General features: G+C 41.8%; 1 protein-coding gene and 1 pseudogene across 1 annotated transcript; both read right to left on the bottom strand.

Moving 5' to 3' along the window:
- Window positions 1-8,021: 8,021 nt before the first annotated feature.
- Window positions 8,022-24,361, bottom strand: LOC114634768 (annotated as a pseudogene).
- Window positions 24,362-30,954: 6,593 nt separating this feature from the next.
- LOC114634767 (insulin growth factor-like family member 4) lies at window positions 30,955-34,305 on the bottom strand. Its single transcript, XM_028783358.1, has 3 exons — window positions 34,236-34,305; window positions 33,481-33,731; window positions 30,955-30,969 (listed from the first exon to the last, which is right to left on the bottom strand). Exons 1-3 carry the CDS (start codon window positions 34,303-34,305, stop codon window positions 30,955-30,957), a joined length of 336 nt encoding a protein of 111 aa, XP_028639191.1.
- Between the last annotated feature and the right edge of the window lie 31,305 nt (window positions 34,306-65,610).

Here is a 65,610-nt window from a genome sequence, read left to right as displayed (position 1 = left end):
AGAGAGAGAGAGAGAGAGAGAGAGAGAGAGAGAGAGAGAGAGAGAGAAAATATCTGGGAAAGTCCAGAACAGAGAGAAAAACCAGCAGACTGGCCATGGCCAGGGCTAGAAATAGAAAAATTTTGCGTATTGTAAACAGGACATAGTTGAGAAGTGGAAAACCTGTGAGTTGGAACAGCCTGAGAGTTTAGGGTAGAGGAAGAGGAGGAGGAGGAGGAAGAGGAGAAGGAGGAAGAGGAGGAGGAGGAAGAGGAGGAGGAGGAAGAGGAGGAGGAAGAGGACGAGGAGGTAAGAAGTGGAACGTTTTGTTATAACATAAGAGAAAAAAGGGGAAGAGAGAGAAAGAGAGGGAGATTGAAAAGAGGAAGAGAAGGATGGTGTGCAAATTGACACAGGAATGACGGATTCCCAACCACACACACTGAGTTTCTGCAGCTGTGACTCCAGTACTGACACAGCTCCATACTGAGTGACAGGTGATCGGCCTTTGCACCGAGTGCTAAACAGATGTGAGCAAACCCATGGTGCACAACACTACAGAGGCTAAATGTGTTTACTGCAGTGTCTGGTATGCAGCATGAGCATGTAGTCATGCAAACAGATAATATTCCTTGGTTGGTGATCAAGACAGTTATGGAGGAGCTGGAGAGACATCTCAGAGGTTAAGGGTGCTTGCTGCTCTTGCACAATACCAGAGCTTGGTTCCCAGCACCCGCATCAGGTGGCTCGCAACTGCCTGTAACTCCAGCACCAAGGGATTTGATACCCACTTCTGGCCTTCAGAGGCATCTTCACAGATGCATCGTACACTCACAAATACACTCATACATACACAGAAATTGAAATAAAAAGAAGTCTTAAAAGTGAATGCTATGATCTTCTTCCATCTTTGCATAGGTTCTAGGGGTTGGGCCTGTCCAGCAAGTGCTTTACCTACTGAGCCATCTCACAGGCCCAAGAAGTTTATATTAGTCACCTGTTACTGAAACAAGAAACAATTATGTATTATATGATAGTATATAAGATGAGAATTTTATTAGAAATGTATAGCATCTGAATTTTAGGACTCAGGATACGCTTTGGAACAGGTCAGACAGAGAGAAATATTTTTGGATCTAGTTCAAATATACTTTCAGGGGGATTACATTACTGTCCAGTGGGCTCTGAAAAACAATGATGAGTCTATGCAGGTTAATTAGGTGTACTCTGTGCACCACTGTGATGCGAAATCATCTCAAAAGAAAAATAACCTTAATTCTTCTAGTCAGGCTTGGTGGCATACACTGTTAATGCCAGCACTGGGAGACAGATGCAGAGGAAGGCAGATCTCTGTGAGTTTGAGGCCAGCCTAGTCTATGTAGCAAGTTTCATGACAGGTAGAGCTAGATAGCGAGACCCTTTTTCAAAACAATAAACAAACAAAATAACTAAGCATTAAAAGAACAGCTTTATATAATTACTTGTGGCAGTGTGTATGTAACTAGCTCCCATAGGCCCATATTGACTGGCACTGTTAGAAGGTGTGGCCTTGTCAGAGGAAGTACGTCACTGTAGAGGTGGGCTTTGAGCTCTCATATGTGCTCAAGCCACATCCAGTGGGTCTGTCTCCTGCCACCTGTGGATCAAGATGTAGGAATTGTCAGCTCCTTCTCCAGTACCATGTCTGCCGGCATGCCGCTATGCTCCTGCCATGATGATGATGGGTTAAACCTCTGAAACTGTAAGCCAGCCTATGGTGGTTTGAATATGCTTGGCCCAGAGAGTGGAGCTATTTGGAGGTGTGGCCTTGTTGGAGTAGGTGTGTCACTGTGAGTGTGGGCTTTAAGACCCTCATCCTAGCTGCCTGGAATCCAGTCTTCTCTTAGTGGCCTTCAGGTGAAGATGTAGAACTCTCAACTACTTCTGCACCATGCCTGCCTGGACTCTGCCATGCTTCCACCTTGATGATAATGGACGGAACCTCTGCACCTGTAAGCCAGCCCCAATTAAATGCTGTCCTTACAAGAGTTTCTTTGGGCATGGTGTCTGTTCACAGCAATGGAAACTCTAGCTAAGACACGGCGCAAAATTAAATATTTCCTTTATAATAGTTGCTGTGGTCATGGTCTCTTCACAGCAGTAAAACCCTAAGACACTACCCTGGCAATCAATGACTGGAGGGGAGATTCTCAGTTGGATGATTTGAAGCTGTCCTTCACTCCACCCCCAGCTCCTCCCTGCCCATACCTGCCCAGATCCTCCCTTTCTGCACACCATCCCAGACACCCACCAGTTGGTCTACATAACTTCCAAGGCTCCCTTTCAACTTCCTGGCAAGCCATTTACTGCCTACTTCCCTTCCCCCTGCTTATCTCATCACTCCTCCCACTCTTAATCTTCTGAGAGCTTCAGCCCATCTCCTAGAGCCAGCACAATCACTCAATGTCCCCTGATAAGGTGAACAGGCAACAATAAGGTCCTCTCCAGACACAGCATCCAGACCTCTGCCCATGAGGTGCAGACACTCACCAACCCCTTCAGGGCAGGGACACGGAAATCTGTCTCTCCTCTTTGGTCACTGGGTCAGGTATTTCCAACAACCTTCCCAGCAGCAGATGCTCCACTCCCTACCCTAAAGGCCACCCACCCAGCTCTAGGAAAGGGCTGGTAGTCCCTTCCTACAGGGGCCTCCTGACTTTATGGTAGTAGTCAGTGTACCCCAATAGTCATGTGTCCTCCAGCTGACAACAAAGTCTTTCCAATGTGACCCCACTTATGTCAGCCTGGGCATGTTTTGTCTTTAGTTACTAAACTTCCCTCCTGCCACACCTCTACAAGCCTTTCCGAGCCCTCTTCCTTGCCCTTTCCCTCTCTTCTACTTGTTCCCTCTCCTCAAGCTCTCTGCTCCACCTTTCACCCCTCCCTTCCTTGTAGGGATGATCCCCATCCTGCCCAAAGCTCACCCTGGGATCCCCCTGAATCTCTCCCAGGAACAGCTATGAGTAGGAATGGGTGTGTATTTGTTTTCCTGCCTTTCTAGAACTGGCTCCTACTGTGTCTCAGAAGGTTCTGCAACAAACACCTCCCTCCTCAGCTCTCCTGGATAAAGGTCACTATGGAAGCAGCTATAGATGCTAATAGCAGTGTTACTACAAAAATACTAGTTAAAACAAGACCTAAAAACCTTTCCTTTTTCTAGAAAGAGCCTGATGTAGTTCCTTGAAAATCTGTTGTTCGAAATTATATGGAATATCATCAGGGAGCACAGGAGACATAATGAACACAGGAAGTTCTGGAGTCCTTGCCTGGTGAGTTCAGTAAACCAGAACAGAGACATGAAGTCAGCAAAAGACAGGACTCTGTCCACTTGATGTCCTTCAAACAAGTGGCCCTGAGTAGCTCAAGCTGTCTTTATTTATACAGAATTTCAGAGTATTCAAACACATATGGTTGAGATTTTCCTTAAACATTATCCGAGTATCTCAAAAAGTGTTTATTAAAACTCATTTTAAGTTTTCCTTATTTCCTTGTGATCAGTGATTAACCTTTTCCCATATCTAAGCAGTATAGTATTACAATCCAAATGATTATGTCATAGCTAAGCACACCTGAATACTGTAAACCATAATGACTTAAGTATTTTATTGCCAGCCAAAATGATTATATCTAGCCAGGCACATCTAGTTTGTGCACAGACTGACAGCAGACATGCAGTTTCAAAGTAAAAGCTAATAGGAATCCAAACATTTAATAGAAACACAACCCCTGTGTTTTATCACCTCCTAATTCAGAATGTTCACAATGTATTGTAAGTTGTCTTTATGCATTTATTGTAAGTCTGTCTTAGTTTGACAGTATGGCCCTGCCCTATACAACTTTCCTATAAACAGCAGAAACTAACAATTAACACTTTCTCATCAACTCAAACTGTTTCTTTTATATAAGCCCTTTCTTAAGGCAAAGATGAATCTATCCAACGTTTATTTCTTTTAAGAGCATAGCAAATTTTACTTATTAACTTATCCTAAGAATGAACTAACTTGTCCTGATAATGAACTCTTTACTGTTGACCTTTAAGCTCTATCTCTTTAGGCCCTATCTTATCTTAGTTTTGAACTGTCCCTCTCTTCAATGTATTGGCATGCTTAGGTCCTCAGAAAAAGTAGTTGACACTTCAAGCCCCTTCCTTTTTCCTCATATATTCCTATCAATTTTGAGACTATCCAATAAGGGACTTTCTTTAAAGGTCTTAGTCAAAACCACCAAGAAGTATGCATGGAAGGGACCCATGGCTCCAGCTGATATGTAGCAGAGGATTGCCTGATCTGGCATCAATGTGAGGGGAGGCCCTTGGTCCTGTGGAGGCTCAATGCCCCAGGGCAGGGGGATGCTAGGGCAGTGAGGTGGGAGTGGGTGGCAGGTTGGGGGAGCACCCTCATAGAGTCAGGGGGATTGGATTGGGAGTTTGCAGAGGGGAAACTGGGAAGAGGGGCAACATTTGGAATGTAAATAAATAAGATGACCAATAAAACAATAAATTAAGTCTTAGTCAGTCATGTGCTTACTTAACTTTTTGAATAAACAAAAAACATAGCACCATCTCCAAAGGATTGATGAAGTCTTTCTGGTTATCTTTCCCACTGGTCCTTGCCAAATGGAGAAAAACCGCTAAGGGCCCTTGCCTCAAGGAAGTCATTCACAATACGTCCATGCACTTTTCCAAGGAGAGACAACATGGCTCCAGCTAAGGAAGGCTATAGAAGCAAGAGAGGCTGTTATTAGTAGAGGGGGGAGTTTACACTATTAGAGGGGATGCTAAATTGATGCAATTAATTTTGAAGTGTCCCCCATTCTCTTCAATAGAGGAACTCCCAGTTAGTAATATACATGAAGAATTAACACAGGTAGTAAGGTGTGGGACTGTGTAAGGGTATCCTGGTTCATGTCTGGGCATGGGCCTAGAACCCTGAGACTCTGAGTGAGAACCGGCAGGAGTTCAGCCACGTCCCCAGAACCCAGGGTCCTGATACACAGTCTTGTCTCCATAGACCTACATTGTTCAGTCATGTAGGCCGTTACAGCCCCTCCCAAAGTGCATAGGTAGAGGGTGTGACTAGAGGCGTCAGGCCCTAGGGATTTACATACTAATGAAGGCCAGAGGGCAGAGCAGATTAAGCATGCTTCCCCAGAACCTCTCCCTTTCTCCTTCCCTATTTAATTCAGGACTGCCGTGAGTTTTATGGGGGTACATCCAGGTCCATCCACCATCCATCATGACAATAAAACTCTTTTGGAACTATGGACATTCTCGTGTCATTGGGACCTACTGCTGCCAAAGCCTCCAGCCTCTGGAACCTTAGACTTTCTCCTGTATGTGGGACCTGTGCCATGTGGAAAGTGTCTGTGACACCACTGCGGCCTATTTTTTTCCCACAGTAAGGTCAAACATAAAACAATGTCTGTGTCATAGTTGCTCATTTTCTCCAAATGTCCCATAAATGCTCACATTACCTGGGACTAATAGACAAAAGTCTGGCTGAATCTTTTCCTCGGGAGACACTATGACAGTGTGTGGTCTAGGAGACACTATATCAAGATGTGGATAGCCAAAGGGTCCTAGAAAGTCATCTTCATCCAGACCTTGTGGGCATTTTCAGGAAAGGTTGACCAGTTGACCAGTTCTTCAAGTTTATCATTCAGAGACACAGAGTTTTCTTTAGAATCCTAGAATATCCCACTGAAGGAAGAATCCCACTCTGAAACCAGGGCTCCAAATTCTCACTGAATACTGAAAAATGTCCATCCAATGAGGTAACTTGTGGGTGATTAAAGACTGGGAAAGTCTTTCAAGTGATGAATGAACTGATAATGTTTATCCAACTCTTACTATACCCCAAAGTCATAGGCCTAACAGGTCACATCTGTCCTGACCCACCAATGACAAACAGGAATGATGGATGATATCCCAGTATAGTTAAAAAGAGCAACATAGGCCCCACATGGGAAGCATCTAGAACAGTGGTTCTCAAACTCCATAATGCTGTGACCATTTAGCACAGTTCCCCATGTTGGGGTGACCCCACAATAAGCTGTTGCCGTTCCATAATGGTAATTTTGATACTGTTATGAATAGTAATATAAATATCTGATATGCAGGCTATCTGGTGGTTGTCACCCACAGGTGAAGAACCACTGAAGATCAGTTACCTCACTCTGATACTTATAACTATCATATAATATCTTAAAAGCCAGATTGTTTTTTACATTCCAAAGCTGTCTCTCCTCACAGTGGCTCCCTCCAAGAGTCCCTCCTTTCTTACCTCCCCTTTACCCCAGAGAGGGTGGGATCCAGACTAGGTATCCTCCTACCCTGGCACATCTGGTCTCTGCAGGATTAGACACATCCTCTCCCATTGAGGCCAGACAAGGCAGCCATGGAGACTGAGTTGCATGTTTGCTACATATATGCTGGGGGCCTAGGTCCAGCCCATGTATGCTCTTTGGTTGGTTGTTCTGTCTCTGAGAGCCTAAGGGTCTAGGTTATTTGACTCTATTGGTCTTCTTATAGAGTTCCTATCCCCTTCAGTGCCTTCAATCCTTTCCCTAACTCTTCCATGAGAGTCCCTGACCTTCGTACAATGTTTGGCTGTAAGTGTCTGCATCTGTTTTGGTCAACTGCTGGGTGGGGCATCTTAAAGGATAGTTATGCTAGGCTCCTGGTTGCAAGCATTACAGAGTATCATTAATAATGTCAGGGATTGGTGCTTGCCCATGAGAAAGGTCTCGAGTTGGTCGAGTTATTGTTTGGCCATTCCTTCAGTCTCTGCTCCATCTTTGTCCCTATATTTCTTTTAGATAGGACATATTTTTGGTCGAAAGTTTTATGGGTGGGTTGGTGTCCTTATCCCTCTACTGGAGGTTCTACCTAAAAGCCAGATATTTAAAGATGAACCTTTATTTGATGTACACTATAGCCGTTTTAAAAATAGTTGTTAATCATAGACCTTAGAAACTGTAATATCATAAGTAGCATTTTTAAGTCTTATCCTTGATATACATTAGACTACTTACCCATAACTTATTAAAAACATTTCAATGTTTTATTCTGTAACCATATATCCATTTGATCTTTATACATGAATCTTTGCTAAAATAAATTTTAATATTTTTATAACATTTTATTATTTTAATGTGATATATTTTTATTTTTATAACATTTTTACTTTTTAAAAACCGTTATAGTAATATAATTTAAATTTATTCTATTTTTAAAATAAAAGTTGGTTGGGATGACTTGTTCTTCTCCTTTTATTTTGGAGGGGTATTAATATTTAGCAAGTTTTGCTTTGATCATTTTTGTGATCATTGTGGCACGGTGAAGGCAGGAGAACAGTAGTTTAACTTAAAATATAGGGCAGAAATCCTGTATTGAACCCGAAAAACCCATTTGATTTTTAGTATGCATTTAAAGAGACCATAGAGAATAAAATGTCTTCAAAATCTTTTAAATGTTTATATTTTTATATAGGTACAATATCTCCCTCAGACGTTTCACGGATATCTTTTGAGAAGTTTCCGTGTTTGAATCAGGATGAAATTGGAATAGACATCATCACCTGGTAAAATGACTCTTGTTCATTTCTTAGGCTCTCAGTTCTCTCTCTGTCTTGTTTGGCTGTTTGTTTTCTATGTATTTAGTGAAGAGACGGGGACATTTGTAGGTTGCAGCAACTCGTATTGTATTGTAGGTGTCCAGCCTGCTTCTTTGCCCTGTATTCCATAAAATCTAAGAACACATCTGAAGTAGCACTGTACTTCCACCAGGGGGCAGTGCCTCCCAACAGCAAGGCAGATGGTAACTCCTTACGTCCCTCCATTCACCAGCATGGTAAAATGGTGGGTATGTGATTACCTTTCAACCTGTACAATTTATAAAGAGAAGAAACGGCCTCACATCCCCCCTGCCACTTTCTCCTACAGCCTGCAGGAATGCTCACCTGGACTCTTGCTGTCCTGCGTGTTCTTGTTGCTCTAGGCGAGGGTTAGAACTGCCAACATTGTAGAAAAGAGCAGAAGCCACCAGAGCAGAAGCAGAGTGGAAGTCCCACCAGTTTTCCTGACTTGATGTCTGGGAGATCACCATGAAAGCTGTAGTCATCACACTCCACAGGCTTTTCCTAATCCTGCCTCCCACACCTGAGGTGGAAGGTGGTCCCACTTTCTCACCAGAGTTAGGGACCTCAATGTCAGCAGTTTTTTGATGTTGTGGCCATTGTGTCTCAGATTGCAGCTGAACTGTGGTTCCTGTCCACGAAGAACGTGAATAGACACCAGGTCCCTGCTGGGCAGGATGGTCTTAGGTCCAAAGGTTTTCTGCTATACTGGCCTCCCATCCTGAAGCCAAATCAGGGTGGTCACAGGAGGATAGATTAAAAGTCCAGCATGTCAGTGTGATCCTGCCCACTGGATAATTCCTGAAGATCACAATCACCATCGGGGAACCTGGGAGAAGGTAAAGTGAGTCAGTGAGGGTGAGGATCCCTCTATCTCAGCATGGTGGGTTGCTCAGAAGAACTACCCTGTTCATATTCACCTCCGACCTTTCCTCCCTAGAGGATCCCAGTGGCTGTAGGATTGTGGGGGGCTGGAGCTCAGTTCCAATGGCTCCTGATACTCTTTAGGGTCAGTTTCTGATTTGCATGATGAGAGGACAGGATGTCCCTGCTCTCAGGGGGTCAACAGTTCTTCCTTCTAGCACAGGGAGCAACAGGCACTGAGAGGACAGAGGCTCAGAGTTACAGGGGCTACAAATCCGACCAGGGTGGGATGTGCCTTGTTTCTATGAAAAAGCTGGCTCTACAAGCCTTAAGGGACAAGTGAGGGACTTCCAAAGTACAGTCAACTGACTGTAGCCCTGATTCTGGAATTGACTTAGGACTGATGTTCAGTGTCTGCCTCTTGTCTTTCTTCCTCCACAGATTTCTCAGGGCACCCTTTCATTTTCTGTCACTTGGCCAAAGCTTTAAACTTCACCTTTCCGATCCCCGACTGGGTGATACATGCTTATAATCATAGCACTAGGAAGGTAAAGGTAGGACATGGGTGTGTGGGGATAACGGGCATTATGAGACTCTGTTTTTTAAAACACAGAGCCATTTAAAAAGAAAACATAACCTTTTAAGTATTCTGTGTTTATTTACTTTATTTTATGTGTATGAGTATTTTGCCTGCATGAATGTGTGTGTACCATGTATATACCTCGTGCCCATGGAAATCAACACAGGGCACTGGATTCCCTAGAACTGGAGTTACAAGTGGTTTTAAGCTACCACCTGGGTGCTGGGAATTCAACGTGGGTCTTCTGCAAGAGCAACCAGAGCTCTTGCCCGCTGAGTCATCTCTCCAGCCCCAGGTTGACTTTTTTAAAAGTAAGAGTTGAACAACAGTAAGAGCACCTTGATCAGGTCATGTGACATCTGTTTGAATCTGTAGTACAGCCCCAAGGTTGCATCCTCCTCTCCTATTTGAGCTCCCAGTAAGGGTGGCTCAGAACCCATGGAGTCCAACCCAGTGCTCTCCACTCCTCCAGGACAGTCTCTATCCTAGAATAGGGGGTTGTTGGAAAAAGGGGAGTGCTCTTTATGCTGCATGTGAGGTCCTTGTGTCTGAGATCCAGGCAACATTTGGGAACCCCTCCTTTTTGATCAGAGGAAACTAGCAGTGGCTCTGGAAGAGACTCTATGTCCCAACTTCCAGGCACCACCTTAGGCTGTGCCACCATTGTACACACAAGTAAGAACCCAGACTCCCACAGTTACCATGGAAGGAGCTACTTGGCCACAGGAATGTTCCCCTGGGTTTTGGGAACCAACTCTGGTGACAGTCAGTACTTGTGTCCAGTGAAACATTTCTCCAGGAATCGAGGTATCTCTGGAGCTGAGCAGGACATATGTCATCCAAGAATGTCTTAACTAGATCAGCTCTGGGTGCACGTGTCTCCCAGAATGCCTTGTTTTGCTGGGTAGAGGGCACATCCATTGTCCATGTGAGAATCTTCTGGTCAAAGGTGAGGAGGTTCTGCCCATCGTAGCCCAGGTGCAAGAAGCATGAAGTGGTTCCGTTTCTTTGAAGCTCACAGCCCAAGGTTACCTGGAGGGTGTGAAGGCCTGGGCCACCCAGGCAGTGACCTGTTATCTTCTTGTCTCTGGACCTCATCTCTCAGTGGGACTGAGGCCAGGGAGAGTGGACCCTGTGATCCACCAAAGTGTGGACATCTTGTGCTCCTTAGGGAAAGACCACTGATTTGTTCAACCAGCTGGGTCACACCCTGCCCCCACCCTGACTTCAGGAACCAGTGCTGGATCTGTATGCACTGAGTTCCATCTGCTCACATACATCCTTGCCTTTATGGACTGTGACCTCAGCTAACAACCCTTTGAGTTGCTCCTCCTTTTCCTGCAGATTCTCAGTGTTTCTTGCCCAGGTCACAGCTATTGGATGGATCTTGATCCTGGGTTCCCAGGAGTCTGTTCTGCTGCTTTCATTGTCGGGCAGGAAGAGCTATCTCATCAAAGTATCTCAGGGTCAGGAACTGGGGAAACCCCGGCACCTCCAGAGACAAGACCATGAGGTCATAGTGCAGAGTGTGGGGTCCTGAGGAGACAGGATCATGGGTTACCATGGTCAGTTCTACCTTGAAGGATTGAAACCAGACTACTCCATGCCTCAGTGTTTCATAGGTAGATTAGTGAGTCCAGCATGGCCTTGGTTTGAACAGAGTGATGTGGTTCCTGCCCCTGGGACAGTGAACATGGGCCTCCATGAGTGTTAATAGCTGCCTTGGGCATAAGGCTTGTTTGTATAATAATGTATATATTTTCACATTCCTCCAAGGAATGTCCTCTCTGTTAACATTAGTGACTCCATGATAATCTGAGACAACGAGTCCAGGAGGTGAAGGTGTAGCTAATATCTCAGCAAAATGGTAGACACTGGGACCTTCAGGACAGCCCTTAAGGCTGTGGAAAATGACTCTAAAAGGATGAGTTCAAAAATATATAATTTCTTAACTATGCAGAAATTTAAGGATGCAATATGAATTGTATTAGGAGCTTCACAGATGTAAAGGAACAGAGGCAGCTACAGTATGATCCAGAAAGATACAAAGACAGGCAGAGACAATTACAAGGCAGATTCCTGAGTTCAAAGTCAGCCTGGGATACATTGAGTCCAGGGCCAGGAGTGGTATAAATGGTAATTTCAGGACTGGGTCCCACCCAACTAGTTTACCATCTGTGCTTAACAGAGGCAGGCAGATCTCTGAATTTTTTTGCAAAGTTAAAAGAAAATGTGTGCTTGCTGTTTCCTAAGAATTAAGGGTCTGGGATCACAGGATGCTGACTCACAGGCTCTAGGGTTCCCACAGAGTGAGAAACTGTCAGAGAGAATTATGTAAGACTTCAAAAATTTGCCACTGAGTAAACTAAACTGGACTTCACTGGTTTCTGAGATCAATTGGTTTAGTCTTCCAAATATTTTAACAATCTTATCTAAAGTCTAGCAGAACATAGACCATGGGATTCATAACGATTAGGCTGCCCCCTTAACTTCCATTTGCCTCCCTGCCGACACCTGTCTAGATCCTTATCCTCTGCACACTCCTCCCCAACACTGATCCCCTCGCTTGCCATAACTCCTCTTTACTTCCCTAGTGGGAGACATACATAGCCACTAAAATACTGTGAGGAGCCAGAAGGACCCAAGTCTTCCTCAGAGCCTCTGGATGGAAGGACAAAGAGAACTTTGATTCTGTGTCCTTGTCCAGGTGTGGGCTTGGCAAGGCTGGTCTGAGGCTGGAGCCAGTGTCTCGGGAGTTGAGGTTGCAGTTTCTGGGGACTCTCCTCTTCCCTCTGTGCCATGGTTCTCAGTCTTAAGGCAGCTGTGTCTGAAGTATCCTGTGTTCTTTTCTCCAATATTGTCTGACTTATCTCTCTGCTGACCTTGGCTGTTTTATTGGGCAAATAATGTATAAGGTGTACTTCTTAATAAACTTGATTGGCACAAGGCTTCAGCTATGGTTTTGGTCTTATCTATCTTCCATTTTCTCTATTTCTTATCCCTGGTCCTCATACACATCACCTCATCATTTGGGATTCTTATTCCTGCAGGTCTGTTGCAAGTGGTACCCAGATGCAGGACATGGATATAGGAGAAATCATCAGAAGTGAGTAGTGCAATGATAAATATATAGACTAAAAAGAGTTGAAGTAGGGCTGGCAAGATGGCTCAGTGGTTAAGAGCACCGGCTATTCTTCCAGAGGTCCTGAGTTCAATTCCCACCAACCACATGGCGGTTCACAACCATTTGTATTGGGATTGGATGCCCTCTTCTGGTGTGTCTGAAGACAGATACGGTGTATTCACATATATAAAATAAATAAAGGAGTGAGAATAGAGGACTGCATGAAAATAACAAATAAATACATTAATTAATTAAAGATTAAAAAATAGGAAGAGAGGGAACAAAGGAGTAAAACATGAAGCAGCTGTATTCTAAAAACCATGTTTTCCTTCAGTGTTTCATTGTTTGATGTCTAAATGTCTTAGTTAGGGTTTTTTATCGCTGTGACCAAAAAAGCAAGTTGGGGAAGAAAGAGCTTATTTGCCTTACACTTCCATATCAGTTTATCACTGGAGAAAGTCAGGACAGGAACTTACACAGGGCAGGATCCCAGAGGCATGAGTTGATGCAGAGACCGTGGAGAGGTGCTGCTTACTTGCTAGTTCCCTATGGCTTGCTCAGTCAGCTTTCTTACAGAACCTAGTCCCATCAGCACAGGAATGGTCCCACTCACAGCAAGTTGGCCCTCCCAATCAATCACTTGTTAGGAAAATGTCCTTACAGATGTATCTTATGGAAGCATTTTCTCAATTGTGGTTTCCTCCTGTTGGATAACTTTGGCTGTGTGTAGTTGACATAAAACTTGCCTGTACACTAAAGACTGTAGGCTTAGATTTTTTAAAAACCTACTTGTTTTATAGCTCTTTGCTTCAACTCCCCCCTTATAGTCCACTACCCACCAGAGAAAGGAGAAAAGAAAGGTTAATAGGAAATGGAAGGTGTGGACCTGTTTAGAAATAGTTTTTTGGGGGACAATTCCCATCTTCATTGTTAGGAGTCCCATCCACTCGGCAGATACCAAACATGAATTATCATCAGCAGCAGCTCGATCCAGAAAAAACCACAAGGCTCCACCAATAGGCACTAGTCTGTGGAATCAGCAAAATGCAGCTGGAATAGCCCCAGAAGTTTTTTTTTTTTTTTTTTTTTTTTTTTTGGTGTGTTTCTATGAAGGCATGACAAGTGAAGATCAGTGAAGAAAGCAAGGTGAACCAATGCAAGAGTGTCATCCACTATCTGTTGGGTTATGTTTATACTCTTTTCAAACAGCACGTGTCCTCTCAGCTTTCCACTCCAGCAAAACATCTGATAGATGTGCCTTGGCCTTTTTTTCTTAACACCTTTTAACATTTTTCTTTGTTCTATGCATCTAGTGTTTTGATTATTATGTGATAAGAGGATTTTCTTTTTTTTTCTTCAATATATAAGTCCTTTATTGTCCTCAAAGAGCCCAAATTGTACTTGTGATCAGGATCTTGTTTCTTGAGCTAGGAATCTGAGGCCTCACTCATCAGCCTACTGCATAGTTCCCTTCTCAGACACATAGATGGCACCCCAAAGTTTTCTGATATCTTTGTTTTTAACAGTTGTAGCTTGCTGAATCAGAGCTGCTGAATTTGAAACAAGTTCAATATCATTTCCTTCAAGCATTAATTCATCCTTCTGGGCTTGAGAGACAGAACAAGCAACACTTGTCCTCATCTGAACCCCACAAACGTATTTTTCACCCAAGATATTTCGGATTTCAACCAAAGACCCATTCTCCTGAATACAACATTGATGGGGAAGTAAGCAAACACAGACCTCATCTTGTAACAGAAGCCCAGTGTAACACCCTTGATCATGTTCTCAACATGACTGCAGATGGTTCTGACAGTGGCCAGTTCCTTTCTGTTACCCTACCATTTGTCAACTCGGAGCCTTTTCTTTTTTGTTTCCAAGAGGACTCAGCTTTACATTGAAGTCCCTCTGCAGAGTTCCTCTGAGGCACTTCACAATGACTGTGTGTTCCTTCAGAGTGATGTCGACATTTTCTGGAATGTTGACAGTCTGATTGCTGAGAATGGTCTTCATTCTTGCAGTAAATGGGACAAAGTGAGAGGATTTTCTTTTCTGGTCCAATCTATTTGGTGGTCTATAGGCTTCTTGTACATTTATGGCTATCTCTTTCTTTAGGTTGAGGAAGTTTTCTTCTATGATTTGTTGAAGATGTTTTCAGGTCTTTTGAGTTGGGAATCTTTGCTGTCTTCTATTCCTATTATTCTTAGGTTTGGTCTTTCATTGTGTCCTGGATTTCATGGATGTTTTAAGTTAGGGGTTTTTTATCTTTTGAATTTTCTTTGACCTTTGTGTCAGTATCTTCTAAAGTATTTTCTACACCAGAGAACTTCTTTTCTTCCTCTTGTATTCTGTTGTTGATGATTGCATCTGTAGTTCCTGACATCTTTCCTAAGTTTTCTGTTTCCAGAGTTGCCTCTATTTGTGTGTTTTTTTTTATTGATTCTACTTCCATTTTTAGGGCTTGCTCTGCTCTATGCTTAAGGTTCTATTTCCCCACTCTTAAATTAAAATTATTTATCTCAATCTTTTTTCAGTCTGTGCTCAAAAAAAATCTTAAGATTATCCTGTAAACTCTTTTTTAAGGATTTAAAAGTTTCTCGTTGGGTATTGTTTAAAATCTATATAATCTGCAACAATATTCAGCTTTAAGCATATATAACAAAAGGCTTATAATTTAAAAAAAAATATATATATGCATATATATGATTCAACTCTTGTTTAAGGCACATATATATGTGCATGTATGTAAACATGTATGTAACTCAAATTCAACTCTATATATGTATGTAACTGGGATTTAACTCTGTATGTACATGTGCATGTAACTTGGATTCAGCTCTCATACACACACACACACACACACACACACACACACGCACCACAAATATTTTTAAGTAGCAAGCATGTTGGCCACATGGCTTGCAACATTCCATGTGATTTTTATCATCTTAAGATGATCACATAGTTTAAAGCAACAATTGTAAAACTTCTTAGTCCTAATGAACTAATGATTCAACTCTGGCTTAGATATACTATATATGATGATGAAATTTCATGATTATAAAGGTCTATTCAGATTAACAAAAGCTAATTTAAAATGCATGTCTAGTTACCTATGTCTTTTATAATTGCTCAACACCAAGCTGCTAGAAAAGTAGACAAGTAACAACACATGTTTGATGAATAAGGAATGTCTAATAACCAAAATCTATAAACTTCTAAAGTCTAATGAGGTTCACAGTAATATTTATATAGTTTCTTTGTCTTTTAAGATTCAGCTCTTTGGATAAACTAAGCCATACAGGAAATTACAGTGGCCTATAGTGGTGTAGTATAGTAGGATCGGTAAAGCTGCCAGTCTCTTATAGAGTATATCTATAATTAAAAATTTTATTTTTATACTCGAAAGGCTTTACCTTAAAATTGTTAAACCTAACAGGGATATAATGCAAGTCCTAGTCTTTATAAAAGCTACTAAATTATTATAAACTCTTAAAGATAATTAAGAAATGCAAGTTAATAGTCAGTTACCTTATAAATAATATAAATCTTTTAATGTGTTCAGAAATATATTTTTAGTCATGCTAAGAACTGAAGCAATTAATTACAGAAACAAGCCTTATTAAGCCTTCTATAAATGTTTTCAAAATAACTAGAAACAAACAAAGTTTGTCTATTTAGATATACTTCAGATAGACAGATGGTTCTCAAACATTTCAGATACCTGCAGAATATGGCATTTAAAGAGTTTAATAAAAATGCTTTTCATGATATACACATCAGCTCCTGGCAGTAGTCCCCCTCCAGAGAAAATGATGGGCACAGAAGAACCTCTACCTGGAGCTTGTGAGGTCATCGGGCTGTAACTGCCCTTGCCTCTACTGCTGACAGGACACTGTCCAAAGTGTGGACAGGCAGGACACTGGGAAGTTGACTGCCTACTTTGCCTGGACAAAGGTAGGACAGTCTCTCAAAATTTCTACTTCAGAGAAAAGCCTGTCAAATCTCCTGGGTCTGGCAGCTGAAGATAGATACCCACCTCCTTGAGTAACTGTCCAGGTAGTTGGTAAGCCTCTGTCCTTTTAATAGACTTGGAAGGTGCTTGGTTTGCACCTCCTGCTTACTCAGGTGAAATTTATCCTTCTCAGGTCTCTAATGGGTTTGAAGACCAGATTTGTGAATGATTTAACAGTTTAGCATCAGAGACCAGGGTTTCAGATGCCTTCTCCCTTCTCTTCATGTGAAAAATTGGACCATAGGCCTCACTCTCCTGGAACTGCCACTACTAAGTCTATACACAAACTACCTTTGTACCAGGCTCAGAAAAAAAGTTTCTAGGGGACCTTTTACTATTGTTTCATCTAAAAAAACTGATTTTACAGTGGTTGCTCCCAGTAACCAACCACCTGTGTCTCATGGTAAATAATTAGGAAAAAAGTGTAAAGTCTATGTGAGATCCGAGGATACAGTAGCTTAGGTTGTGAGGATCTAAGGAAGTGTTTTGGGGTCTAAGATGATGTTGTAAGGTTGGTCAATGTAGGTTATGAAGGTTGGAGGATGTGAGAGCTTAAATGGTGATGAGAAAGTGATTTAAGGCATAGAAAAGAAATAAAAAACGCTTCGGATTTCTTCTCGATATGCTGCTGTTGTATTAAAACTTCAAAAGTTCAGAGTTTTAACATTAATCAGTGGAGTTCTGATAAGCTATTAGTCTAACTCTGATAAAAATCCTTCCACTGTATGATCTGCTAGTATAGTCACAAGCTCAAGATTTTAAATTTACTTTGGGTGTCTTCTAAATATATACATAAAACGGACTTCTCAGTGTACTAATTTTATACACAACTAGTCTTCTGGATAGAGGGAAGAAACCCCACTTTCATGGTTTGTAGTCACACTAAAAACCAAGATTGAGCTTTTGCTCCTTCTGCTCCATAGAAGCTTGGCTTAAAAAGTGTTCATTCTCTTAACCCAGTAGTGTTTTTCAAGCTTCTACTATGACACAAAAGTGAATATGTAGGTTTCAGTACAGATTACAATGGTAATGCTAACATATCTAAAAGTTATCTATTTTGTAAACTTAATAAATCCTTGTAAGCTTCAGAGAATCAACTGGAATTTACCTCTCATGGGTCAAATGGACTCCAGATAAGTACCTTTCAGTTAACAGCCTGTTTCCCTGCCTGCCTGTTACTGAGGGTGAGAATCTCTTCTTTCTTTGGGTTTGGGACTCCCCTTCTTCAACTACCAAGACCTTGGGCCTAAAAGTTTCAAAAGCATACCCAAATTTTTTTCTCCCTAACCTACTTAACTTTATCTTCTGCTCCATACACACACACACACACACACACACACACACACACACACACACACACTGATAGAGGGGGGGGGAGGCTGGTTTTGTGTGTCAACTTGACACAAACAGGAGTTATCATAGAGAAAGGAGCCTCACTTGAGGAAATGCCTTCATGAGATTAGCTGTAAGGCATTTTCTCAATTAGTGATCAAGAAAGGAGGGCCCAGTTCTGGTTTCTATAAGAAAGCAAGCTGAGCAAGCCAGGGGAAGCAACCCAGTAACCAGCACTCCTCGATGGCCTCTGTATCAGCTCCTCCCTCCAAGTCCCTGACTTCCTGACTTGTGTGAGTTCCTGTCCTGACTTTCTCCCTTTGGTAACGAACAGAAATATGAAAGTGTAAGCTTAATAAACCTTCCCCCCCCCAACATGGCTTTTGTGCAGGCATACAAACCCTGACTAAGACTATATATATATATATATATGTATGTATATATGTATATATATATGTATATATATATACATATATATATATACATATATATATACATATATATATATATATATATATATATTCCAGCATCCTGCCAAGTCCAGCATGTAAAAGGAGGTAAAAGGGTCATAAACTGTAACTCAGCCAGAGGGAGGATTCTAATAAGCTCCATTAAAAAACTAAGGCATGTCAGGAGGGAGATTAAAGATGAGAGAGAGAAGGGTAAGTGTTATGGTGACAGGGATTTCAATCCAGGATGTCCCCCAAGTAAGAGATTTATCAGGTAGAACTGTCCCAAAGCACAAAGGAGAGGCATCTTTTTCCACTTGACAGGGGCCCAGTAGGATGAGAGAAGCTGCCTAGCACACAACTGTGAGTTTTATAGAGATAAAGAAAGCTCCATGAGGGAGCTGAGGAAGGAGGAGCAGTAGTAGGCTCCAGGAGCTGACAGAAACATAACAGGCAACTCTCAAGTGACACTCAAGTACCAGGAAAGAGCTGGTGGAAAGAAGAACCAGTTAAATAGGCAAATTCTAGAATTTGTAGTCTAATATCATGGATGTCAGAAGCCATCAAAAACAACTGATCCATATCTTAGAAGAATTAAGTCAGTTTGGTTCAGTTAGGAGAGGTCAGGCCCCTTGGAAAGGGGCACATTGAAACCCATCCTGGAATCTGGCACCAGATACACAAACTGTGGACATGACTGTTCTATGGTATGGTTAAGGGGAAGGTTATTTGAGAGTTAACACACAGCAGGGAGATAAAGTACTAGACTGAACATGGCCAGCAGTCTGGACTTGGCTATGAGAGAAGCAGATCAGAAAAGGTGAAGCAGAGAGAGGGAGAGTATTGGAGAGAAGAAAGAGGAGGAGATGGGAGTCAGAGAGCTGAAGATAAAGAGAATGTGGGCAAAATAGAATGCAAAGCCAAAATAGGAGGGTTATAAGGAGAACAAGTAGCTTGGAAGGAAGGCCATGAGCTAGAGGAGTTTAGGATAGGGAAGGAGCTGCGAAGAGCTCAGAAGAGCCAGGATGCTAGCATGGACTCTGAAATGTGTAACAGGCACTTGGGATACTGAGTGAGCTTGGAGGCCAGCATGGGCTTTAGTATGCTAATAAGCATCACAGATAGCCATTTGTTCCTTCTGACAGTGATAAGGAAATGGCTTCTTTTGTTAGAGGAAAATTGGCTTCCCAAGTTTTTGAGGAATGCTAGCTTTTGTATAACCAGCAGAATTTAGGGAAATGAAATTTCCTTTGTGCCTGACATTCTCCTCTAGTCTTCATCTCTTGAAAACCATGACTTTCTTGACTAAAACCATGGCTTTCTTGACTATAACCATGGGTACAGCTTCCCTGAGCTAAAAATATGTTTATGTTGTTATTTTAATGTTTTGTTTTAATAGTTGATTAGTTTTTATATGATAAATATAAAAGCATACTGATGAACCAGCCTGCCTTCATCTTAGGCTTACAAGGCATCTTCTAGTAAAGATATACTATGTTCATTCCTGTTTATGGTTAACTCTCTCTCTCACTATTGGGCTGTGTTCCACCTGTAAGCTTATCTACAAATGGTTCTGTGCTGTCTATCTCAGGAAATTATAACCATGCCTTTGTTTTTAAAGGTTTTTATGATCATCTTGTAATGCCGTCTTGTTATGACCACATGGTTATGACCACCTGTTGTTATGACCACCTTTGTTGCTCTCTTGTTATGGTACTTTGTTAGGATAACCTTGTTACTACCTTGCTTTGATACTTTGTTATAATCACCTTGCTACTTCACTGTTATGATACTTTGTTATGACCACCTTTGTTATTACCTTTGTTATGACTATTTTCAACCATGTCTTTGTTTCAGAAGGTTGTTTTGACCCATTTGTCATCCTTATGATCTGCTCCTGTCACTCTGAGTCCCAGTACATTATCATCAAGGCGGGAACATGGCAGCATCCAGGCAGGCATGGTGTAGAAGGAGCTGAGAGTTCTACATCTTCATCTGAAGGCTGCTAGCAGAATACTTGAAAAGGAAAATGACACCAGACCCCTCCTCTCCTGGAAAAGAAAGGTCATAGACCGCTTAGGCACCCCTCCCCTCCGGAAGGCAGAGGCTAATTAACATTCCTCAGACCACATGGGGTAGGGATTAACCTGCAGCTAGGGAAGGGGCCCAGAGCACATGGACAATGGACCCTGACTGGTGGCCACATCCAGACAAGGGAGATCCTTGCTGACTCATTCCCTAAAGACCCATCAATTTAAAAAGTCACTGTTCTGCCAATCACATTGTGCCTAGTGGCCACTACGCCTAGAGACTGTGTAAGTGTCCGTTGAACAACCTGCATGGGGTCGCCTCTCCTTTGGGATGCAGGATGGCCCCGGCATGCCGGAACATTAAAAATTCCTCTTGGATTTTTGCAGCAATCTCTTGTCTCCATGTGGTTCACTCAGAGGGTCTCCAGTGAACTAAGGTTCTGCTCCCTAGAGTCATACATACTGACTTCCAGGCAGCTAGGACTAGAGTATTATAGCCCATGCCCATTGTGACATACCTACTCCAACAAGGGCATATTTCTCAATAGTGCCACTCCCTGGCCCAAGCATATACAAACCATCACATTCTACTCCCTGGTCCCCCATAGGCTTGTCCAAACATATGAGCCTATGGGGGCTATACCTAAACATAGCCTAATGCAAAATACATTTAGTCCAGCTTCAAAAGCCTCCATAGTCTATAGCAGTGTCATCAATGTCAAAAGTCCAGTGTTCAAAGTTTATGCCAAGATTCATCCAATCACTTAACTGTAATGCCCAATGCAAGACAGGAAACCAGCTGGGCAAACTCCAAACTCTGCATCTCCAGTTCTGATGCCAAAGTGGTCTTCAGATCTCCACTCCCTTTTCATCTTTGTTGACTGCTGTGGCAAAAATTTCCCTGTCCGATCTATTTGAGGCAGGAGGCCTGTGATAGGATAGGGAAAAGGGAGGAGGAGCTAAGGGTGTCAGAGAGGGAGAGGTAGGGAGAAACACAGAGGAGCATGAGGAAGGCAAAATGGCAGCGGATGTGGACCCATGTGGCTTCAAGTAGCATAGGTAGATATGAAATCTAAAGGTTAGATTAACAGTGATAACTTGTCTAAATTGTGTGGACATTTTGGGATTTCAGTATTTGCTGATGTATACATCTGTTTGGTTAACTATAAGCTTTAGAGTTTTGATTTACCAGGTTAATGGGTATTGTGATATCTAACCGTGAGGATGGCAGTTATTGCATGGGGCTAGCCTAGTGCTACGGAGGTGGTGGGGTTGGCATAGGGGCCAGACAAAGAGCTATGGAAGTGGGTGGAGGCAGCAGTCACACCAATATCTCCGGAGCCCTGGCCAGCACCACAGAGACCGCCTGCTGGTGATGAGCTTAGTGTGGGAACATGATGGGATCCAGCCAGATGCCTCTTTTCTAATACTTCCCGCTACAGACTGCAACAAGTTTCTTTTCCTGGGCTGGTTCCATTCCCTGTTAGCAGGAGACATCCTATGTCTCTGGCATGTCGAAACTCTTGGGGACTTCAAAGCAACTTCAATGTTATAGCTTCTTGTTTCAATGTCTAGGATCCACATATGATCTTCTACGCTCCTCCAAAGGGATGGCATAACTTTTCCACTCCACTTCTGATACCAACTTCTGCCTTAGTTAGGGTTTTGCTGTTGTGAACAGACACTGACCAAAGTAACTCTTATAAGGACAACATTTAATTGGGGCTGGCTTACAGGTTCAGTCCATTATCATCAAGGCAGGAACATTGCAGCATCCAGACAGGTATGGTACAGCTGGAGTGAGAGTTCTACATCTTCATCTGAAGGCTGTTAGCAGAATACTGACTTCCAGGCAGCTAGGACTAGGGCATTATAGCCCATGCCCACTCTGACATACCTACTCCAACAAGGCCACATTTCCTAATAGTGCCAGTCCCTGGTCCAAGCATATAAAACCCACCACATTCTGCCTATTTGAATGCCGAGACCCCCGTTTGGAACCCCCATACTCCTGAAGTATAGAAATTCTTATTTTACACATAACCAAGGCTGACCTATTGGACCATGCCTTTAGGAAGGGAGAGCCCATGTACACGAATACAAAAGCTTGCTTTAATTAATTTGGTCATGAGGATTTGGATCAGTGATCTTTTTTCTTGCCTCTTCAGGATTCCTAATACTAACAAAGAGAGTTAAGTCTTTGAGTTTAACAACAGCAAAAAAAAAAAAAAAAAAAAATGAAATGACAGCTATAGTTGCTGCTTCTGAAAAGCCACTGAGGTAAGCTCTGCAGGATCTAAAAGAGGTGATTACTCCTACTCCAGAGCATACTTTCCCAGTGAAAAGTTACTTTAAATGAGAATAACTGATGTCTGTGCCTTTAAACATGATATATCTATATGTGATCATTAAAAAAAATTAAAGTTATTTTTGACCTCTAGTATCTCTTTAAATACAAACTAGTAATCAAATGAGGGTTTAAAGGCTCAATACAGGGCTTCTGCCCCATCTTCAAGGTTAAGCAACTGCTAAACATTAGAACTCCTATCTTAAAGTTAAAATGTGAAGATCTACTAATATTACTACAAAAAGATATGGCATTCAATAATAAAAATGGTATAAGGATAAAATGGCTTCAATGAATAAAGGTTATAAAAATATGATTTTAATAAATAAGAATTTATACATAAAGATTAAGATGAATTTGTTTACAAAATAGATAACTAAGGTCTGAGCATGTTGTTTATAGCATATAAAATTGTGAAAAGACTTAAAGATAATGTATATGATATTAAAGTTTCTAAGGTCTAATAGCAATAATTCCAAAAAAACCTGGTTTTAATGTATGTCAAATCAAGGTTTATTTTAAAATACTTGGCTTCTAAGGAAAAAAAAGGATTTGGGGTCTGTACCCTTGTTCAGGATCAGGTTTGGCAAGGCTGGTCTGAGCCTGGAGAAACTCCCACAAAGGAGTCAAGGTTGCAGTTTCTGTGAACTGGACTCAGACTTGGAGTGCGGTTATTGTCTTACATTATCTGCGTCTGAGGTTTTCCATGCTTTCCTTGCCAACACTATTGTTTCCCTTGGCTGTTGTCCGCTCTGTGACTGGTATATATGATGCAGCACTTCAGAAAGCTTGGTTGGCACAAGGCATCAGTTATGTAAGACCTCCTGGTCCCAGCTATTGTTTGTCTTCTCTATTTCTCATCACCCATCCTCCCACTCTGCATCTTCCTGTTGGAGATGCTGATTTACTCAGCTTCAGATCAAATACATCCTCACTACCACTACCACACTCACTTTCTCCTGATGACCTAAAGACCCTGAAGATTTGATACCTTATAGCCAGACCTTAGGCTACAAGGAGTCCCTAAAATGATCCTTGCCTCCTCTGTATATCTCAGGATACGGACTCTTAAAACCCTCACCTATGCCTGCCACCAAGCTGAACACTCAATGTACCTTTTCTTGTACCTTCTTGAAGACACTGGACTTGTCCTTGTTGCCATGGAAATGTAGCAGCATATGCTCCCCGAACTCAGTGCTAGCAAAGCTTGAGGCCACCAGCTCTAGATAACCATTGATCATCCTGCCCCACCAAGTTCACAGGAGTCTGTGATTATGCTACTATACTAGGACAGCCAAGGACACTTCCTCCCAAAGTCACAGTGTCCTTCAAATGTCCCCCAAATGACTACTAGATATGCATCTTTCCAGGGACTTAACTAGATAATACACACAGGTTCATACACAGACACACAGAAACACAAACACAGATACACACAAACATACTCACAGAAACACATAACACACAGACACACAACACACATAGAACACATACAGATAGACACAGATATACACAGACACACACGGAGACATACCACACAGAAATACAGACACACACATCACATACACACATATAACACAGACACACACACATACAGACATACACACAAGGATACACACAGACACACACAGACATATACACACAGATGCAGAGACATACATAGACATACACATACAGAGACACAGACACATACTACAAAGACATATACACAAACACAGACATATACATCACGCACACACACACAGACATCACACACATACAAAAACACACACAAGGACACACACAAAGACATACACACACACACACACCAAGTTCACTCATGCTACACTTTACAGAACAGGGGGTGATCAAAGTCCGTCTCCCAGCTTAGTGCTCACCTGTGCAAATGCCCAGTAAAACCTCCAGAAACAGGTACACTATCCACAGCCGGATGGCGGCTAGGGCTCTGAGGTTCCTAAAGACCATCATCTTCATCTGCCTTCCTGAGACTTCATAGTTCACTTTGAAGATTCAAAGCCAGACACATTCCTCTTACTAGCTCCACCCACTCTAGGAATCCAAGGAGAACTTAAGGGTATCACAGGGGACTTCAGATGGAGGGGATCTTAAAATGGAAAGGGAAAGTGGCTGGGCTCGGGGGAGGGAGGGCTGCTGGTGCAGGCACAGGGAAGCTGAGGAACACTGAGGTGCCCAGGATGCTTTGGGATCAGGCAGCCCTGATTCAAATCCCGTGCTGTTCCTCCCTGAAATCATCCCTGCTGCGTTCTCTACAATAAACAGGAAAGTTTCTTAATGCTTTGGATAGGGGTCTGGAATACATGTAAACCCCTCATCAACAAGAACAGCTAGGTATCTCACTCTGGGATTCATTACCTGCTCCCCATATCAAGATTCCAGCTTCCCACTCAAGTATCTGTGCATGCTTACACAGGACTCGGGAAAATTTCCCTCTGCAACTACAAAAACAAACAATGCATGTTTCCTATTAGTAACTGATTGAGAATGAGTAAAGCTGTGGAAGACTCTGGAGGGAAATTTGAAACAATTTAATTAACTGTTGTTTGATCTTTGGGTTTAGCTTTGTTGCTTCCAGGATTGAGCTGAGCCCTGAGAACTAAACTCACCACCCTCTGCTGCTAAGCAGACTCTGCCTGGTCTAAAACATTTTAAAGCAGAAGAGTAGAGTAAAAATAATTATAGCAAGAAGAGACACTAGGGTAGTTTATATAATTTCTTAGTAGTTTAGAAACTAAGGGACTGAGGGTGGTGGCCCATGCATTTTAATCTCAGCATTTTAATCCCAGGCAGAGGCAGGGGGATCTCTGTGAGTTTGATGCCAGCCTGGACACCCTACAGAGTTCTAGGACAGACAGGGCTATGTAGAGAGACCTCTTCTAAGAGAGGAGAGAGAGGAAAGAGAGGAGGGAGAGGGAGAGGGAGAGGGAGAGAGAGAGAGGGAGGGAGGACGCTTTGTAAGAGTCTACAATCTAGGCAAGTCATCCATTGTGGGTGGAAACTCACTCATTCCTACCAGATGGCATCACTCCAGTTAGAATGGTTCTGCTCTCATGCCCTCAGTACCTCCCCATAGGCTCTTCCTTTCAATATTCTTCGACTCTGGCCACTCCAACATAGAGAAATTATGATTCAGTTCCACAATTGTCCAGGGAACAGCAAACACACACAAATCATGGTGATAGTTAAAAAAATAGCATTATCAACCCATATGAGATTCTGACTGACCTACAAATCCATTCCCTAAAATGATCTAGATAAAATCGGATCTGATAGAGAGTGGCTTTAGTGGTAATGAGTATTCTCTCCCCAAAGAGGGAAAGCAGGAGAGAAACAAGTGTGTGAAGGGACAGAGACATGAGAAGGAACACCATGTGGATGTGAAGGTGGGTCTCAGCAGAGACTTCTGGGGACATACAACCACGCTGTCTCTGCTCCATTCTCCTCAAGTCTGGACTAGAATATGATCCCCAACTGGGCATGGACACTAGAAATGGGATAGGATATGCCATAAGGACTTGGGCCTAGGACCCTGGACTGTGCAGTCCTGATTTGGGAATCCTAGGACTCCAGGCAGCAGTGCTGGGAAGATAGCCTAACAATGCTGCTGGTTAGCCAAACTAGTATCATTCTGGGTAGAATGATGTCAATTTCACATTGCTCCAAGGGTGGTATTTCTGGTTCCCTTATCCAGGTGCTAGCTGGCATAGTCATAAGCCAGTGTCTGGAAGAGACAGATCTGGGATGGAAGTCTTCTGGGGCATAGTTCTGTGTACTCTGTACTCAGAAGTTGATTTTGATGCCCAAACATCTGATTGCAGTCCACATGGCCTCAGTGTTATGTAAAAATTATTTTCCATGACCCATGATTAGTTGACAAAGAGCTGATCAGCCAACTAACTGGCCACAAGACAACAGGGCAGGACTTCTGATCCCAGTCACAGGGTCCCAAGAAATCAGGATAGAGGAGGAGAAGAAGAGGTGAAGAGACCATGTGCATGGACCAGGAGGATTCACCTTGAGGTCTCAATGAAAGAGCAGCAATGAACACACACATGGGCCAGAGCAAGCCAGGACAAGACCAGATGGCATGCAATGGAGCATTTGTCTGGGTATTAGCAGCCTACTCTGGTTACAGTAGCTCAGAACTCATACTCTATTATGCTTGAAGACAGGAACCTGGCATGACTGTTCTCTGAGAGGCTCCACACAGCAACCGATGGAAGCAGATGCACACAACCACAGCCAAACACTGGATGGAGCTTGGGAGTTTTGTGGGAGAGTTGGGGGAAAGACTAAGGGACACAAAGAGGATAGAAACTCCACAGGAAGACCAACAGAGTCAACTAACCTGGACCCTTAGGGGCTCTCAGAGACTGAACAACCAATCAAAGAATGAGCATGGGCTGGACCTAGGACCGCTCCATATATGTAGCAGATGTAATGCTTGGTCTTCATGCAGGTCCCCCAACAACTGGAGTGGGGACTGTCCCTGACTCTGTTGCCTGCTTGTGGATCCCATTCCCCTAACTGGGCTGCCTTGTCTGGCCTCAGTAGGAGAGGATGTGCCTAGTCCTGCAGTGGCTTGATGTACCAGGGTGGGTAATACCCTGGAGAGGCTTCCCCTTCTCAGAGAAAAAGGGGAGAGGGAGTGGGGAATGGGGTGGGAGAATTGTGTGAAGGGAGGACTGGGGAGAGAGGTGGAGCTGATATTGGTATATAAAGTGAATAAAATATATATATACTAGCTCAGCATCTGCCCAGCTTAGTGCTTGCAGCTTGTTAATAAATGTACCAGGTCTCTGTGACATTCATTTGGGAGCTAAAACAGGCCAGAGAAGGAGAAGAAATACCCTGCAGTTGGAGCAAAAGGGGCATGTGAACCCTCACAGACATTCTTTTACTGAAGTCTCTAGTTTCTCATAGAATAGTAAACAGCACTGTTCAGATGAGAACCTAAGGCTGGCTCATCAGACTGGCTCATCTCTCCTGCAGAAAGATTTGTCATTTTCAACAACTTAATGATGAATATATGTGGAGATTCAGAAGGCAAATGATAGCTGTCATATTCTGCAGTTTTGAAGTTATTTTTAAATTATTTATTTGTTTTTTGAGGCAGGGTCTCTCTACCTAGTCCTGGCTGTCCTGTAACTCACTATGTAGTCCAGGCTAGCCTCAATCTCACAGTGATCTACCTGTCAATGCCTCCCATGTGCTGGAGTGAAATGCATGCATCGTCTCACCAAGCATTTTAAAGTTATTTTAAAGCCAGCATTCAAAGGGACAGCTTTCATTATGGTATTGCCACACATATATCATTATACATCATTCTTTTTTATTTTGTCCCATTGCCCTCCCTTGTCTTTCCTACCCCAAACCTGTTCCTCTCCCTCCTGTCATGACATCCTTCCATCTTCTTTCATGGCACATGAATCATTACAGTCCTCCTTAGGCCATTGGTTCTCAACTTTCCCAATGCTGCAACTCTTTAATGTTGTGGTGACACCCCCCCCCTACAATAACTTCATTTTCATTGCTACTTTATAACTATAGTTTTGCTACTGTTATGAATCATAATGTAAATATCTTTTAGGAACACAAGTGTGTTGCAGGAGACTAAATGTGTTTAACTGCTTATAATTAAAGTGTTTTTTTAATCCTCCAGCAATGGCTGACAGATTTACCATAAGCCGTGTTTGTGGGACTGTAATTCGGTCATGCCCCCAGAGCCCAGAGAGAAGGTGGAGAGAACAAATCTCTGCCTCAAGATTTCCCTGGCCCCGCCCTTCTTCTCCTGCTTCTGATATATAAGCAAACACCTTCCGACATGTTTCCGGAGAGTTCTTTTATCATCCAAACCCACCGCCGTGACAATAAATCTGGACGTGTTCAACTCCACATGTCTCGTGAAATCTTGGATTCATTGTGTAAGCCAAAACCCACGCGAAGGGGTGGAAGTGGGAGAGAGCTAGTGAGCAGCCGGACACTTTCTCCTGGGAGCTGAGGAGAGCAGAGCGGAGGCGCGCAGGATGCTCTCTGCCCGCTTTTGTTCGAGCCCCAGCATCTCATCTGGCGCACAGCGTCTGGGTGTCTCTACAGCCGCTTATAGCAGAGAGTGCCACTGCCCTGACATCTGCGCGCAGGCTCATGGGCCCTGGCCCGCACCTGGGCCGCCCCGACGGGACCCGGGCGTGAGATCTGCCCGACACATGTTCTCTAGCCATGTCACACACACTGAGCATGGATGTGTACCTGAGGGTCTTTGCAAGCACATAAACATGAAACTACACCAGTTATTAGGATATCACTTTTCTTACTACATCAGAAAACATGCCTATTGTTGTTGTGTGTGTTCTACTCACCAGTGTGCGTGTGCGTGTGCGTGTGCGTGTGCGTGTGCGTGTGCGTGTGTGTGTGTGTGTGTGTGTGTGTGCATACATATGTGGAGACTACAGCCAACTTTGGGTGATTTTCTGTTGCCTTCAACCTAATATTATCTCCCACGTAACTTAAAGGTCTCCGTTTTCCCAGTCTGGCTGGTAGTGACACCTCTGGGCTCTGTTGGCCTCAGCTCCATCCTGGTGCTGGGGTTGCTGTCTCTCACAACTATCCTAACGTTTGCATGGATGATGGGAATCCAAGGCTAGGTCCTCTGCTGTGCAGCAAGCATGTTCCCTCTGAGCCATGTCCTCAGCACCAAGATGTCCCCAGTTCTTCAGTGTAGAGCCAAACTTGCCATTACCATGGCTGCCTCCAGTGTTACCTTCTGCTGCAGCTGGAGTACGGTTTCAGCATTTGGGTGTTCTGTGTAATTTTCTCCAGCTTCAATTTTGCCATCAGGTTCAACTTTCTTTGCATACCTTTCCTGATAATCTTACTTCTAAGTCTTCTGAAGACACATGTGATTCCTGTGCTAAAGTCATTTCAATCTGACTGGCCATCTTTCCAGCCCTGCAATCAATGGCTTTTGAGGCTGAGTGCTCTGATCAATGTTGTTATAGGAATTTGCTTGGCATTCTGACCGGGCAAGGGGAGTCTACCCCATCACTACACTCTCAAATAGGTCACAACCAAGAACAGGTTAGACCAGTGACAGGTTGCCCTCAAAGGTCTTTCCTCTTTGTCTAGGCTTTTGTGAAGACAGAGGGCACAGTTTCCTCTAACAGAATTGTGAGAAGAGAGGACAGCTCCCCCGAGTAAGACTGACAGCTCACAGTGTGCTATAATTTTTGTGTGTGCCATCCAGACCTTGATAGAATGCACACTCTTTCTGTGATTGCAGCCAATAGCTAATAATTGTAGACATAGAGTTGGCTCTGAGCCACAGGCACTGTTCTCTCTCCCAGCAGGGGGTTCATGCTGTTGATATCCTTGAATCCTGTCCTGTGTTGGAGTGTAGTAAAATGGAGACCAGCATGGCTTTCTGAAGTAAAGGAACATGCCAGCATGTGTGCATAGACAGTATGTGTCTGGCCTAATAAGCCTTGGGCACAAGGTGCCACCCAGTGATTCCTCCCCCTTCCCCTTCATCTCACAAGTTTGAGAGAATCATCTGTGCCAAGCCATAGAGCACAACTGCTGTCACCCCTGCACAGGCAGGTTGTAAACTTTGGTGACTCCCAAGGGGAGGAGACTCTAGATGTGGTACCAATGACATCATAGAACAGAGCACCTACTCAAGGAATAGCCTTTGATTTTACTTCTTCCCCATGACATTTGCCTGGATGAAGCAGCTGTACCCCAGGCTCCCAGCATGACAAAGACTGTGGAGTACAGCAGAAGAGTGGAGGCAATTGAAAAGCAAAAGCCCAACCAAGGAGGCCATGGCTCTAGTTCCTCCCTGAGGTTCAGAAGATAGATTGTAAGTTTGTTAGAGATTCAGGAAGTCTGCTGGGAGGTGGTGTCTTCTAGATATGTTAGGTAAGTGCACTCACAAGAGCTCAATGATAAGGGTCCCAAAGCAAATCTCCCAGGGCCGAAGCCTTAGATGAAGAGCTGCAAGCAACTGATGACCGATTCTGGAAGGTGGAGAATCTGTCTTTTCAAGAGATGTGTCCCCCAACTGGATATTCAATACCAGGTGGTCAGCCCCGGAGACATGAAAGCAACACTAAAGACACTGAGAAGGTTTTATTTATATATTTGTTTATATACATGCATGTATACAAAAAACAGGGAGGGTACTGGTCATGGACAGTTTTAAGAAGGAAAGGGGTAGGGAGATAGAGAAAATGATGGGGCAGATTTGAGGGTAAGGGAGTATGAAAAAGCCATATGGCCAATCCACTAATAGCTTTCCCTCTCATAGCAACTATCCACTGACAATATCTTCTTAGCTATGGGTAGGACTTCATGCCAACCCTCTCTTTGTTGGGATTTTGTCTTCTTCCAGCTTGTGCTGACCTTGTGCATGCTGCCTCAACTGCTGTGATTTCATACATGCAAATGCCCTGCTGTGTCCAGAAAAAGACTGTTTCCAGGTAGTCACCCACTGTGGAAGGGGTAATGGAGCTAGGAGGAGTTAGGAGAGTGAATTAATATGATCATCATTCCTTGTACAACTAAAAAAAATAAAAATGAGAGAGAAAAAGATAAAAGCTCTCTATATCCCAATAATCTCGTAAACAAACTTAAAAGTTGGAAGGGCAATACCTTACATGGTTGGAAAAAGCTCTCCTTTGAAGCTATAGGTAATTGTACAAAATCTCCATTGCCAAGATGAAGTGGAAACTTCCAGTTTCTTTGGAAAGTTAGTTATGTCAAATGATGTTTTGCTGGGACACACAGATGAAAGGATGTCTTTCTAAATCAAACACATGAAAAGCTGTTTTCCTGAAGCAGACACAAGTGAAAGGACATTATGCTATAGCAAACACATGGAAGGACTTGTGATGAAGGAGTATAAATATGACCCCACAGACAGTGGGAGCACTGAGCCTTGATTTGGTTTGCTCTGTCTTGCTATTCTTCACAAAAGACATGCTTGTATTGCTTCACCTTACATAACGTTGTTGAGCTCAACTTGTAGTAACACTGCCATTGAGAGGAACTCACCCAAGAACTGCTTGTGAGGTTACTGCAGAGGCTTGCCATTTCTGTGGCCTTGCCTCAGGCCAGTTGGTGCGGCTGGTGGTTTCTCTAGGGTTGAAGTACAGCTGCCTGGTGTCTGCCAGCTTAATGGACTGGTCTGCAGCTGCTGAGTCATATTTGGTGTTTGCTAGGGGACTGAACTGCTGCCAACCAAGATCAAGCTTCCCCTACCCCCAAAGAACTATTTCTGGACAGGTCTGCTTCCCCCATATCCTAATAACTTTTCTCTTCCACTGTCTTTTCTGGGTGGTGGGCTAGAGGAGCGGTTGAACTCTTACTAAAAAGTAGGTTGCAAAAAATGTACGCCTACACCAAGAACAGGATTGCGCAAGGATCTGTTAATCAGGGAGCCCCTATTGGCTCAAGAAACAACACTTCTTGTCCTTGCTTTTAGTTACCCATCAGAACTAGGTGGTAACACCTGATTGCTGAAGACACGACACACTGAGAGTCACTTGATATAGAATCATGAAGATGGTGCTGTGTTGGAAGCCTCCTTCCTGTCTGACAGCTTTTGTAATGTCAGAAAATACTAGTTAGACTTTTGGAGGAGAAAAATATTACTCAGCTGTGAATCCAACTATGATATCAACCTTCTAGGAAAGATTCTATAGTGGGATGGATGTTATGGGGTGACTAATATGCTCTCTGATTGGATTGGAGGGATACAAATGTTATGGGGGTGACCAACATGCTCCCTGATTGGATTGGAGGTATTCTTCACAGGAGAGGTTCCATATGTGATACCATAATCCCACTCAAAATCCATGGCACGGAAGTCATAGAACCTGGTGGTGTGTTGTGTGAGCACACATAAATCTGTGGTTTAATACAATTAACAAAGCATTGGACCACTTTCTAAATACATGTGTTTATACTCACAGACAGTTAACACTCTTGTCTTTAATCAGAGAGGCTCCTCTTTGGCTGAACTGCATTGAAGGCCAAGAGGTATAAGAAGCACAGGGTGCTGAGAACAAGGGAGGTTTTTTTTGTTTTTGTTTTTACCCAGCACTAGATAAGACACTTAGGTATCTTCTCCTAGGCTCTGGAAACATTTCAAAAGAGTGGATGGAAAGATTGTAAGAGCTGACAGGTACAATGAAGTAGCATTGTAAATGCCATCTTCTGTGGAAGACACAGCCACTGTAAGCAGGAACTTGCAACTCTGGAAGACTGTGCTGGATCTGCACAAGAATGCCAGGAAAGGATGGAGGAAGGACTGAGGGAGCTCTGTCTTTCACTTTTGAATTGTTTCCTTTGGATAGACTGGGGGGGGAATGGTTTCAGTACCTTCAGCTGTGTGCCATTGGTGACCCCATCAGGCTACAGTTAATGTCACACTTCAGTGTTACACAGATGTCTCAGAATACTGGAAACCAACCAGTATGGAGGATAAGGTGTTTGTTGGGGTGGTAGGGGGTGAGGGGTAACAAGAATGCATTATATACTGTTGTTCTTCCTATGGGGTTGCCAGGAAGGGACGGGTAAGGGGTTGGGGTGGAAACCACTCTCTCAGAGGCAAAAGGGAGGGGTGATGGGGTGAAGAACTCTTGGAGGGGTACCAGGAAGGTGAACAACATTTACATTGGAATGTAAATAAAGTAAACAGTAAAGAAAGAATGCATTATATATACAGCTGTGAAACCATCAACGAACTAAATAATAATAGTGGAAAACACTATCCAAATGACTTATTACAAAATATCAGGTTCTGAGATGACTTGAAACTCTGCTCTCCAAAGTGGTCTAGAGGAAGTCATATCTGTCTGAGAGATGGTGGGCTTGAAACTCCTGTGGAGAGAGGGACATGAGGAGTATAGGGTGGGAGACAGAGACACATGGACTGTCTTATATATAGCTACCCAGATATGGGAAGGTGGGGCCTCAGCAGAGACTGCACTCATGGGGGTGGTGCTCAGACACCCATACTCTGTCCTTGCCTTCTCCTTCCTCCACCTGGGCTGTAACAGAAAACTCACCTTGGCACAGATTATGGAGATGGGGGAGGTTCTGCAGTTGGGCTTCATGCCTGGGACTTTGAACCTAATGACACCCTGATTCTGGGACTCCAGGCAGCAATGCTGGAAACAGGGCCAGTAGATACAGTGAGAGCCACAGAGACTAATGCTGTTCACAGGCAGGATGGTGTCATTGTCACAGCACTGCATCAAGGGGTTGTACATCTGGTCTCCACATCTGGGTGCTGGCTGGCAAAGCAATAGACCAGCATCTGGGAAGAGTGACAGCTGGATGATCTACATGGGCCAGCCTAGGACTCCCATCCGCAGCCATGCTCTCCCTCCTCGCTGAGTGGTCCTTCTCACCTGTGGCTCCTGCTGAGTGCAGGAGGGCAGAAACCAGGGCTGCGGCTGAGACAGACAACAGAAGAAAGAAGGATGTGTAAGATGCAGTCAGGATGAAGGCCACAGGATAGTGCCACTGAGTAATTTATTTGAGGTGGACAGCTCATGGGAGGTTTGGGACTGACCCTGGGTGGTGGTGCAGGTCTGGGATGACCTGTGAAGAAAGGCAGGGAGGGATCCTGGATGAGAGTGATTTTAAAAGTCACAGACACAGGGCTTGCAACACAGGAGGGTAGCAAGGATGCTTGGCAGGGGTAGGGGTACAGGTGTGGGGCTGAAAATGGAGCTGATAAGAAAGGCATGAGTTTGACGTTGAGAGGTAAAGGATGATGCCATAACATCTATGTTCCCTGGGGCTACTATCTCCTTACCTAGTATCCTAGTCACCATCGTCTGTTTCTGCTGCAGAACTGTAGGAGGCAGAGCAGGAGCTGGAGCCATGGTAGTAAAGATTCTGGAACCTTCAGCTGTTATTTATACAGTGATCTCATAGGGGTGGATCAGAAAGAATAATAGAGGGTGGGGGAAAAGTATAAAAAAGATCCAGGAACCTGATCCAATGTCTGTCTCAACATGAAGGTTCCATAGCAGTCCTAAACTTCTAACTAAAGCAAACATCTTTTGGAAAGCAAGAGAGGAAAATCCTATTGGAAGAGATATCCATTCTCTGTGTGTAGTCTGCCAGCCAAAACACTTGGCAGTTTCTAGGCTTCTCATACTCCACATAAGTTGCAAGTTTTAAGGGCTCACCCTGCCCTTACATTCACCTAACCCTAAACTCTGTCATTTAAAATTCATCAGTTATTTAGTAGAGATTATGATGTTGGAATATGATCCAGAAGAAGAGAGGCTTCAGAATCTGGGCTAGTGAGAATAAAACAGGAGAATATAATTTTAGGTATGACCCTTGGGACACACAGAATAGGTAGAAAGGCAGTGCTTTTGTTGGTTTGCTGGTTTGCATGCAGCATTCCTTGTACAAAGAAACACTTTATAATGTGTTGTACTGTTATTTTATCATCGACATCTTGATTGCATCTGATAGAAATTTAGTTTTCTTATTAATAGTGTAGTATTGTTCCTCTTTGTGTCTCTGTGAGTTACAGAACAACTTGTGGATACTGAAGCAAGGTGTCAGAGCTTCAGAGTCAGGGTGTCCAACCTTCTGATGCTTCTGGAAGGAAAATCATCCTGAGCCACACATTCAATCCAGGAACACTAACAGAAAGGTAATGAGAATGAGAAGGTCTGTGCTGAAAAGCTTCAACACAATAATTCTCACTATTGGGCCATTCCCTGTGGAGAGTTTCAAAACCCTCAAGCAGGTCCCAAGCCTTGGACCATACCTAAACAATAAAATGTGATTTTAAAAAAATACTATCAAAGTGAAAGAAAGCAAGGTAACACAAACCCAGTGGAAATTTTGACTCTGCATTTGAGAAGCAAATAAAGGCACCAGTGTTCAGTGAGTCCTCAAAAAGCGACTCAGAGATTTTGGTTCTGCTTTTAGTCTGACTGTGCTTCACTCTCTAAACATTTGCTTCTGCAGGTATTTGTTCCCAAATAGCAATGATGTGATGTGGCATGGATGTGACACCAATAGTTAGCTCTGAATGACAGGACCTGTAAGTCTTGTAGAGTCATGGTGCAGCTGTCTTGAAGTTGCGTTCACTTTGCAGCTTTATTCATTCTGTTTCGAAATCAGAAGGAAGTATGCACATGTCAACAGAAACAGACCCACAAATATGCTAAAGTATTATTGCCCCTGAAATTTTTAAATCTGTTTTCAAATTCTCTCATCAAATCAAGAACGAGACTACAGGACCCACTTGGTTGGAGAAAATCAACTCCTGTGAGCTGTCCCCTGTTCACATGCATATATTAATGAAGAAGTAAATAAATAGAATTCAAGTGTTTCAAATAGCCAAAAGGACTTTGTTGGGCACCAGCACTTGTGTGCATAAAGACCTGCCCACACGTACACAAAATTTAATAATAAAAACAGCCAAGAGAATCAATTTTCCCAGGAATGTCAGAAAAAAATTGCAGTGGGCAGATCACAAAAATAGTTGGTGGGTTCCTTTTGATTACCACTTGTTGCCCTTATACTGACAGGTGGGGTTGATAGGCAGTTGAAGTACAGGTAAACACCATTTCAAATTCCCAAGAGAGAAGTGAAACTCTCCCAGTAAAAGATTTCTGTTTTCCATTCTGTGGGGCTGAGGAGTTGGAACATTCTGGGAAATGGCAGTGCCTTCTCTGGAAGGATGCCTGTTAGAGCGCTCAGCAAAGACAAGTCGGGATAGCCTTTCACACACCAAGAGCATAGGGGAATAGTCGGTAGGCTGCTTTTCCTAAACACCAACTCTTGAACATGTTCATCCGTGATTAGAACTCTAGATTATTTCTATGTAGACAACAAAAAGTGAGGGCTCTTTGGAGGTATTTTTGTTCCTGCCTGTTTCTTGGGTATGTTTTTTCTAAGCTCATTCTTTTAAAACTTCAAGTACAAAACATGTCTTCAATTTACTATTTCATCCACCCTAGTGTGTGCTAATATTTTGCCTGTGCTCCACCCCACTCTCTTGTGTGCCATCTGGCCCACTGTGGCTCCTGGCAATGTGTGCTCTTCAGGCTGCGCATGTGTTCCACCTTCACACTGCACCAGTCCAAAGCCCAGAGCCTGTACCGGTGCTCCCACACCCCTGGCCCACTCCCACAGCTGGCGTGCTCAGTTTCTCAGTTCATATCACAGTCCTGGACCTGCCCAGACATACTTTCCATCACCACGGTCTCACGGCTCAGCTGTCAGCTCTTTGGTTCTTTCCATTGTGGTTCACACCAACTCTAAGCCAAGTGTTTCTCTGCTAATGCAAAATGTGTTTTGCTTTTTTTATATACTATGCAACTTGTCAAAGTTATTTAATGATAAGATGTTTATTCCTATCCTGCTTTGATAAATGATTTTTACTATTGCCACTAAATTATAGTGTGCTATATTCACTATATACATTCTCAAGCAACTGATTTAATAAACGCATTGTCTAACTCAGATATGACCAATCGATATAGTTCTCAATCTTGTCAGAAGTATATATATATATATCTTATGACATATATGTCATAATGCTTATGACAGACAGAGACTCGAAAAACCTAGCAGCTTATCCCACAAGGCTTCAGAAGATATGGATGTGGCTACAAGAGACTGCCTAGACTGTGGAATGAAAACCACTGAAAAGCACCATCATCGCCCTGTCTGGGATTGATCTACACTGTGGAAAAAAATTAGAGAGTCAAACGCCTCATATTGCTTAAGTCAAGGTGAGTCATTTCTCATTTCATGCATTATCTAATCCACAGAAAAGAAGCCCTGCATCTTCTGGGCTTGAAAGCCAGAAGACTGACTCTTCCCAAGTTGTCACAGAGACTACAGGGAACTGCTTGGACTATAAATTAATTCTGTTATTTCTTAATTAATATAAGACTGCTAGATTATTATCTACTCTTCCTCAGGTTTCTGACTACATTGACAGCTAAGATAAGTAACTATAGCTTGACAGCTAGACAAAAGATCTAGCTCCTTACCTAAACTCATTTTCTAGCAACTAGTTCAGATGTACGTATTCACAGATGCAATCTTTTATTTCCTTACCTAAACTCATTTTCCTCTTCTTGTTGTGCCACTGTCCTAACATTATCCGAGTCCTTATAAATTTGACTAACTCTAATAAAACGTTTCAACTATATGGTCCAACTTTTTTAATCACAAATTCTTGTTCCTTCTGCTCACAAAAAGCTCATCTTAAAGACTGTTCATGTTGTTAGCTCATGTTGTTATTCCGTTTATAAAATTATAAGGTACAGGAAACCCACTCAGATCTACCTCTCATGGACCAAATAGACTCCATCCAGATAAGTACATCTGCTGATCAGTGGCCTGAAGTTCCTACTTACTACCTAGTCTAGAGGGTAGGATTCCTTTCAGTTTCAAATGTACATAGACCAGCCTCTGAAGCTGACCATCTCGAAACAACAGCAGGGTGGGGCCAATGGCTCAGCTCCTACTCTGCCTCCTGATGTCCTCCTGATTCTGTGAATGTGAATCTGTCCCAGCTCAGGCTTTCTGATCTTGTCACACAAATTAATCTGGGAGCAACATGGAGGCAGATGTAAGTGTCTCTAGGAGTCTCGGGTAGTTATTCATGTCAAAAGGTTAGATATTGGGTAAACAATTCTAATTGTGTGGGCATTCTTTGTATTGAACATTTGCTAATACATAAATCCATTGGATAATCTTTAAGCATCAACAGTCTTCTTTATATCAGGTACTGGAAAAATATATCTACCACATGGGGTTGGCAGAGTTGGCCCTTGTGCCATGCTTTGAGCCATAGACTCCACAGAACTGACTGGCAGAGACAGCAGCCATGCTAATGTCTCATGAAGCCAGGGCCGGTGCTCTGAGGCTGGTGCCTCTGCCGCTGTTAGTATGGGAACATGGTGGAGGTTAGGAGCTAGCTGGACTGCTGCCACTTATAGCAATACCTCTTGCTACAGGATATTGCTATTCTAAATATCTCTGCGTCAAACACCAGGGCAGCCAAATTAACAGAAGAAACAAATAGACCTAACAGCACATACTGACCCTTACACAGTGATACTGGGTGACTTCAGTACCCCACTCACACCAACAAAGAGGTCATTCAGATGAACTAAATAGAGACATGGTGGAGGTGATGTTATCAACCAAATGGATCTAGCAGGCATCTTTAGAACATTATGTCCAAATACTAGAGATCCTTTTTTCAGAAGCCTGAGGAAATTTCTTCAAAATTGAAAACAAATTTGGACACAAAGCAAGTCTCAACAGATATAAGATAATTGAAATAACACACTACACCTTGTGTCTGACCACCATGGATTAAAGCTTGATATCAACAACAGAAACAACAGAAAGTTTGCAAACTGATGAAAACCGAACAATTCACTAATAAATGAAATGGATCAAGACTGAAATTGAGAGGAAATTAAACACTTTTTAGAATTGGATGCCTGTAAGCATTTGCAGAGATTCCCCACAACTGATATCCAAAAGTGAGGGTCATGACCACTGGAAAAGGTAAGAAAACTTTTTAATCCGATATTTTATTTATTTAGATTTCAAGTGTTATCCCGTTTTCCGGTTTCCCCTCTACAAACTCCCTATCCCGTCACCCCTTACTCTGCTTCCATGAGGGTGCTCCCCCACTCCCATATCACCTCACTGCCCTAGCATTCCTCTATACTCAGGCATCATCAAGCCTTCACTGGACCAAGGGCCTCTCCTCTCATTGATGCTAGATAAAGGCCCTTCAGCTCCTTCAGTCCTTCCCCAGTTCCTTCATTGTTGTCCCTGTGCTCAGTTCAGTGGTTGGCTGTGAGCATCTGCATCTGTATTGGTCAGGATCTGGCAAAGTCTCTCAGGAGACAGCTATATTATGCTCCTGTCAGCAAGCACTTCTTGGCATCAGCAGAAGTGTCTGGATTTGGTGTCTGCATGTGGGATGTATCCTCAGGTGGAGCAGTCTCTGGCTGGACTTTCCTTCAGTCTTTGGTCCACAATTTGTCTCTGTATTTCCTTTAGACAGGAGAAATTCTGGGTTAAAATTTTGGAGGTGGGTGGGTGGCCCCATCCCTCAAACAGGGGGTCATGCTTAACCTCTGAATATGGTCTCTGCTGGTTCTCTCTCCCCTCTGTAGAGTATTTCAGCTAAAGTCACCCCCATGGGGTCCTAGGAGGCTCTTGCTTTCCTGGCATCTGGGACTTTCTGTTGCTACCCTCAGTTCCCCATCCCCCACTGCTACTCACCTCTGTTCAATTTCCTGACCCTCTGTACATCTCCTCCATCTCTGATTCTTCCCCTCTTTTCCCCTCCCGCTCTTCTCTTCCTTCCAAGTCCCTCCCACTCTCTTCTTCTCTTGATTACTTGTTCCCCCTTCTAAGTAGGACTGATGCACTCTTTGGTCTTCCTTCCTCTTGAGCTTCAAGTGGTCTGTGAGTTGTATCTTAGGTATTCCACGCTCTTTGCCTAATACCCACTTGTCAGTGAGTACATAGCATGTGTGTCCTTTTGTCACTGAGTTACATCACTCAGGATGACGTTTTCTTATGTTTTCCTCCTCTCAGGCTCTTTTTTCCTTTTATTGGCTATTTTCTTTATTAACATTTCAAATGTTATCCTCTTTCCAAGTCCCCCTCCAGAAACTCCTATCACATTTCCCCTCCTCCTGCCTCTATGAGGGTGCTTCCCCACTCACCCTCCTACTCCCATCTTCCTGCCCTGGCATTCCTCTACACTGGGGCATCAAACCTCCACAGGGCCAAGGGCTGCTCCTCCCACAGATGTCCAACAAGGCCATCCTCTGCCACATACGTGGCCAGAGCCATAGGTGCCTCCATGTGTACTCTTTGGTTGGTGGTCCAGTCCCTGGGAGCTCCTGGGAATCTGGCCTGTTGACACGGTTGCTTCCCCCACAGGGCTGCAAACCCCTTCAGCTACTTCAGTCCCTTCTCCAACTCCTACATCTGGGACCCTGAGCTCAATCCAATAGTTGCTTGCAAGCATCTGCCTCTGTATTTGTCAGGCCCTGACAGAGCCTATAAGGAGACAGCCATATCAGGCTCCTTTCAGTAAGCACTTCCCGGCATCCACAATAGTGACCAGGTTTGGCAACTGTATATGGGCTGGATCCCCAGGTGGGAAAGTCTCTGGATGGCCTTTCCTTCAGCCTCTGTTCCACACTTTGTCTTCATATTTCCTCCTGTGAATATTTTGTTCCCGCTTCTAAGAAGCATTGAAGCATCCACACTTGGGTCTTCATTCTTCTTGAGCTTTATAATCTGTGAATTGTATCTTGGGTATTCTGAGTTTTGGGGCAAATATCCACTTATCAGTGAGCGCATACCACATGTGCTCATTTGTGACTGGGTTACCTCAATCAGGATGATATTTTCAAGTTCCATCCATTTGCCTGCAAATCCATTGTTTTTAATAGCTAAGTAGTACTCCATTGTGTAAATGTGTCACATTCCTGTATCCATCCTTCTGTTGAGGGACATCTGGGTTCTTTTCAGCTTCTGGCTACTATAAATATGTCTGCTATGAACATAGTAGAACATGTGTTCTTATTACATGTTGGAGTGTCTTCTGGGTATATGCCAAGAGTGGTCTGTCTGAGTCCTCAGGTATTACTATGTCCAATTTTCTGAGGAATTGTCAGACTGATTTGGAGAGTGGTTGTACCAGCTTGCAATACCACCAGCAATGAAGGAGTATTATTCTTTCTCCACATCCTTACCAGCATCTGCTGTCATCTGAGTTTTTGATCTTAGCATTCTGACTGGTGGAGGTGGAATTTCAGGTTCCTTTTAATTTGTGTTCCTCTGATGACTAAGAATGTTGAATATTTCTTTAGATGCTTCTTGGCCATTCAAATTTCCTCAATTGAGAATTCTCTGATTAGCTCTGTTCTACATTTTTTAATAGGGTTATTTGGTTCTCTAGAGTCTAACTTCTTGAGTTCTTGTTATATACTAGATATTAGACCTCTATAAGATGTAGGATTGGTAAAGATCTTTTCCCAATTTGTTGGTTGCTGTTATGTCTTATTGACAGTGTCCTTTGCCTTGCAGAAGAAACTTTGCAACTTTATAATGTCCCATTTATCGATAGTTGATCTTAGCGCATAAGCCATTGTTTTTTCTGTTCAGGAAAATTTCCCCTGTGCCTATGTGTTCGAGGCTCTTCCTCACTTTCTTTCCTATTAGCTTCAGTGTATCTGGTTTTATGTGGAGGCCCTTGATCCACTTGGACTTGACCTTTGTACAGGGAGCTAAGAATGGACCAATTTTCATTCTTCTACATATTGATCAATAGTTGATCCAGCACTGTTTGTTGAAAATGCTGTCTTTTTTCCACTGGATGATTTTAGCTTCTTTGTCAAAGATCAAGTGACAATAGGTGTGTAGATTCATGTCTGGATCTTCAATTCTATTCCATTGATCTACCTGCCTGTCACTGTACCAATAGCATGCTGTTTGTTTGTTTATTTATTTATTTATTTATCTATCACTATTGCTCTGTAGTACAGCTTTAGGTCAGGGATGGTGATTCCCCCAGAAGTTCTTTTATTGTTGAGAATAGTTTTTGGTATCCTGGGTTTTCTGTTGTTCCAAATGAATTTTAGAACTGCTCTTTCTAACTCTATGAAGAATTGAGTTGAAATTTTGATGGGAATTGCATTGAATCTATAGATTGATTGCTTGAGGCAAGATGGCCATTTATACTATATTAATCCTGCCAATCCATGAGCATGGGAGAGCTTTTCATCTTCTGAGGTCTTCTTTGATTTCTTTCTTCAGAGACTCAAAGTCACTGATTTACAGATATTTCACTTCTTTGATTAGAGTCACACCAAGATATTTTATATTGTTTGTGACTATTGTGAAGGGTGTTGATTTCCTAATTTCTTTCTCAGTCCATTTATCCTTTGAGTATAGGAAGACTACTGATTTGAGTTCATTTTATATCCAGCCACTTTGCTGAAGTTGTTTTTCAGGTTTAGGGGTTCTGGGGGAACTTTTTGGGTCACTTAACTATAATAACATATCATCTGCCAATAGTGATATTTTGACTTCTTACTTTCCAATTTATATACCCTTGACATCCTTTTGTTTTCTAATTGCTCTAGTTAGAACTTTAAGTAGTGTAATCAATAAATAGGGAAAGAATGGACAACCTTGTCTAGGTCCTGATTTTAGTGGGATTGCTTCAAGTTTCTCTTCATTTAGTTTGATGTTGGCTATTGGTTTGCTGTATATTGCTTTTACTATATTTATGTATGGGCCTTGAGTTCCTGATCTTTCCAACACTTTTATCATGAAGGGATGTTGAATTTTGTCAAATGTTTTTTCAGCATCTAATAAATGGAATCCATTTGGATCATAACTTTTGTTAGTTTCACTGTGTCTTTATTTTGTTTGTGTTTCTATAATCTGTCCATTGATGATAGTAGGGTGTTGAAGCCTCCCCCTATTATGTGTAAGGTCCAATGCGTGCTTGAGCTTTAGTAAAGTTTCTTTTATGAATGTGGGTGCTCTTGCATTTGGAGCATAGTTGTTCAGAATTGAGAGTTCATCTTGGTAGATTTTTCTTTTGATGAATATGAAGTGTCTTTCCTTATCATTTTTTGATAACTTTTGGTTGAAAGTTAATTTTATACAATATTAGAATGGCTACTCTAGATTGTTTCTTGGATCCATTTGCTTGGAAAATTGTTTTCCATCCTTTTACTCTGAGGCAGTGTCTGTCTTTGTCACTGAAGTTCATTTCCTGTATGCAGTGAAATGCTGGGTCCTGTTTAAGTGTCCAGTCTTTTAGTCTATGTTTTTTATTGGGGAATTTTGTCCGTTGATCTTAAGAGATATTAAAAAAAAATGGTTGTTGCTTCCAGTCATTTTTGTTGTCAGAGGTGGAATTATGTTTGTGTGACTATCTTCTTTTGGGTTTGGTCAAAGAAGATTATTTTCTTGCTTTTTCTAGGGTGTAGTTTCCCTCCTTGTGTTGGAGTTTTCCATCTTTTATCCTTTGTAGGACTGGATTTGTGGAAAGATATTGTATAAATTTGGTTTTGTGATGAAATATCTTGGCTTTTTCACCTATGTTAATTGAGAATTTTGCTGGATAAAATAGCCTGGGCTTGCATTTGTGTTATCTTAGGGTCTGTATGACATCTGCCCAGGATCTTCTAGCTTTCATAGTCTCTAGTGAGAAATATGCTATAATTCTGATAGGTCTGCCTTTATATATTACTTGAACTTTTTCCCTTACTGTTTTAATATTTTCTTTGTTTTGTGCATTTGGTGTTTTGATTATTATGTGTCAGGAGGAATTTCTTTCCTGGTCTAGTCTTTGGAGTTCTGTATGCTTCTTGTATGTTCATGGGCATCTCTTTCTTTAGGTTAGTGATGTTTTCTTCCATAATCTTTTGCAGGTATTTACTGGCCCTTTAAGTTGGGAATCTTCGCTCTCTTCTATACCTATTATCCTTAGGTTTGGTCTTCTCATTGTGTCCTGAACATTCTGGACATTTTGGGTTAGGAGCCTTTTACATTTTGCATTTTCTTTGCCTGTTGTGGCAATCTTTTCTATGGTATCTTCTGCACCTAAGAGTCTCTCTACTGTCTCTTGTATTCTGTTGGTGATGGTTGCATCTATGACTCTTGATCTCTTTCCTAGGTTTTCTGTCTCCAGGGTTGTCTCCCTTTGTGATGTCTTTAGTGTTTCTCTTTCCATTTTTAGATCCTGGATAGTTTTGTTTAATTCCTTCACCTTTTTGTTTGTGTTCTCCTGTAATTCCTTAACGGTCTTGTGTTTTCTCTTTAAGGGCTTCTACCTGTTTACTTGTGTTCTCCTGCATTTCTCTAAGGGTGTTATTCATGTTCTTATTAAAGTCCTCTATCATCATCATGAGATGTGATTTTAAATCAGAGTCTTGCTTTTCTGGTGTGTTGGAGTATCCAGGGCTTTCTGTGGTCAGAGAAGTGGATTCTGATGATGCCAAGTAGCCTTGGTTTATGTTGCTTATGTTCTTGCCCTTGCCTCTTGCCATCTGGTTATCTCTGGTGTTAAGTGATCTTGTTGTCTCTGATTGTGGCTTGTCCCTCCTGTGAGCCTGTGTGTCAGCACTCCTGGGAGACCAGTTCTCTGTGGGAGGAATTTGTATGGAGGTCTGTGGCATAGGCTCAGATTCAGGGCACAGACAGAAATCAGAAGGATCCTGTCACCAGCTGTTCCTTGGTTCTTGTGCCCGGATGGGTCTAGGCAGGTACTTCTTGGTCCAGGAATTTGAGCATAAGTGGTGGTCTCACCTTTGTTCTCAGATGTGTCAGTACTCTTGGGAGACCAGCTCTCTCCTGGTGGGATTTGAGTATGGAGAGCTGTGTCCCTGAGTCAGCTCCAGGCATAGATTGAAATTGGAAGTATCCTGTCCCAGACTGTTCCTCCAAGAAAACTTTTTAAAATAGAAATAATAGGATATTCAGGCCTCTTACTCAAAGAGTCTTGCCTGTGAGAGACTAATTAAAATGGGTTCTAACCAGTATTCAGAGACAAAATATGCTGGAATACAGTAATATATTGCTAAGGACCTCTCAAGAAGAGTGGTGTAGGGAGAATTTTCTTCTGGACATACCTTGTTTTGGCAGGACAGGTCAAATGGACTTTATAGTCACTTGGCATCCAGGCTAGCCATGTGTGTTTGGGGCTTCCCATTTTTGGCTGTTTCTGTTGCCCAGGTCTGAGCTGAGAGATCAGAGCTGAGGAGTAACATCTGAGTTTTGAGGAATGTTAGGAAGAGCTCTTCCACCTGAAGCATGACCTAGGTCTCACTGTCCCAGAACTAGATTTTTTTTTGTTGTTTTCTTGTTTGTTTGATTTTTTGTCATGTTTTTCCTCACATTGAGGATAACTTAATATAGATTGCTCTTATAGTCCCTTCATGGGAAAAAATTAAAATAAACCCAACTTCTGAACAGAAACAATAGCAAATAGGAAATAAAGCACCTAAGCCTAAGCCGGTGCTGAATAAATTTCCTGACATATTGGTCATTCATGACATGGATGACATTTTCCTCTCCTGTTTGTTTAATACTTAACAAAACAAAAACAAAAATAAAAAAAAAACAAATTTAATTTGGGTTTGTTTAATTTTATGATAAATAAACTAAAAGAGAAAATTTTTAAATTTTGGGCCATGTCAGGTGGATGTACTTTTATCTGCCCATCAGTCCTGAGGATTTGGCTCTGCTCTTTAAGTTGGTTTCTGGAGACTTTCAGTTAAATTTCATGAGAAATATACATTTTTTTGTGGGTAGAGCTTTATGGATGTGGGGAAGGACAGGAGAGATGCCCAGATGACCATGAGAATGAATGGAAATCTACAACTGATGGAGGAGGTAGGAGAGGAGGAGGTAGGGAGCATCTCCAGGAAGAGACAGAGACCTGGGATAAAGCAGGCACCCAAGAATCAATAGGGGTTACCTTAGCTGTGATTCACAGCATTTGAGATATGGAACCTGAAGAGGCCACCTCCTGTAGCCAGACAGGAACCCCAAATCAGAGATAGGGACACCAACCCATCCACAAAAATTTGACCCAAAATTTATCCTGTCTACAAAAAATGCAGGGACATGTGATGGATCAGAGCCTATTGACACAAGCCCAGATGCAAAGCTTAGCAGCATCTCCTTCCCCTCCCCCTCCACTCCCACATTTGTGCAGCCAGCACTCACCTTGGTGCAGCTATCTCCTGTCCTTGGAGTAAACAGAAAACTAATGTTCTTGAAGTGGTAAGACCCTCACCCGTAAGTTATGAGAAAGAGACAACCATATGTTCCCAGAAGTTGAAAAGAGACATAACAGCTTTGGCCAGCTTTCAACAGCAGGAAAGAATGCACTTGTCACTGATTCCTTCCCAGGTCAACAAGAGTCTTTTCCATATGTATGGTCCCTCCTTGCTGTGTGAACAAATGTTATCAGTTTTAAGGATAGCATTCCTTTACCCCTTTACCCAATCATGTAATACCAAGGCTTGAAAGCCCTAGCTAATGCATTTTCCCTGTATAAACCCTAAGCCTGAGGGTTGCATTCCTAACCTGCTGCACAGGGAGGGTTGCATCCCAGGTTCAAACTTGATTAAAAAGACTCTTGTGTGCTTACATTGGAGTTGTGGTCCTGGTGGTCTCCTGGGGTTCTTGAGAACTAGGCATAACACAGACAGGAGTCTAGCATAGCTGTCCTCTGAGAGATTCCATCCACCAGCTGACTTAGAAATATGCAGACATCCACAGCCAAAGAGTGGATATAGCGTGGGGACTCTGATGGAAGAATAGGAGGAAGGATTACAGCCCTGAAGGAGATAGAAACTCCACAGTAAAACCAACAGAGTCAACTAACCTGGACCCTTGGGGCTCTCAGGGACTGAACCACCAACCAAAGAACATAGGCTGGACCTAGGCCTCCCCATACGTGTGTAGCAGATGTGGAGCTTGATCTTCATGTGGGTCCCAAACTATTGGAGTTGAGGCTGACCCAGAAAATGTTGCCTGTACTTTGGATATATTCTTCTAGCTGAGCTCCCTTGTCTGATCTCAGTGGGAGAGTATGTGCCTAGACTTGCAACTTGATGTGCCAGGGTGGGGGAATACCCCAGAGAGGGTCTACCCACTCAAAAGAGAAGGGGAGGAGGGACGGGGGAAGAATTATGGGAGGGAGTGACTTGGATGTAATGTGAGTAAGTAAAAAATGATAATTAAAAATAACTTGTGAACCAAAGGTAATATCATTAACTTATTAAATAATGTTGTTAAAGGGGTAGCTCATAGAATTAATTTTTATGTCCCTAATGATCACTTATCTTTCCTTCCTCCTCACTTACTAGAGTTATACATATACAAGGCAATGAGATAGAAATGTATGCATGTCTTAATTTTCCATAACTAAATTATAGACTTAATGAGAGGAAGGGCATGTCTTAAACAATGTACTGGCAAAAAGCCTACAGAAATTATCATGCTATTAAAATGCAGCTTGATTACTTTTTCCATGCTCATGATAATTGACACATCACATTAGCATGTTATTGGCATCTATAGATAATCACTGTCCAAAACATAAATAATTCTCCTTTTCAGAGTTTTTTCTATATATCTCATGGGCATTGTCTAATATTACAGTTAACAGTCTTATAGAAATCGCTTTTAATGCGTTTACAGATGCTGATCAAATGGACAAGGAGCTTACATTTTGTATATGCACTCCACATGCTCCACAAAAAGAAATTGAGCCCAGCCCTAGTTTTACAGTTCAAAAGTCTAAACTCTAGGTATTAAATCAGCTCTTATTAGATTAGATATTTCTCAGTCAATGAACGTTTTTAACTGACCTCATTTGTAAACTGAAGGATAGAGATACATTGAGAATGGAAACCGACTTAACCTGAAAGGAAAGGAAGTTGTTGCAGGAGGACTGTGAATGTGGGAAGGCTGTACTGGAAGGGAACATTTGCGATGAGGGTCCTTGAGGATGGAGTTTAGTAAACAGAAAGGTGAAATGGATGTGGCACAATTAGTTTGGAGACAGAAATGATGGAAAGAGACTGAAAATAAATAAATAAATAAATAAATAAATAAATAAATAAATAAATAAAACAAATCACAAAGTTTAGTGCACTCCTTTAGCTGAGCTCCCTTGCTTCAAAAATAAAAGGTAAAAACCAACTGACCAGTCTTAGCAGCATTATCAAACTAAGAAAGTTACTATGTTCTTTATTCTTTATTCTGTACCACATAGCACAAAGTTAAAAAAAAATAACAACTTGAACAGGCTTGGGGTAGATTTAAGAAAATTATAGGAGCTTATTTAAATAAAATTTAAGAAATGTTTCTTCTGCCTAATCTGATGGCCAAGAAATGGAGATATGATTGGATATGTCTCAAATTCCCTTGGAGGCTGAAAGGGCTTAAACTAAATGTGCAATCAGTAAAGACGAAATTATTTTGAAGTTTCCATCTAAATTAGTTTTGATAAAGCCTGGGAATCTGTTACATCAGATTGTCTACAAAGTGTAGTAAAAACCAATGCCTTCCAAAAAATTCTTCTGTGAAACTGTAATGATTTAGCGTTTTCACATTTTCATACTAGCACAAAACACAACACAACACAACACAACACAACACAACACAATGCTTTTCTCCTTCAGGGTTTTCTGTGATTACTTCTCAGGATTTTTTTATAGGAGCTTATTTAAATAAAATCCTGTTACCTAATAGAAAAATCTTCTTGAACTCAGAGTTAAAATTGTCCTGAATGGAAAGACCCAAAATCTTAAGCTAAAAGCCTTAAGTTAAGAACCTTTAAAAGTTAATGAGAAATATTAACTAAATAAGATTCATGTTTTAGTTTTATGCCTGCCCTTGGTCTGACAAGTGACCAGACTGTGGCAAGAAAATTTTAAAAGGCTCACAAAAGCCCACCCCTTATTAAAAACAATATCTTCTACAGCATCTCAAGCTTTTAGCACTTAGTTAGTAGTGAATGCACACCAACTTCACATCTGAAACTTTGGCTGTATGTGTATGGGAACTTTTCTGCTGTCAGGTACGTAGAGATCTATGCTGGAATTCACTACAGGCTTGCACAGTGTCTCTCACTATCTAGTCGGCTATAAGACATAGCCCTTGGTGTATCATAAAGTCTGGAAAGCTTCAGAAAATACTGCTGGGTCATACCTGAAACCTGACTGTGTCAGATAGCTCCTTAAGTGTGCCCCTTCTAGGATTCTCAATACAACTAAATACTAGTAATGATCCTACTTATGCTAGCAAATGATTTAAAGAGTTTTAATATTAATCAAGTTACTAAAATCTACAATCCACAGGACAAAGTCATTATGAAACACTATCAAATACTTAATTGGTACATTATAAGAATTAAAAGTGGATAGGGGCCACACCCACCTAAATTCCCATGTACTACACTACATTAATATAGACTAAGTTTAATTTTTAAAAAAATATTTATTTATTTATTTTATGTATATGAGTACATTGTCGATGTCTTCTGACACACCAGAAGAGAGCATAGGATCCCACTACAGATGTTTTTGAGCCACCATGTGGTTTCTGCGAATTGAATTCAGGACCTTCGGAAGAGCAATCAGTGCTCTTAATTGCTGAGACATCTCTCCAGACCCTAAGTTTAAAATTTTAAATATTACATTTATCTATACTAACTTTAAGGTTTACTTTTTTTAAACTTTAAAGGGCAATGTTTTTTTTCCTCCTTCTTTAAAGCATCTTGCCATAAAGCAGATACAACCTAAAGTATATGTTATATGAAAAGGTCTAAAAACTAACCAATGGAAAGGGTCTGATGTTCCTCTAACATCGAGGTAAAGTTTTGCTTATGTCTTTCCAGAAAAAATGAAGTCACAGATGGCTCCTGATCTAATGCATCTGACCAGGACAACGTCCTGGGGACCACCAGGCCAATAGGAGGTGTCCTAAGAGGAAGAGTAAGTCAGTACATTGGGGGAAACATCAGGACTTTAACTCATCAAGCTGAGACTTTGGTGGAAACAAGGGAACTATATTACTGACCTCCCAAATGATGCTATTATGCTTCTTATTTATTACATATTAACTCTCAGCTTGTCAATGCACAATCCAAAGGCCTTTGTCAGGAGGTGGGAATAAAAGGCACACTTGAAATGGGAGGCACTATGATGTTGTTTTGGCATGTAATTTGGATTGTTTTTCTCCCTTGGAACCAATTGTCTGGATGAAGGTTGATATACAAATATTTAGTAACACAAATGGGGGTATTTTGGTTTGACTAACTGATCAGTCCAAATGAAATAATAATGATGTTAGCATAATTAAATACTCTTTAAATAGTCCTGAGAGTGGAAACTATAGTTGTATAAACATGAAAAAGGGAATACCGGATGCATTGCTTACCAAAGTTGATATTACTTTATGCAGAATAGTGCTATATGTTGTCAATGATTTAGAAAATAACCACTGACTTCATTTGGTGCATGTCAGTCAGTAAGAAGAATCTTTTTTTATATCTAAGGAGAGCCTTTTAGTCTTAGACTCTTAAGAAGATATTTATATGGCACAGGAGTTACCCATATGCTCTTTTATTCTTTTTAAAAAAATGTTTTGTATTTTATTTTTTAATTTAATTTTAAAAATTATTTTATTTATTTACATTCCAAATGCTGCACCCCTTCCAAGTTCTCCCTCTCAGAGTTCTCCATCCCCTCACCCCTTTCTTTTGACCACGAAAAGGTACCTATCAATGCCCCCACACCCAACACTTCCATCCCCTTTCATCACCCCTCACCTCCTCCACCTTCCCCCCCAATCCTCCTTCCCTGGAGCATTAAGTCTCTAGAGGGTTAGGCACATCCTCTCCCACCGAGGTGAGGCAAGACCAGGCAGTCCTGTGCTACATATGTACTGGGGCAATGGGACAGCCCATGTATGCTTTTTGGTTGGTGGCTTAGTCTCTGGAATCTCCCAAGGGTCTGAGTTATTTGATATTGTTGGTCTTTTGGTAGCCATCCCTTCATCTCCTTTAATCCTTCCCCTAACTTTTTCACAGGGGTCCCTGACCTCAAAACTCAAGTGACAGCACATGCTGACAAGGATGTGGAGAAAGAGTAACACTCCTCCATTGCTGGAGGGATTTCAAACTGGTATAACCACTTTGCAAATCAATCTGGTGGTTTCTCAGAAAACTGGAAATAGTTCTACCTGAAGACCCAGCTATACTGCTCCTGGGCATATAGCCAAAAGATATTCCATGATACTACAAGGACATGGGCTCTACTATGTTCATAGCAGCCTTATTTATAATAGCCAGAATCGGGAAACAACCCAGATGTCCCTTAATTGAGGAATGGATAAAGAAAACAGGGTTTATTTACACAATAGAATACTACTCAGCTATAAAAAAAAAACCCAATGGCACCATGAATTTTGCTGGCAAGTGGATGGAACTAGAAAATATCATCCTGACTGAGGTAATCCAGACCCCAAAGGACATGGATGGTATGCAGTCACTGATATTAGCCATAAAGTACAAGATACCCACACTACATAAAATCCACAGACACAAAGAAGCAAAATAACAAAGAGGAACCAAGGGAGGATGCCTGAATCTCACCCAGAGTGGACATAAAATAGCTATTGGAAGTGTATATTGTCAGGGAACTGTGTGGGAGGAGGGATATGGATGGACTTGGGGGTGTTGATCATATGTGGGGAGAATTGTGAAGAGAGGGCCAGAAGAGTGAATGAAAATCAGCAAGGTGTTTCATGTCTAGAGACCTGGGAGAGGGAGGCTCCAGGGAGCAGATGAGGGTGACTCTAGCTGAGACTTCTAGCAGTGGGGGATATGGAACGTAAAGTGGCCACTTCCTGTCTCTAGGCAAGACTTCCAGTGGAGGGAGAGATAAGGACACCAACCAACCCACAAAACCTTTGGCTCAAAATTTTTTCTGCCTACAAGAAGTGCAAGGGACAAAGATGGAGTAGTCTCAGGGTATGACCAACTAATAACTGGCTTAACTTGAGACTCATACCATGGTCAAGGACAAATCTCTAACTCTATTAATGATACTCTGTGATGCTTGCAGACAGAAACTTAGCATAACTGTCCTCTGAGAGGCTCTATCCAGCATCTGACAGAAACAGATGCAAAGACCCACAGCCAAACATTAGATAGAGCTCGGGGAGTCTTGTGAAAGAGTTGGGTAAAGGACTGAGGAATCCAAAGTGGTTAGAAACTCCTGTCAAAGACCAACAGAGTCAATTAATCTGGACCCTTGTGGGCTCCCAGAGACTGAACCACCCACCATAGAACATGCGTTGACTGGACATTGGCCCCTCTGCACATACGTAGCAGTTGTGCAGCTTGATCTTCATGCTGGTGGCCCAACAACTGGAGCAGGGGCTATACCTGGCTCTGCTGCATGCCTGTGGCTCCTGTTCCTCTAACTGGGCTGCCATGTCTGGCCTCAGTGAGGGAATGTGCCCAGGTGTGCATTGACTTGATGTGCCAGGGTGGGTTGGTACCCAGGGGTGCCTCCTCCTTCTCAGAGGTGAAAAGGAGAGGTGGTGGGGGATGGGCTGTGTGAGTGGGTGATTGTAATAAATGGGGTGCCTAGGGTTGAGATGTAAAGTGAATTAATTAATTAGTTAATTAATTAACTAATTGAAATAAGAAAATGAAAAACCTTAGACATGGGAGATGTAGAGGGCAGAAGCTCACAGATAAGCACTAGAGAATCCAGGAATGTTAAGCATATAGGTTTGTTTCTTTAATGGTAGGGATATGTATAGATGCTCTCCCCTAGAAGGTTGAGAGCGGATGTTGTTCATAACCTGGTGATATTTGCTATCTGTAGGGACAGCCCACACCTGAACTCTTCAGGCTATTATGTTTATCCCATTTTTTTTTCTTCCTAGACCTTTATCTTGAGCTTTGTTTTTCTGTCAATTGAACTCATCCCCATGATGGAGGTCACATGTACTTTGCAAAACAATTTCAATATAGTTACACCTTAAGCTTTATTGTGTAATTTGCATTTAGATGAATGTTACCGGAAACCCCCCTCCCCCCAAATTGTACTTAAGAATGTCTAAAATAAACTGCTAGGGGTCAGACTCTGGAAGTTTGATCCAACCTGGCTAAGTAAGTCATGCTGAACTGGGTTTCCTTCTTTCATCCTGTGGTCTCTGGACCATAAGCATTTGTAGGGACTCTCACAGTCCCTGAGAACAAATTGTATTACAGAGATGAAGTTACAAAAACAGCATGACATTGGGGTATAAATAGACTTGTTGATCAATGGATTTGAACTGAAAAGTCTACACACCTATGGATACCTGGATTTTGACAAAGAAGTCAGAAATACTTACTGGAAAAAAAAGACAGCACCTTTAACAAATGGTACTGGTTAAATTGAATGTCTGCATGTAGAAGAGTCCAAATAGATCCATAGTTGTCACCGCGCACAAAACTCAACTCTAAGTGAGCCAAGGACGTCAACATAAGTCCAGATACCCTGACTCTGAAAGAAGGGAATATTCTTGACATCACTGATATAGGAAAGAACTTCTGAATAGGACACAAAAAATACAGGCACTAAGACCAACAATTAATAAATGGAACTTCATGAAGCTGTAAGCTCCTATATCAGACATTGTTATTCAGACAAAGTGGCTACAGAGTAGGAAAGTATCTTAGTACCAATTACACATTTAAATAGAAGTTTCATAAACAAAATATATAAAGAACTAAAAACCAAAGCCAAACCAAAACAAACCCTGGACATCAAGAAAACAAATAACCAAGTTAAAAATGGGCTATAGAACTCAACAGAGTTTTCAATAGATGAAAACAAATGACTGAAAAACACGTAAAGAAATGCTCAACATCTTTGGTCACTATGGAAATGCAAATGAGAATTACTGGAAATTTTATCTTACACCAGTCAGAATCAATAGAACAAATGACAATTCATGCTGACAAGGATATGAAGTAAGGGAAACATCTCTCCATGGCTAGTGGGAGTACAAACCTGTACAGTCTCTATGGAAATCAGTGTACGGGTTCTTCAGGAAGTTGGGAACTTCTGTCTCACAACCCAGCTATACCACTCTTGGGCATATACCCGAAGGACTCTGCGTCCTAGTACACACACACTTCCTCAACCATGGTTATTATGACTCTATTCATAATATCCACAAACTGGAAACAGCCTAGATGTCTATCAGCAGAATGAGCAGATGAATGGATCTGAGAAATCTGACACATTTATATAATGGAAGATTAGTCGTCTGGGAAAAAGGAGAAATGATGAAATTTGCAGGTAAATGGATGAAGCTAGAAAAAAAAATCATCCTGAGTGATATAACCCAGATCCAAAGGAACAAAAATGGTACGTATACTCTTATACTTGGATATATTGGAAGCTTTTAAGCCTTCAAAAGGGAAGCCACTATTCATATAACCACAGAGGTTAGGTATAGAGTAAGAGACTGGCACAGGGGAAGGAAAGTATCTCCTAATGAAGGAAAAATAGAACATATAATTATGAAGGAGGAGCTGGGGAGGAATAAAATCAGAGAAGGAGACAAAAAAGGGAAAAGGGAGGGAATCCAGAGAGGGGCAGTTAACACTACAGACATTTTAGTGTCATATGGAAACCCTGCAGAAGGTTTTGTTTTAAAACATATATGTATATGAAAGAAATCGGAATCACCAAATAACAGGAGACAAATGCCAATTAGATGTCTCTTTCTACCAAGTATAACCTCCAGTGCTAGGAATGGGTTACATCTAGTTGAGTCATTGGCTAAAAGGGGCCCTTTGAAAAGCCCCAAATATCAGAGGTTATTGTCACAGCTATTTGTTGTTCTCCAAAAACTGATAGAAAGGCCCTATTGTTGAAGACAGCATTTACATATCTCATTGAACATAAAGAAGTCAAAAGATGCCTTCCTAGTGCCTTCATTACTGGAAAGTTCTCTCCATCCTATCAGACGATAAATGTGAATGCTGACCCAACTATAAACCCTTAGATCTACAGTGGTGACCTGTCTACATGACACACTGGCACAATTCTGGCAGAGTGTTGTGGGAGTAGCCAATCATTGATTGGATTTAAGACCCACTCCATGATATAGAATCCATGTCTAACAATGCTTGGGTAGTTAAGAACCTGAGACTAGATGGCTTGTAGATCTAGAAAAAAAACACTACTGTTATACCAAAGGAACACAGCAGTAAAATGACTCCAGATGACATTCTGCCACACCTATAGATCAGGGCCTTACTCAGACATCATCAAAGAAGCTTCCTCCTGCAGTAGATGGGAACTAATATAGAAGCCCACAGCTGGACCATGTGCAGAGAATGAGAGACCTTGGCACACTCATAAGTAAATGGGCTGTCTTCATTAAAGCCTTTTCCTCAGGTCTCGGGGAATTGTATTGAAGAGCAGGTGGAAACACTGTAAGAGCCAGAGGGGATTGAGGACACCAAGGAAACTAGACCTTCTAAGCACAGCAGGACCAAAGCACATATGAACTCAGAGGCTATGGCAGCTTGCACAGGTCCTGAACAAGTTAAAGCCAGATGGGGTCCCAGCACTGAGAGGGAAGTAAATATGAGCCTCCATTCCTAACCCCAAACCACCTCCAATTGACAACTGCTTGCAAAGAAAAAATTAGTTTTCTCCAGGGGATCTCACTGGGTATACAAACCACACCTAAGGAAGGTCTCATGCCAAGCCATAGATGGCGAAGAAGAAACAAATTAAGTGGTATTTTGGGGGATGTTTTGTACCATATATCTTGGTCTGGGGCTTTTTAAAGACCATCAAACTTTGGTTTTACCCTAGATACCTGGGCTAGCTAGTTTCTGGTTCTTGGTCACTGAAGCAATGTCAGGTATGAGTTCCATATTGTTGAGTGACCATAAGTTAAATTAGTTACTGTTTACTCACACAAGCTTTGTGGACCATTGCTATAGCATATCCGGTAGGCAAGACATCACTGTAGATAAAGGTTTTGTGGATGGCTTGATGTTTACCTTTCTATTTTGGTAGCCTCAAAACTATCTCCCTGTACCATTGAACAAAGGAGTAATGGCTCTATGTAGGCACCAGCTTGACTTCTCTATGTCCAATGAGGTGTGTAGTTATTGTCTTCAGCAGTAGAGCCTTGCTGTCAGTCTGTGAAGAGTAAAATAGAGGCTTGGCAACAGCCTGGTTATTTGGTGATTCCTATGAGATCCTTTGACCAACATCTCAATTAGATATAATCCAGTCGGAGCTTTGTTTGATGAAAAGAGATGGCCAGTTGAGGCTCTGTCTTCCCCATCATTTGAGAATGTCATTTGGAATGCCGTCATGTTTGTGTATATTTTAGGAATTTTCTACTGTATTAAGTTTCCATACTACCCCTTAAATGCCCCTTAATTTTAGATGTCTCTCCCTGTATTCCCTCCAACAATCCATCCCTGTCTCCTCCTCTACACTTGATCCTCCCACTCCAGTGCCTCCATACATCCATAGTCATCTCTTCTGTTTCCCTTCCCTAACAAGATCTATCTGTTCTCTCTAGCCCCTAACTCTCTATACCTACCTACTGTGGCTCTGTGGAGTGTGCTTAGTTACCATTGACTTCACAGCTAATATCTACACAGAAGTGAATTTAGAGAGTATTTGTCTTTTTGGATCTGGGATGCCTCACCTAGGATGATTCTTTTTCTAATTACATCCATTACCTGTAAATTTCATCTTTATTATTTTATTTATTTAATTTAAAAATTTATTGTTTTTAAAATTAATAATGTATGATTATGATTATTTTATATTTTTTACTTATTCACTTTACATCCCCCTCACTGCCCTCCTCCTGGTCACCCACTTCCACAATTTACCTCCCCTCCCCTTCTTCTCTGAGCTATCACTCCACCCTGGCACATCAAGTCTTCCTGAAGCTAGGCACATCCTCTCCCACTGAGGCCAGATATGCACCCCAGTTACAAGAACATATCCCATGTACAGGTAACAGCTTTTGGGATAGCTCCCTCTTCAGTTGTTCAGGACCCACATGAAGGCCAAGCTGCACATCTGCTGCATATGTATGGGGAAGCCTAGGTCCATCTTGTGTATGTTCTTTGGTTGGTTGTTTAGTCTCTGAGAGCTCCAAGGTTCCAGGTTAGTTGGTTTTGTTGAAACTCCTATGGAGTTCCTATCCCATTAGGGGCTGCAATCCTTTCTCCTATTTTTCCATAAGAGTCCCCAAGCTCCATCCACGGTTTGGTTGTGGGTATCTGCATCTGTCTGAGTCAGATGGTGTGTGGAGCCCCTCAGAGGACAGTTATACTAGATGCCTGTCTGCAAGCATAACAGAGTATCATTAATAGTGTCAGGGATTGGTGTGTGGTTATGGGATGGGTCTCAAGTTGGCTTATTGGCTTATTGGTTGGCTATTTCCTCAGTCTCTGCTCCATCCCCTGTCTCTACATTTCTTGTACACAGGATAAGTTTTGGGTTGAAAGTTTTGTGGGTGTGTTATTGTCCCTATTTCTCCACTGGAGTTCCTGCCTGGCCACAGGAGGCAGCCTTCCCAGGCTCCATATCACTAATGTTGTGTGTCACAACTAAGGATACCCCTTTTGATTCTTGAGTGACTCCCTTATCCCAGGTTTGTCTCAACCTGGAGATGCTCCTTACTGCCACTTCTCCCTGTCAATTGCAGATTTCCATTCATTCTCATGGCCATTTGGCCATCCTCCTTGCCCCTCCCCACCCTGGACCCCTCAGCTCCCCTCTGATTTTCACTCCCACCCAGTTCCCTCCTTGCCCTCAAGGACCATTCCATTCCCCCTTCCAAGTGAGACTCAAGGATCCTTGCTTGTGCCCTCCTTCTTGTCCAGCCTCCTTGGGTCTGTGGCATGTCGCATGAGCATCCTGTATTTTATGGCTAAAACCCACCTATAAGTGATTACATACTATGCATGCCCTTTGGGGACTGGGTTACCTTACTCAGCATGATGTTCTCAAAATTAGTCCATTTGCCTGAAAAATTTATGATGTCTTTGTTTTTAATAGCTGACTAGCATTCAATTGTGTAGATGTATCCATTCTTCAGTTGAGGACAATCTAGGCTGTTTCCAGTTTCTGACTATTACAAACAAAGCTGCTATGAACATAGTTGAGTCAGTTTCTTTGTGGGATGGTAGAGCATCTTTTGTGTATATGCTCAGGAGTAGTATAGCTGGGTCTTGAGGTAGAACTATTCTCAGTTTTCTGAGAAACCACCTAATTCATTTACAGAGTAGTTATACAAATTTCCACTCTCACAAGCAATGGAGTAGTGTTTCCCTTGCTCTACATCCTTGCCAGTAGTTGCTACCACTTGAGGTTTTGATCTTAGCCATTCTGATATGTGTAAGGTGGAATGTCAGAGTTGTTTTGATTTGCATTTCCCTTATGACTAAGGACTTTGAACATTTCTTTATGTGTTTCTCTGCCATTCAAGATTCCTCTGTTGAGAATTCTGTTTAGCTTTGTCCCCCATTTTCTAATTGGGTTATTTGGGTTCTTGGTATTTAACTTCTTGAGTTCTTTGTACATTTTGGATACTAGCCCTCTGACAGATGAAGAGTTGGTGAAGATCCTCCCCTAATCTGTAGGTGCCGTTTTTTTTTTTTTTTCAGTTCATAAAGTCACATTTATCAGTTGTTGATCTTAGAGCCTGAGCCACCAGTGTTCTTCTGTTCAGGAGGTAGTCTCCTGTACCAACGCATTCAAGGGTTTATCCCACTTTGGCTTTTATGAGATTTAGTGTTTTATGTTGAGGTCCTTGATCTGCTTGGACTTGAGTTTTGTGTAGGGTGATAAATATGGGTCTATTTTCATTATTCTACATGTAGACATCCAGTTAGACCAGCACCATTTGTTGAAGATGCTTTCTTTTTTTCCCACTGTATGGTTTTGGCTTCTTTATCAAAAATCAAGTGACCATAGGTGTGTGGGTTTATTTCTGGGTCTTCAGTTCAATTGCGTTGGTCAATGTGTCTGTTTCTGTACCAATACTAGGCAGTTTTTATGACTATTGCTCTAGTATACCTTGAGGACAGGGATGCTGATTCCTCCCTGTCTTAGGGTTTTACTGCTATGAACATGCACCATGATCAAGGCAACTCTTATAAGGACAACATTTAATTGGGGCTGTCTTACAGGTTCATAGATTTGGTCCATTATCATCAAGGTGGGAACATAGTAGCATCTAGGCAGGCAAGGCACAGGAGGAAATGAGAGTTCTATATCTTTATCTGAAGGACACTAGGAGAAGACTGGCTTCTAGGGAGCTAGGATGAAAGTCTTGTTTTTTAAATTGGATATTTTATTTATTTACATTTCAGATGCCATCGCCTTTCCCCATTTACTATCTGTAGAACTCCCTATTCCATCCCCCTCCTCCTTTTTGCTTTTATACCATTTTAATTGCATGCAAATATTAAGGTCAGTTCTTGGTTGAGGAAATAGCAATACAATATATGCAAATAGTCAAGAAACAAGCAAGACAATAATCACAAATAATCAGCAAAATTCCATGAACACTCCTGTGATGACTGTTTTTAAGGGCTTATCAGGATGACCAAAATATCTGAGCCTACTTCCCTATCCTAGCCCAAAGTCACTTTCATGTCTGAAGCCTACTTCCTTGTTCTAGCCTAAAATTTAGATTCCGGCTTGAAATTACTTCTTTGTTCTAGTCTAATATTTAGATTTCTGCCTGAAGTTACTTCTTTGTTCTAGCTTAATGTCAGAATCCTGCCTGCAGTCCATTTCCTTGTCCTTGACCTATGTTAGATTCCTTCCAAGCAGCCCATTTCCTTGTCCTTGGCCTATGTCAGATTCCTTCCAAGCAGCCCATTTCCTTGTCCTTGGTCAACGTCAGATTCTTGTCAAGTAGCCCCAAAAGCTCTCTGCCTCTCCCCCTTTTTTATTTCATAAACAAGACTGAGTCTGTCTTAGGTTGTTCTGCCAAGAATGCTTTCCTTACCCATTGTGGAACATGTGCCATCAAAAGCAATGCACTTATGTCTTAGGTTGGTAAGGCTCTGTGCAGAGTCTTACCTGTTCTTGGCTTGCCAGCCTGTTAATTTAATAACTCTGTCTGGGGGTCCATTTTCAGGTTCAAGCCATGTAATTTGGCTGCCAACATGTTGATTTTGTTAAAGACAAGCTTTAACATGATGGGCAGGAATAAGACAAATTGGCTAGCATGATCAAGCTATATATGCCATTCTTGAAGCTTGACCAAAATAGAAATACTGACCTTAGGCCATGGGTAATTTTATCAGCAATATCTGCAGCATCAAAGCTCAACAGAGCAGCTTTCTTTAAATTAATAATCTCACTGTGAAAAGTTAAATCATCCAGAGAGAGATTAGAATTATGCCAAATATACTGCAAGTGTCTTTAAACTTTTTCCTAATTATAATGACTACCACTGTAAATTTTAGAAGTAACATCACTCCAATGGTATTTGTCATGACACTTGAGATGTCTCCTAATTCTTAAACCCTGAACCTCCTTCCGATAATTTGAATAGGATATAGAGCATCAATCCATAGTTCCAAATGCCTATCTAAATCCTCTTGTATACTCAACACATGATTGTTTTTTGCTATGTGATTAAGAAAAGTAGCTATCTTAACTTCTTGTGTCAAAACTATTGCAGAAGCAGTGGTGCTAGCAATTAATGTAATAAGTTGTTATACCAGCAATAAGCAAGCCCACTACTCTCTTGCTTCTACTTAAAGCCTAACTCACTTCTTCCAGCACTTTCAAGCTCTTTTCAGAGAATCAAGGTTTTCTAATACTCAGGGAAGTAAGACAAAAGCTGGTTGATAGACCTCTGTAAGAGACATGCCAGGTTTCAACACACTAACACAATTAGTATATAGTCAATGAAACTTACAATGAATACTGTAGAAGATACTAAACCAATTTTAGCTTGACAATTATAAGAGCGTTAACACATTCACTAACCCTTGTTTGAAATCCAGATCCTGTCCCAACTTCATTTCTTGCTATCGCAATATCATAGAGAACTACAGCTAACTTGTCAAATATGTCAAATATGACATATATAGAGCCAAATATGTCTCTGAAAATTTCCAGGTCGTGCCTTTTAAATGCATACTGTTATTTCCAATATTGGATTGATTTCTAGACCAGTACATGATTGAGACCAAATAACTGTTCACCTACCTCCACTTTTTTATTTTATGAAGATATTGTTTTATTGTTCCATGGGCCCCTCCCACAATACCTTGTCCTTGAGGATTTTAAAGAATCCCAGTAATGTGGGTAATATTAAATTGTTGACAAAAAGTCTCAAATGCTTGACTGCAATAGCCAGTTGTATTATTTGAGATTTTTTTATTATTGGATATTTTATTTATTTACCTTTCAGATGTTATCCCCTTTCCCCATTCCCCCCAAAACCCCTCATCCCATCTCCCCTCCTCCTACTTCTATGAGGGTGTGCCCCCACCCATCCATCCATTTCTGGTTCCCTGCCCTCGAATTTCTCCACATTGGGGCATCTAGCCTTCCTTGGACCAAGGCCCTCCTCTCCCACCGATGCCCTACAAGGCCATCCTCAACTACATATACAGCTGAAGCCATGGGTCCCTCCATGTGTGTTACCAGGCTGGCAGTTTAGACCCAGGGAGCTCTGGTTAGTTGGTATTGTCTGTCGTTCTCTTCCTGGGGCTGCCTGCCCCAGCAATTTCTTTAAATCACTGTTATTATTTTGATGTGTGTTCCCTGTAGTCCTAGTCTCTATAGGTCTTTTATTATGAAGAGATGTTGCATTTTTTAAAAGGCTTTTTTTCCATCTAATGAAAAGATCATGTGGTTTTTGTCTTTCAGAGTGTTTATATGGTGGGTTACATTACTGATTTGTTAATGTTAAACCATCCCTGAATCTGTGGGATGAAGCTTACTTGATCATGGTGGATGATCTTTTAGATGTGTTGTTTTATTTTTGCAAGTATTTTTTGAGAATTTTTACATTCATGTTTACAAGAGAAATTGGGATATAATCCTTTTCCTTTGTCAAGTCTTTATGTAGTTTGAATATCAGGTGACTGTGGCTCCATTGTTTCTGTTTTGTAAAATTATTTGAGGATTATTATCATTAATTACTCTTTAAGAGTCTGATAGATTTCTGAGCTAAAACCTTCTAGCCCTTTTTTGATTGGGAGATTTTTATTGACTACTTCAATATTACCAAGTATTATAAGTCTGTTTAAATTGCTTATCTGCTCTTGATTTAGCTTTGGTAGGTCCTGTAAAACAAGAAATGATACCTTTTCCTTAGGTTTTTCAATTTGGTGAAGTACAGGTTTTTAAAATGTGTCCTTATGATGTTTTTGGATTTTAATGGTGTCTGTTGTGTTATCTTCCTTTCCATGTCTTACTTTACTGATTTAGATTTTTTTATCTGTGTGTTCTTTAGTTAATTTGGCTAAGGGTTTATAAATTTTATTGATTTTTTTCACAGAAAAATTCTATCTTTTATTGATTCTTTATTTTGTTTTTTTTTTGATTATTTGTTTCTAGTTAATTGATTTTAACCCTGAGTTTAACCATTTCTTACCATGTACTCCTTTTCATTATGATCTCTTTCATTTTTTTCTAGAGATTTCAAATGTGTTTCATCTCCCCATTATTTTATTTATCTATTCACTTTACATCCAGATCACAACCCCCCTCCTCTTAATACTGTCCTCACAAATCCCTCCACTCATTACCCTCTCCCTTTCTTCTCAGAGAGGGGGAAGACCCCTGGGATACCAACCCACCCTGGGACATCAAGTCATAATAAGACTAAGTGCATCCTCTTCCACTGAGGCCTGACCAGATAGTTGAGGTAGGTGAAAGGGATACAGTAACAGGCAACAGAGTCAGAGACAGCCCCCACTCCAATTATTAGAGAACCCACATGAAGACCAAGCTGCATATCTGTTATAAATGTGTAGGAGGCCAAGGTCCAGCCCCTGCATGTTTTTTGGTTGGTAGTTAAGTCTCTGTGAGCCTCCATGGGCCTAGGCTAGTTGACTCTGTAGGTCTTCTAGTGGTGTCCTTGACCCCTCTGCTTCACTCAATCCTAACCCCTGCTCTTCCACAGGACTTCCCGACTTCCCCCTGATATTTGGCTGTGAGTCTCTGAATCTGCTTCCATCAACTGCTGGATGAAATCTCTCAGAAGACAGTTATGCTAGATTCCTGTCTGCAAGTATAACAGAATATCAAGTGTCAGGGTGGGCTCTCTCCCATTGGATGGATCGCAAGTTTTGGCAGTCATTGATTGGTCTTTCTCTCAATCTCTGCTTCATGTTTCTCCCTGCTCATATTGTAGGCAGGATGATTTTTGGGTTGAGGGTTTTGTGGGTGGGTTGATGTCCCTCACTCTCTACTGAAAGTCCTGTTTGACTACAGGAAGTGGCCACTTGGTTTTCCAAATTTCCTGCTGCTAGGAGTCTCAGCTAGGGTCAACTTTATAGATTTATAGGAGCATCCCCTCATTCTAGGTCTTCAGCTAGTCCCAGAGATGCACCCCTAAGATTTCCATCCTCTCAATATTTGAACCCCATCTTCTTTTAGCTTCTCACCACCCCCACAGTTCCCTTCCTCCATCCATCTCTGATGTCTATTTTATTTCCTCCTCTGAGTGAGAGTCAAGGTTCCTCTCTTGGGCCCTCCTTATCACTTAGTTTCTTTGGGTCTGTAGATTATAGTATGATTACCTTGTAGTTTATGGCTAATGTCCACTTATAAGTGAATACATATGATGTGTGTTTTTCTGGGTCTGAGTTACCTTATTCAGGATATTTTTAGTTCCATCAATTTGCCTGTAAATTTCATGATGTCCTTGTTTTTAATATCTGTGTAATATTTCATCGTGTAGATGTACCACATTTTCTTTAACCATTCTTCAGTTGAGGGAGATCTAGGTTGTTTCCAGTTTCTGACTGTTATGAATAAAGCTGCTTTGAACATAGTTGAGCAAGTGTACCTGTGGTATAGTAGTATTTCCTTTGGGTATATGCTCAAGAGTTGTATAGCTGGGTCTTGAGGAAGAACTATTTCCAATTTTATAAGAAACTGCTAAATTGATTTTCAAAGTATTCGTACTAGTTTGCTCTCTCACCAATGCAATGGAGGAGTGTTCTTGCGCCACATCCTCACCAACATGTGTTGTCACTTGAGCTTTTGATTTTAAGCATTCTGACAGGTGTAAGATAAAATTTCAGAGTCATTTTGATTTGCATTGTCTGATGACTAAATATATTGAGTATTTCTTTAAGTGCTTCTCAGCCATTAGAAATTCTCTATTAGGGGCCTATCATGACTGCCCTCTGAAAGACCCAATAAACAGCTGAAAGACTCAGATGTAGATATTTACACCCAATGAATGAACAGAAGTTGCTCACCCCTGTGGTTGAATTAGGGAAAAGCTGGAAGGAGCTGAGGAGGAGGGCCGTCCTGTGAGAGAACCAGCAGTCTCAACTAACCTGGACTCCTAAGTTCTCTCAGACACTGGCCACCAATGAGCCACATATACCAGCTGATAGGCCCTTAACACATCTACTGCAGAGGACTGCTGGATCTGGACCCAGTCAGAGAAGATGCACCTAACCCTCAAGAGAATGGAGGCCCCAGGGAGTGGGGGGATTTGGTGGGGTGGGGAGTGGGGGTAGGGGGTAGGGACATCCTTTTAGAGATGAGAGGATTAGGTCTGGGATGTGGAACAGTTAGAGAGTGGACTGGGAGGGGGATAAAATCTGGACTGTAAAAGAAGATTAAATAAAAATTTAAAAAATTGGTTAATTAAAATGGAAAAAAAGAAAAAGAAAGTCCTCCATTGAAAATTCTCTGCTTAGCTCTGTACTACATTTTAAAATTGGGTTATTTGGCTTGTTGTTTAATATCTCCAGTTCTTGATCTTTCTCTCTCTCTCTCTCTCTCTCTCTATATATATATATATGTATATATAATCTTTCCCATTCTGTAGGCTGCCATTTTGTCCTATAGCTTTGCAGAAGCTTTTCAGTTTCAGGAGGTCCCTTTTATTAATTGTTGATCCCAGTACATGAGTTATTGGTGTTCTGTTCAGGAATTTGTTTCCTGTGTCAATATGTTCAAGCCAGTCCCCCACTTTCACTTCTATTAGATTTAGTGTGTCTGGTTTTATGTTGAGGTCATTGATTCCCTTGGTCTTGAATTTGTGGAGGGTAATAAATATATGTCTATTTGTATTCTTCTACATGCAGACATCCAGTTAGACCAGCACCATTTGTTAAAGATGTTTTCTTCTTTCCATTGTAGGGTTTTGGCTTCTTTGTCAAAAGTAAAGCAACCATAGGTATGTGGGTTTACTTCAGGGTCTTTGATTGAATTTCACTGATCAACATGTCTGTTCCTATAACAATACCATGTAGTTATTATTACAAATGCTTTGTAGTACAGCTTGAGATCAGGGATAGTGATGCCTCCACATGTTCTCTTATTGTTCAGGATTGTTTTAGCTAT

Source organism: Grammomys surdaster, unplaced genomic scaffold (assembly GCF_004785775.1).
Source record: "Grammomys surdaster isolate TR1022 unplaced genomic scaffold, NIH_TR_1.0 1089, whole genome shotgun sequence".
In the NCBI taxonomy this organism is placed as follows: Eukaryota; Metazoa; Chordata; class Mammalia; order Rodentia; family Muridae; genus Grammomys; species Grammomys surdaster.
This window is presented reverse-complemented; position numbering and strand designations above follow the sequence as displayed.

What these genes read in the sequence shown, in the direction of transcription:
- LOC114634767 (XM_028783358.1), bottom strand. Translation starts at nt 34,305, where the DNA reads ATGGCTCCAGCTCCTGCTCTGCCTCCTACAGTTCTGCAGCAGAAACAG. An exon ending in GATGGTGACTAGGATACTAG is followed by an intron (nt 33,732 to 34,235) that starts GTAAGGAGATAG and finishes CACTCTTCCCAG; the next exon opens with ATGCTGGTCTATTGCTTTGC.